At 46.3% G+C, this 60,948-nt stretch overlaps 1 protein-coding gene across 2 annotated transcripts; it reads right to left on the bottom strand.

Annotated features, from left to right (window-relative positions):
* Positions 1-666: 666 nt before the first annotated feature.
* Positions 667-15,708, bottom strand: TMEM50A (transmembrane protein 50A). Of its 2 annotated transcripts, none has more exons than XM_073665854.1 (7): positions 15,596-15,708; positions 11,810-11,911; positions 8,438-8,550; positions 7,615-7,682; positions 5,086-5,178; positions 2,066-2,126; positions 667-961 (listed from the first exon to the last, which is right to left on the bottom strand). In XM_073665854.1, the coding sequence occupies exons 2-7, from the start codon at positions 11,900-11,902 to the stop codon at positions 916-918; spliced, it is 474 nt and encodes a 157-aa protein (XP_073521955.1). In that variant the 5' UTR covers positions 11,903-11,911; positions 15,596-15,708; the 3' UTR covers positions 667-915. The 2 variants fall into 2 exon arrangements, with proteins under 2 accessions (XP_073521955.1, XP_073521956.1); XM_073665855.1 differs by having other exon boundaries at positions 15,589-15,703.
* Positions 15,709-60,948: the final 45,240 nt, after the last annotated feature.

Raw genomic sequence — 60,948 nt, 5'->3', positions numbered from 1 at the left:
TTTTCTATTCAATATGATTTTATTGGTGGGACAACCACTTTTCTGAAACTATTTAAAGGGAAGATATCATTAGAAAATTACCTATTGTTTAAATCAGGTTTTTGTGTTACGGGTATTTTTAAATCAATTTTTTTTAGATTATTATATTTATTAAAAAATAAAATTAGTAATCTTGCAGTTTTCAAATTGGCCACTGGGCTTTTTTAAACTCGTACTTCCTTTCAGGAATAGATTTCAGCATACTCCTTATCAGCAGAGGCAGCATTCAAATGACAGGTAACACCTCTATAAAAATAGTGGAAAGTTTGTGGTCTGTATCTGCGCTGCCAGCTTCGTTTTGTTTTATACCCAACTGTGCCTGCATACGTTTCCTGAAACAGGAAATCCCCTTTGAAATTAAACCAATGCAAACTGTCAGCTGGTGTAGATTTCAATTACAATTTACACCAGTTTTGAAGCATAAATTATAGAAAAATTTGTACAGTAGGTGACTATTTCCCCTTTAGGTAAGCAGGGTCTGTGCAAATCGCTGCACAATTTTTGCACACAGACCATTTTGAACAAATTTTGGAACCAGAAAGCTGGTGTATATGGAATAATAAATCCCCTTAATGTATGTGCTTCATTCCAGACCTTTTTGTTTGTACAATTAAAATGCATACAATATTTAAATATCGGTATAGGTTTTTATTAAACGCTTTATTTCTCTTCTTACAAAATCCAGACATAGAAACCAAAGAGCATTTCTTTTAAAATAAAAAGTGCAAAGACTTGCATAAAGTTATGAACAGCTTGAATACACGTATTTATCCAACATTCATGAGTAGCAAAAGAGGCCTCAAAAAAGTCATATATGTGTTTACTGGGAATGTGCACTACAAAAAAGGGAAAAGAGATGGAATCGGTGGGTGGTCCTCATTGCCATAAATCTTCAGTTCGACCAAACTTGAAAACGAGTCCCCTGAGGAAGAAAAGAAATCAAATTTACATAATGAAACGTTCCCATTTATGTGAATAGCACGTTATGAAAAAGTGGATACCTCGTCTTACTGCATACTTGTGACACAGAAAGCTTTTGATGGTTACTTTTTTTTTTTTTTTTTTTACAGTGACCAAGTCGCCAAAAAGGGAGAATGAGCACAGTTTTAAACTATTAGACAACATATATAAAGAGCTATCAAACTCCATACTACAAGAATGACCCCTTAACAGGTTGCCTCAGGGAATAAAGTAAACACAAATTACAGAAAATTGGCTATTAGGCTGCGTGCACACGATGCGTTTTTCATGCATTTCCGCAGCGGAAACGCATCAAAAACGCTTGGTAATCCGCACCCAATGGCATTCCGCAACGTCAATGCACATGCTGCGGATTTTTCCGCAGCGTTTCTGCAGCGCTCATAAATCCGCAGCATGTTCATTAATTTTGCGGAAGCGCCACCATTGACTTGCATTGAGACGCATAGAATCCGTGTCTGTACATTTGTACTCACGGATTATATGCGTTTCAATGTGCGGATGGTACCCAGTTCTGGAGGAGAGAAGACTCTCATCCAGACCTGGGTACCATTGTACCTGTAAAAAAAAAGAAAAAAATAAAGTTTATATTCACCTGTCCGGCGGCCCCTGCAGCGCTTCTCCTTCCAGGACCTGAGATGACGTCGCGGTCATGTGACCGCAGCCTGTCTCGCGAAATGCCGGCAAGCCAGGAAGAAGCCAGGACGAGCGCGACAGCACACGCGGCGGCATCGGAGGTAAGTATAGCTTTATTTGCATGGATTTATATAGTGTGACCTAGTTGTCAAGCACTTTCCAAGTGATGCTATCGCCTGGAAAGTGCTTGTCAGTCCGCATGCAGAAACACATACGTTAATGCATGTGAATCCGCATGTATTCTGCAGGAAAAACACATGCACAATCTGAAATTTTCTGCTTCATTTCTGCATCATGGGCACATAGCCTAAGGCTTGCCATCAGGGGGCCCTTTTGATAAGAAACCCAATCATTATGCCAGGCATGATACCTTAAGGTTAAAACAAGAATATTGGTAAGCAGATTTACTCACCCGAAAAATATGAAAGCATTTTGAAAAAACACAGCTATTCCAGGATAGACCACCTCAGTATCTGCAAGAAAAACAACACAAATTATATGTTCCATCTACTGTAAAGTATCTATAAAGATGCCCTCTATTAACCCCATCGGGATCAGGCCATTTCTTATTTTTGCACTTTCATTTTTCTTCCCTTTTTTCCCAACAGCCATAACTTTTTTTTTTTTTATTATTTCTCCATAATTACATGAGAGCTTGTTTTTTTGCAGGATTAGCTGTCGATGGAAATCATATCAGTCATTTTAACGTAATATGTACTAAAAAACTGCATAAAAAATTCTAAGTGGGATGAAATGGTGAGAAAAAAAAATCTATTCCCCTATTATGTTTGAGATTTTATTCTTAAGTTGTTCATTGTGTAGTAAAAATGACCTGATAACATGATTCTTAAGGTCAGTACGTTTAGAGTGATACCAAACTTTTTTAAAATTTTTATTATTTTAGTGGTTAAAGAAAATAACTTTCATTTAAAAAAAAAAAAGTATTTTGTGTCGCTATTTCTAAGACCAGTTTTATTTATTTTTATGTCGATGGAGCTGTGTGAGAGCTTGTTTTCTGAGTGGAGAGCAGATATTTTTATTGATATCATTTTGGGGTACACTTGATGTTTTGATGGCTTATTCTTGCATTTTTTTAAGGAGATTTAGTTACCAAAAACAGCAATTCTAACATTAACATTTCTTTATTTTTTCCAGTGTTTAATATATGGGCTACATTTACATTTTCATAGATTGGACTTTTGCAGAAGTGGTGATATCAAAAATACATATTTTTTTTTATTCATTTTGTATTGGGAAAAGAAAAGAGGACGATTCAAGTCTTATTTTATATATTTTCTTTACTACTTTTTGTTAGTCACCCTAGTGGATTTGAATCTGTGATCATTTGATAATTTCTGCTGTACGGTGCAAAACTTCTGTATTGCTGAATATAGTAAAATTGACAATTTCCCATCATAGAAATATAAACTGTGATGACAGGGGCCTTGAGTAGGCCCCTGGATGCCATAGTAGTGCAGTGGCACTCCCCGATTGCAATGTGGAGAGGGGGTCGTGAGAGAGGGCTGTGGGCACCAGAATTCATTCCCCACTGGTTCCTTGCCTCTGATTGACAGCGGTATATAAGTGGTTAAACAGCAGTGTTCTGAGCTAGCTTTGATTGCTACTGTGAGAGGCTGATGACTGTATGACAGTCACCACCTACTGTGTAGGGTGCAAGCTCTGCTCCTCAACCTGCCCCACACATGTATGGCAGATGTCAGGAATGGGTTAAGATATACTCTCACCAAAGTCAGAAATAAAAGTAGAACTACAGGGAGGCTCTAGTCATATGATATCGCACAACAAATGCATCCATAGGAATACATTGTGCTGCAAAGCTTGACAAAATGAACATGACAAGTGTCTGCATCTAAGCTGGTGGTGGCTGACCTAGGATAATAAATCGATAACACAATGGAAAAAAACTATAAACAACAAATTTGCACAAAAGGACAAAAAAATTGTTCCTATATCCCTCTGTGTTTAAATAGGTAATGAATTTATTAAGTAATTCCACGACATTCTAGGAGAAACCAGACTAAAAAGACAAGCATCGGGGGATGAACCAGATAATATGGTGGGCCACATCAAAAGTAGCCCCTAATGAGAGACTTTTCTCATGACCGTATTACAATACTAGTCATGAAAAAAGTTATTGTATCAATAATACATAAATACATACACATGCATCAAAAGATAACAGAACACTCAATAAACACATACCCCCAAAAAATGATAAGGAAAAAAAGAGGCAACATAAATAATATGATGTATAATTCCATAGAAATACCAGGAGGAATCCTAGATACACAGCACATAATGAGTTCTATGGCGATAGCACAGACCAGCCTTATAATTCTGCTTTAATTCTTTTTCCATCTTGTCTGACTTTACTGGCAAATGTCTCAAGGTATAGAAGACTTATAAGGCTTATCGCTTTCTACGTCTGTACGATTACCACAGAATTCATTATGTGCGGTGTTTCTATGATGCTCCTTGACATTTTTCTCTGATTTCTCATCATATTTTTGTTACCACTTTCTTCTATACGTGCTTTTTATTTTAGAGTTGTATATTTATTGCCAGAACTACCAGTTGACCTTCTATATAATCTGGAGTCATGTGCATTTAAGTATTATAGATACAATAACTTTTCTCATGGGCAGTATTGTCATACATGATGAGGGGGGTGGGGCTGCTTTGTCTCTGTATTAGGGGTAACTTTTGACGTGGACCACCATACTATTTGAGTTTTCTTGTCTTGTTTTTGCTTGTCTTTTTAGTCTGGTCTCTCCTACACTATTGATTCTGCATATTTGTGTTATTGTGGCATTATTTAATTAATTGCCTATTTAAACTTTGGTTTATTTTTGTCCTTTTGTCCAAATCTATTAAGTATAGCTTTGGGTCATTGGGATATTTATTTAGTTCTGCTTTGTGAAGGGATAGATGCATTAGATTTTTTTTTGAAGGCTTTATAGACCAACAGTAATGATAGTCTAACTCCCATGGCTGCCTAAAACATGATGTTGTGTTTCAACAACCCTTCAGTTCCCATCATTTTTTCTTGGCCCGTGTAAACAGGCCAGTAAACAAGCACTGACTGACTTCCATATTGTTGAGCGACGCTCGTCAACAGACTGGGATCGGCCCATCTAAATTGGCCGTTACTGTTTTTCTATCCAGAGGAAGCTTCTGCAGTCTAGTTTTTCTGGTTGCATCTATGTTGCCCAGTCTCAATGCCTTAGTCACCCATGCAAAATGGAGACAATCAGGAGACAGATATGAACAGTTTTTTGGAAACTCAATGCGGTTGACAGGTAGAATGCACACTGAATTTCGGTGAATAATGCATATTTTTCTGAGGTTTAGTGTGATCTGTTAAAGAAGTGTATTTGTGGTGTTAGAGAGTGCAAAACCAAGCAAACTTACTTTTGGCCACATAACCTCCAAACAATATCCACATGGAAGCAATCAGAGAGCCAAAGGCCAACATGAACCCTATGAAAAGCCAAATACGAGCACCTAGAAAATGGCAATGGAAAATACATCAGCATAAAGGTCATCATCAGATTTACTTACCAAATACAGAAACCAGGCTGCTGACAAACGGTTATGGTAACTGTATTGCTTAATTCATAAAAGAGTACATTCATGGTACACCCCTTCCTGCATCACATATTTGCTACACAGACTAGAAGTACTTCCAGGAGCAGTGCCCACACCAGAAGAAGGGCATAATGGCTATAATATACAGCTGTACTGGATGGAATAGGAGATCATTCTAATCCCTGATGTTTAAAGGGGATGTCCACCAAGGTTGTGGGGGGTCGGTAAGCAAAACCTCCAACTCCTCAATTTCCCTGACTCCTGACTCCACAGCCCTGCCTCACTACTGAGTATGTACATAAAGTGCAGCACAGATTCATCTCAACTAAAAGCCGAGATCCTTAGATAGAACAGATATTTATAGGACATTTTACAACTTTCACAAATTTGTATAAAAACATTTACAGCACATCCTGCATTGAACTACTGTACCAATTTATTATATATTTTAGGAGTCGGTCCATTTTATACTGACTTCACAGCCCTGATGTCCACTGCTCACATAATCTCTTCTCAATAACGGTACTATGTTCCCCTCTTTTAAAATAATAACACCTTTACTCAACCCCGGTGCCGTACCAGCGGTGTCAGCCCTGGCTCTCCCAAAGCCCTACAGCCAATCAGTGGCCACTTCACTGTCCACTCTGCAGCTGCTCTCTCACTTCCTCCAGATGTCGGATTTGTCCGAAGGAGGGGGGAGAGTGAACCCAGCGTTGATTGGCCCCAGGGATCGTTTGACATAAAAATGGCATGCAAGCCTCGGGAGTGCCAGTGACGATACCACTGGAACGGCGCCAGCACTGGAGTTGAGTATAGGTGTTATTACTTTATAAGGGGAGAAACACAGTGATTGAGAAGAGGTTCTTCAAGTAGTGGACAACCCCTTCAATAGTAATTGCTGCATCCAGGAGGGGTCACGGTAGGAGACAGGTACCTCTACCAATAATTGGGAATGAGTAGCTGTAAAAACAGAACATGAAGCAGAGTCTTGATGCCCAAAATAAGCAATATCCAGATGACTTTCAGTATTATAGGGAAGGAATAAAGTCTTGAACTAAAAAGCAGGTCCACAGACTGGTAGGATAATCAGGCCAGTAAAGTGGTTTTCCCAGTATGTGATGGCATATTGACATTTCAATTGCATATCATCACTTACCAATTTTCGGAGAGTCAAAAATAAATTGGAAACTTCAAAAAATTCCTTGGCACAGCTATGCTCCCGGCCACCCACTGCGCAGGGAACTACAACATGACCCTAATCTCTAGGTCCCTATAGTCTCAGGATTACCACCAATCAAAATGCTATAGCATATCCTAGCAATATGCCATAACATTATAAGATTGCAATCCCTCTTTAATATATATATATATTTACTAGATGGTGGCCCGATTCTAACGCATCGGGTATCCTAGAATATGGGTCGCGGCCGGGGTTTAAGGGGGTTGTACACTACTTTAAATTAACCCCCCAATGTATCCCCCCGGGGCCCCTAATGAATTTCGTAAATACCTCATGTTGCCAATACTGCCTGTGTGCGGCGCTATCGCTGACCGCGCACAGGCAGCACATGACCCCCGGCTGCAGCCGGCTCTTGCTTCCGCTTCCGTCACGACTATTTGTGGCTGCAGCCAGTGGTCTCCTGTTCCGTGGTGAGTGACGGGTTATCCCCGATCGCGTCACACCCGGCATCCACCGCGCGCCCATTCATCGAGAGCGCGCGGTGGATGCCGGGTGTGACGCGATGGGGGATAAGCCCGCCCACAACCCGTCACTCACCGTGGAACAGGAGAACCCTGGCTGCAGCCGCAAATAGTCATGACGTAAGCGGAAGCAAGAGCCTGAGGGTCACGTGCTGCCTGTGCGCGGTCAGCGATAGTGCCGCGCACAGGCAGTATTGGCAACATGAGGTATTTACAAAATTCATTAGGGGCCCCGGGGGGATACATCGGGGGGTTAATTTAAAGTAGCTGCGCCAGTATCGCTGATTGGTCGCGCCTGGCCGGGCGCGACCAATCAGAGAAGCGTGGTTCAAATCCCACGCCAATTCGCGGCCGGACTGCGCCTGTCGCTGATTGGTCGCGGGCGGCTGGCGCGACCAATCAGCGACGCGGGATTTCCGTTACAAACAAACAAGACAGAATTAGACGAGATTATATATATATATATATATATATATATATATATATATATATATATATATATATATATATTTATTTATTTATTATGTGTAGGATGGGTTCACAAATGCCAACTGGATACATCCCCTGCCCCCACTTAATAAATTGTGTGTATACATTTCTTACACAGAAATTTATCACAGTAACAGACACATGCACAGCCTATTTCATTACCTGTTTGTCCCAAAGTTCCCTCGCTATAGCTGTCACCACGGACCTGGCCATTGGACACTGCATTTATCCTGCAAAACAAAATTAATTGAAATAATCAACTTTATGCAGTGCCTATTCAAAATGACTTTGGGTAACTAAAATCCCTATCATTCCTTAATAGGAAACCTGGCACTATGTCTCATGTCATTTTCAGTAAACAATTATATTATTTGTGAAATGATTCTAAAGCATATCTTCTTACAAAAGCACTGCATTGAGTTAACCCTCTGTTATTCTTCCTGGAAATTTATTAAAGGGAATCTGTCACCCCCTGGGACCAATCAGAACGCTAATATGGGCATACAGGTGATAGAAATGTAAATGTATACATACCTGTATGTCCCATATTAGTGGTCTTGTGGCCAAGCCTAGGATAAAGGATTTTATAAAAAGCAATTTCACAGCCACAAGTCCGCTAATATGGGACATACTGGTATGTATAGATTTACATTTCTATCACCTGTATGCCCATATTAGCGGTCTGATAGGTGCCAGGGGGTGACAGATTCCCTTTAAAGGGAAACTGTCATTGGGTCCATGCTGTCTGAACCACAGGCAGCATGGATCAGAGCCTGGCTGCACAAATTGCAGACAAGTATGTCTTTCTCGGTTTCAGAGAAAACATGGTTTGATAAGTCATCTGGGGACTATATACTTATTAAATCAGTGATGTTAGTAGCACTGAAAGGTCCACTTTACATTTTCATAAATCAGTAAATTGTTAGCTTGATGTAAAGGGCAGCATTTAAAATAGAAGGAAAAAAAGAGGATTGGAGCCGCTTACATTAAAAAGGCTACAGTAGCGATGACTCCGCAGGCATGGTATGAGTGGTTCAGATCTTTTTCAAGAGGGTAATTTACAGCAGCATCAATGATGATCCACCAACCTGTAAAAAACTAGATATACAGTACGCCAAGTTCAGATTAATATTACACACATGTAAATGCGCGACTCCTAAAAACAAAACAGAACTTTGTTTTAGAAGACGTCCTTTTTCCCACTGCCCCATTGCTTTGCTTGTTTTACATGAGGACAGGACACATCATAATTTCATATACTTTCTGGGGTGTATACATGGACAGGCAGCCCATTATACAGTATATACAAACTTCTTTTACATCATAGCCAGGTAGTTAGACGTACCGTAGCCCGCAGAATAATACAGCAGGACACATAAACCATACTATGGGTATGCAGCAGTTGAGGGTAAGACCTCATTCAGATTTCAGTATTTTTCACGTACGCAAAACAATGGCACTAGTGTCATCACGTATGGATAAATAAATACATTTCAAAGCTTCTTTTATCTATTACAATGCTAATCATGGACAGCACACCAATGGCATTTTTCATGGACCTATAGACTTTATTGGTACTTTTCATACACGTGGCAGATTTTTTCTTCTTTTTTTGCATTTTTGTTATTATAATCCCAATTGTTCAATATTACTTATTTTTATTCTGGGAGTTCAGCGCCCTATTATTTTTTTTTCACTTTGAAAAATAGGGCATGTGGAACCATCAACACACTCATATGATAGGGCGACTGAACATATAAAATGCAACTCACTACATGTATTTGTGCACCAGGACTAAGAACAGTTGGTGTTCGAAACGCGTAGGTCTTACAGAGGTCTCCCCCTTCATGTATTTTATCTTTGCAATGTGTATATCTTTTTAATGGAGTAACAATAAAATCACAATTTTATCTCCAATTGAATTTGGAAGCTGGACCTTTTTTTTCTCTCAAACTTGAGGAAAAAAATGGACATGTCTATGTGGTTTTATAAGTAGGTACACATATATTTATTCATTTGTGCTAATAGAACTCATCTTTAAATCTGACCCAATGTGCACATATCACAGCTCAAAGGATGCCCTTCCAGGCTCGATTTACCCTTTAGCTGAAAAGGGATCCGTCCTCCTGCAGTTCAAGTGTTCTTGGTTGATTGTTCACAGTACAGTGTCTCTCAGGAGGCTTCCAGAATAACTCTGCTCTGCCTCCAGCACGGATATAGATTGTATTATACTTTTACAATACACTCTGTGCTCCTATGTACTGTACGCTCCTGTACAGTACCTTCCCTGGCTGGTTTTATTTTATGACATTCACATCAATATAGCTGTCTGATGCATATGATAGAAGATAATTCTCTATCATATGCATTAACAGAGTAGCATTTGCAGTTTGACATCACTGAGCTATCTGCTGCAAGCATCAAACACAGCTCAGATCTGTTCTGGCCTGTTATTATAAACTCCCTTGTTGAGAAGTGCAGGGCAGTTGAGCTCTGCTAGAAAACAGTTAGCAATGATGTAAAATAATACACACAGTTATAAAGATATAGTTAGCAGAAAATAAAATCAGCCAGGCAAGATACTGTAGAGCATACATGTCAAACTCTGACCCACAGGGTGATTACATTTGGCTCACAACACCAGAACCACCACCCCTATGTGGGGCCCATCATTCTATCTGGAGGACCACGTAGAGTCCATTATTCTGTATACTGGTTGGCCCGCGACTTTGTCCAAGTTTTTTATTTTGGCCCTCTGTGTGTCTGAGTTTGACATCTGTGCTGTAGAGGATCATAGAATGCACAGAAGCATTAAGTGAATTCTACACATAGGTTAGCTTGATGAAGATAAGTATTGAGGAGAAGCAGGGTGCTACTGTAAAATGTAGTTTTAGCAGACAAAAATAGGAGTACCAATTACTTAAGTGAAGCTGGATGCACTGAAGAGCAGACAGATGAAAGAAAAGACACAAAAGGGTACAAGAAATAAACTTCATGTTGGGCTTTAGTCTGTATATTAAAAGGAATCTGTCAGTAAGATCACCGCACTCCACAAACTCCGTACATTGGCATGCAGGTCTTTTAAATGTAAATCCATTAACACCCTTAAAAACTTCTATCTGTTGCTGCCTTCTGAGAAATTGTCATTATAATTCATATTCAAATAAGATGGTAAGTGCTTTAGGCAAGACAAAGCACTTAAGGAGCCACTGGCTCCAGAGTTTGTTTCCCTCCATTCACTGGCCTCTTTAGCTTGATTAATAGCTCACTGTCCGATTTCCTTAACAGATTCCTGACATCACAGACAGAGCTATGAGGCACCTGTCAAGGAAATCAGACAATGAGCTATTAATCAAGATAAAGAGACCAGTGCTAGGCAAGGTAACAACATCGGGAGCCAGTGGCTACCTAAGTGCTCTATCAACCCCAGAGGACTTACCACATCAATTACAAACAAATTCAAATGTGAATTTCTCTCAAATGCAGCCACAAATAGAAGATATAAAAGTGTCAATAGATTTACATTTCAAAGACCTGCATGTCCATATATGTGATTTGAGGGCTGGATCTTACTTTGCAGGTTCCCTTAATAATGAGCACACATTACTATACTTTGTGGCAAGCAATACAAATGTGGGAATAACCCTTTATTCAAACTGCCTGACCCTTAAGCTCTCTTGACATCATCTATTTGGGGAAAAGCTGGGGGGCTCCTATACACAAACTATCGGGCAATTCTGCTTTTTAAAACCCTTTCTATGTTTTGCTTTTTTAATACAAATTTGTAGTTTTTTAGAGAAGCTTATAGGAAAAAAGCATAAAGAATAATACATTTAAATCACACTGTTTTGGAAAAAAATCCATAAACCCAAAAATACAAAAAAATAAGTAGTTTGTAGCATTTTCATAAATTTACTATTGGCTTGGAACACTCAGCTAAGATTAAGACGGCAGCGTGCAGTCAAAATGCGTCGCCTTTTCTCTCCTTTGTCCTGCAATTTGGGAACACCAGATGCCATGCAATTTTTAAGTTTGTAATAACAAAGCATTGAAAACTTTTAACTAGGAGCTGGAACAACTCTTGGTTTTCATATTGTGCATACGTGGGACCAGGACGGAGTTCCGTGCACCTGGAATTTATGAGTGATGAGCTGACTTTTTTCTATACATCTATGAACACTCATTTGGCCCAGTGCAAAAGATGCCAGAAAAACACCATATGGCACATTTGCAAAAAAAATAAATAAACCTGTGACGCCACCCTGAAACCGCAACTTCATTTCATCAGAAAGAGACAGGATGTGCAGCTACATAAATGATGTATGTACCGGAATACCATCTGATGAAGGTAACTTACAAGAACTCCAGCTCCGATGGATGCAATCGTGTTCCTTTTTTCTCCCCAGTCTATGCACTCTGAACAGCGTGCGGAGTCCAAAAAGCCAGACATTTTGAATTCCTACAGTCAGAAATATGGAATACTGAACATTACATAATGTACACCACAAATGGCAGGACATACAGAAGAACTAAAAGTAGACAGAAAAAATAAACTTCACCCACAAGCACTGCAGTCCTGTCCCTTGTTTATCTACTCCAACGTGTTGTTTTTTTTTTTTTAAATTGCCCCCTCTGTTACAGATCAGTAATATGGGTAAAGTGTGTGGATTAATACTTAGGCTGGGTTCACACAGCGTTTTCTCATAGGTTTTATGGTACGCCTGACCCCTAGGCAAAATGAGATTAGAGAGTACGTGCTGTTGGGGTCATTGACTATAATGGTGCACACTGAGTCTCCTTGTGCTCTGTCATGCAAAATGTTTGTGCGTACATGCCTAGTTGAGGCATGCAGCAAGTGGTTGTCGACTACGTCTTGCTGCCCACCTCCAATAGATGTATTCGGCTGAAAATGTTGCACGACAAAGCACAAGTTGACTGTGTGCACCATTATAGTTAATGGCCAATAAGTGCATACACCCGAATCCATTTTGCGTTCAGACATGAGCACCGACAGGGCCACTGAACGTAGGAGAAAATGCTGTGTGAACCCAGCCTTACCCGTTGCAGTCTTCTGAAGTTTCCTGCGCCACGCTGGTCCTCTCCTGCATCACAAGATCACAATTGTGACCTGTTGACTCATAAAGTGGCTTCTGTATGTCAGTCCGACACTCAGAGCGAACCTCGAACATGCTTCCATTAATAAAGGAAGTAACGGTCTGTGGTGTGAGCTGCGGTCACATGATGCAGGAGAGGGATCAGAGCCATGGTGGAACGGCAGAAGACAATACGTTTTTTAATGTACACACACCATACTGAAAGCTAAAAGAGGTACTTTTAAAAAACAACAAAAAACACCAGAATGCTCCTTTAACACTAATCACCTGTCCAGCGGATAACAGACACAGCTGAAAAGGATGTTCCCATCTCTTAATGTAACGACATACGGCTAGGATCAGGGACCCTCAGCGATCCGGGGAATAAAGATCACACGGCACTAGTTTTTCTCAGCTGTGCAAAGCCATTACAAGTGAGCAGGCACAGCTGAGTGACCGGAAGCGCAGCTGTAAGGAGAAAACATCTCTTCCATTCTCACCATCGATAAGGGTTCTGGAAGTAGGATCTCCATTCATTAGTTCCTCAAGTTCCCTACAAGCATTATTCCCATCTCAGCCTTTCAGTGTTTCAAAACCCCACACACACGTTTTGGAAAAACAGTCAGCTAAAAAGTTACAGCATGCTGTGAATCTACAGATCTGAAAGATGCTCATGTATTTTACCAGCAGATTTCACTCTGTGCAATGCTTTGTAATGCAGTAGGGTGAAATCTGAAACAAAATCGCCAGGGATAGCATACAGATATTGTGATTTTTTTTTGCAAAATGTATGACCAAACCTGCAGCAAATATATAAATATACTCAATACAAGAACTTAACCCTTAACATTCTGATTGTCCCAGGCCGACACCTTAAACAGCATTAAATAGCATCTCAGTGATATATATATTATCCCCCAATATGCACATTGCAAATAATATAAAGAATTGACACTCATCATTTAAGTTGTCCCTGTCCCATGGACAACTTAAATGATAACTGTCAATTCTTTATAGTATGGTTCATATTTGTTTCGTCACTCTGATTATTTGATCATCTACTGTCTAGCCTTTCCACATAAGTGGGATAGGTTTCCAATCTGTAAGTGCATGATACATCTATGCATATGTTTATTGTCTTGCAATCATTCTAATTGATATATTCGATGCATAGGCCATTCCCTTATCATCTCTATTTCTGTTATATTTGATTTTGGGTTTACATTAGAATACTCAAGGTTATCGACGTTGAGCGGGTGTGCTATACCGTTTAACATTAGGGTGACAACCTCCGCAGCAAGGCAGGGCAAGGAGACAGGGCATATTAGGGCAAGGCTAGCCCCACTTGTGTACAAGATTCTATTATACCCTGACGATATACCTGTGTATTATGTTCATTGATGGTTGACATGTCAATTCTAAAACCCAAGTCTTTCTAAGCGCCTTTTTGCACTTCGTCCACTTTATATTTCAACTATTCTAAATTTATAATCTTATATTGTCTGCAACCGGGATTATATTATATATATTTTTTTGTACTTTAGCCATATATTCTTTGATTTTCCTATCCATTAGATGGCCACAGTGTACCAGTGCATTTTGATTTTCTTTATGACTTCTTAGTACCTGCTTTATCCTACCATAATTGCCATGCATGGGTTATCCTTCGGCTGATTTCATCTATCATCAGGTGTGATGTCACTCTGTTCTGTACCTTTTTCCCCCGTTTATTTTAGTGTATTTTGTTTTTGTTTTTTATTTATTCAATAAAATTATCTGTTTATCCTATTGGGTGTATATACTTCCTTTGTTCTTGGATACACATTGTTAGGTTGGGTATTGGGGGTGTAGACACTGAGTGGGGGGCACCTTATGCAGTGTTTGTAATTTACAGGGGGATATTTCATGTCTTTTGTTATGAGTCCATCAGCTTTTAAAAATATTAATAAAAGTTAATTTTTATGGGTCTATTTTGCGCTCAGGTTTCAAGGGTGGCAGAGGTCTCAGGCATTTTGTTTACTCTGTCTAAAACAATAACCATAGAGAATTTGCTTGTAAAAAGAAATTCCAGTAAGAGGGATATGCTGTAATTCCCATGGGTTATCCCACTTTAAAGGGTCAGGGTACGTGCACACGATCAGAAATTGCTGCAGATTGGATGCAGCGCACTTGTGCTGCGTGCAGTCCGCAGCGGCCAGATGTTACAGTATGGTGGATGGGATTTGTAGAAATCTCATGCACCGGCAGATCACCCGTGGACTCGGACATGTGGCATGTCTTTCCAGGCTGCAGCATTTCTCTTGCGGAGTCGCTGGTCTCCACAAGAGAAATTATATTCAGTGCAATGTATAGGATGCGGTGAATCCGCATGGGTCAATGAAAACAGTATAAAGTATACTAGGTTCAAAGCGCTGCCATAAAGGACCGTGTGCACATACATTTCTGACAGAGGAGCTGATACTCATGTGAGACTCACGTGATTCCACAAGACTAGGACCGCAGCACAGAGGATTTCAGCACCTTCACTATTAGGGAAACCAATAAGTGCTCTGTATATAACATGGGGCAAGGTCCACTGATACAAAGCGCTCGGGGTGGGCATTGCCCTGTTTTACACAAACTTGTTAGTTTACAAATAAAGCGTTAAACATGGATTCAATTTCATAAATATTTACATTACAGTGATACATAATAAGATCCCCACTCCGTTACATCCAGGGGGATTAAGGAGACCCCATTTTCGCACTTCAGACATGAGATGGGGGGTGAAGAGCACTAAGATGAGCCAAGTCTAGTGATAGACCAGTGGCAGCCATTACAATAGCTCACTAATCCAGTCAGTCATTAGGGCAGCTCCTCTATAACGGGAGACAAGCCCCTCCATATCAGCCGAGCTGCTGGCAGCGTCTGGAAGTCTCATGACAAAGGAGCACCCGGAGCAGAACGTAGCCCAGAGCGGCAGCCATTACTAGTCACACCCCGCAGCCACAGAGCCGCCGCCATGTAACCCCGAGTATTAGTAGCCCCAGAACAATGCACTCACAACAGACCTGCCCGACACCGGCCAAGGATAAACAAGCTGCACGGATACAGTGACGTAGGAGCGCTACAAGCCAATTCCAAGCGAAGAAAGCGGATATCCGGAAGTCACCGGGCGGCCATCTTGGTTATGGGCAACTTCCCCATAACTGAGTGTGGACAGGAGTGTTCTGTCTGAATGCAGGATGTAGCTGAAGTTTTATTATATAGTTAGTTATCCTGTCACAAAACTGAGGAAGAGTCATCCATATGACATGAAATAAAGTCACAACTGACACCCATCTTCCTAAAGGGAACCTTTGAACCTTCAAAGGGTTTTCCAGACTATTTTTTTAATAAATTATATAGGCATTATCTGCTTAAAGGACTTGTCCATGATAAGAAAATCCCTTAATAAAGGGCCAAAATAGATGGTAAAAAAATCAATACCTTGATACTGAACACCGGCTCCTCCACTGTTTCCTACCAGCAACATCCAGGTTGTAACATGAGCGCTACAACCAATTGGAGGCCACTGATTGGCTGCAACGTTCACATTGCGTCTACGCCAAAGACACACTTGTTACCCTTGCACATAATATCCTATCAGAAGTGGAGCGGCACTGTAAGAGATTCGTTCTGTGCTCTACACCCTCAGAAATAGGAGAATGGGGTGTGATATGAATATTAATGGTAGGAAGCCCTTCATCTAAATTATTTTCCCCGAGAAGAGAAATATCTCCCTATAAATCTGATATTGATGACGGACCCATAGCGTAACAATTAGTGTTGAGCGAGCACTAAAATGCTCGGGTGCTCGAAGCTCGGGCCGAGCTCGCCGTGATACTTGGGTGCTCGACCCGAGCAACGAGCCCAATGTTAGTCTATGGGAGACCCGAGCATTTTTGCGGCGGCAACCCTGGCAGTCTTTTAAAAGCCTAACAAGTGCCCAAAACGATAGTGACAGTGCTCAAATGACATGGGGACAGCATGGGGATCGCCCCTGGAAGCATTTCTGACCCCCAGGTCACTGCTGTCAACAACGTGGTCAGAGGTATTAAGCCACTTTTACGGGCTCACAATAAAACGTTCAAAAACGAAACTGAAACTTTTTTCCTGTGAAATATGTTAAGGAAGTTCCTTTCCAGGGTAAAGAATTGTGTAAAAGGTAAAATAAATAACCAAAAACAAAAATACTCCTCCACACCTTGGGCTATGTTCACAAGTAGCATTTTTTATGCGTTTTTGCACTTTTGTATTGCTTTCAACTGTGACAAATGCATTTACCGGGAAATGTCATTTTAACATTTTACAACCTTATCTGGCCATGTGCTGTGTGACACATGCATAAAGTGCTGAAAATACATGGGAACAGCATGGGGAAGACCCCTGGAAGCATCTCTGACACCCAGGTCACTGTCTAAAAGTGTGCCCATCATAAGTGCTCCTTGCCGCATCAGAAGATGCAGACTTGCAACTATCCCCGTGCAAATTCTAGTCCCAGGGCAGTGTTCAATTGTACCTCCCCCATTCCTTGCAATACAAGAGCAAGTATGCAGCCTGCCACCCACCCACCCCCAGGCTGCAATACTATACTGCTTGCTTGCTTGCACTTGAAATTGGGCCTTTTAGGCATGTGGAGGCGGAATCTGGCCACCACGTCATGGCTGCGTTGGCGGCCTGGAATCCATACTCAGTCCCCAGCCGCCCGGCGGCCAGGTGTCCATGCTCGGTCCCCAGCCGCCCCGCGGCCGGATGTCCACACACGGTTCCCAGACGCCTGGGGGCAGCCGGGTGTCCATAAACGGTCCCCAGCCGCCCCTATTTCTCCTTGGAACATCCCCCCACACACTTTTCTTAGCCCGGCCTGCTTTAGGGCAGCATTGGACGAGCCCACCAGAGAACCAGACTCCTCCGGTGGACCCTGGCTTCTCCATCAGGGGAGTTGAGAGTGCCAAGGTGAGGAGCATGATGATGATGACAGAAGTTAGCATCTGCTTTGTTTTCTTTTAATGCAAGTGTAAGTGTGCAGCCTGCCACCCACCCCCAGACTGCAATGCCATACTGCTAGCTTGCACTTGAAATGGGGCCTTTTAGTTTGGAGGAGGCTGAAGCTGGCCACTACCTCATGGCTGCTTCGGCAGCGAGGTATCCATACCCAGTCCCCAGCCGCCCCTATTTGTCCTGGTGTGCCTTATACATAAGATTAAGCGCGTATACCAAAACATTACCTGTGCCCTCCCCAGTGCATTTAGTGGGAAGGAGAGCCTATTCCGCTGTAGTGTGTGCATGCCAAACCCCTGTTCATGGTACATGCGAAGATGCCTCCCACCCTGCACCTGTCGTTGCAGACTTGCAACTATCCCCGTTCAAGTCCTTGTCCCAGGGCAGTGTTCAATTGTACCTCTCCCATTCCTTGCAATGCAAGCGCAAGTATGCAGCCTGCCACTCACCAACCCCCAGGCTGCAATACCATACTGCTTGCTTGCACTTTAAATTGGGCCTTTAAGGCATGTGGAGGTGGAATCTGGCCACCACGCCATGGCTGCGTCGGCGGCCTGGTAGCCATACTCAGTCCCCAGCCGCCCGGTGGCCAGATGTCCCCGCTTGCTCCCCAGCCTCCAGGGGGCGGCCGGGTGTCCATACTCGGTCCCCAGCCACCCCTATTTGTCCCGGTAACCTTTCCCACACTTTTCTTTGCCTGGCCTGCTTTAGGGCAGCATTGGCCGAGCCCACCAGACAACCAGACTCCTCCGGTGGGCCCTGGCTTCTCCATCAGGGGAGTTGAGAGTGCCAAGGTGAGGAGCATGATGAGGATGATAGAAGTTAGCATCTGCTTTGTTTTGTTGGAATGCAAGCGCATGTATGTAGTAGCGGCTAGGCTTGAGGTGGTCAGCGTTTTGGCGCATATCCTACCTCCTCCGAGGATTGCTGGATGTTTTCCTGCTACTATCCAAGTTCTATGACTCCCGTTAAAACAAAGCTTCAGGTGATAAATGATGGATGAGGTAGTGGCAAAGGAGAAAGAGCAGGAGGAACAGGGACCATTCACATCAATATCAGGCCAGTCAACCAGATATGTCTTGTAGGATATTGTAACGGGTCTGGGAGGCGGAACCTCTGAGCAACTATACAAGGGGGCGGCCCTTGTTAGGAAGCGGGTGGCGCCCAGGGAAGACGGGCTGGTAGTCACAGCAAGTGACAGGGACAGTCTCTGGGAAAACGGGCAGGTGGTCACGGCAAGTGACCGGGACAGTCTCTGGGTAAACAGGCAGGTGGTCACGGCAAGTGACCGGGACAGTCTCTGGGTAAACGGGCAGGTGGTCACGGCAAGTGACCGGGACAGTCTCTGGGTAAACGGGCAGGTGGTCACGGCAAGTGACCGGGGCAGTCTCTGGGTAAACGGGCAGGTGGTCACGGCAAGTGACCGGGACAGTCTCTTGACAGGCGGGTGGTCACGGCAAGTGACGGCAGAGCCTCCAGGTAGGCAAGCAGGCTGGTAGCAGGTGGACGCTCCCAGGTGAGCGGGCAAGAGTCTCTGGACAGGCAGGTGGTCACAGCACGTGACTGCGGAGCCTCCAGGTAGGCTAGCAGACAGGTAGAAGGTGAGCGCTCCCAGGTGAGCGGGCAAGAGTCTCTGGACAGGCAGGTGGTCACAGCACGTGACGGCGGAGCCTCCAGGTAGGCTAGCAGACAGGTAGCAGATGTGCGCTCCCAGGTGAGCGGGCAGACGGATCCATAGACCGACTGGTAGGGCTGGTAGGCAGACTGTCGGACCGCAGGAATAGTAGCAGGTTGACACGAGACAGGCAGGTATCAGACAGGAAACTGGCAGGTAACTGGCAGGTAACTGGAAACGGGACCTGAGGGCTGAAGCAGAGTGATGAACTGTGCTACAACATTGCTCGGGCACCTCCATTTTGGAGGAGGTGCCTTATATATGGTGAAGTCCTCCGGCCATTGGCCGGGGACTCCTTAGGACGGCGCGCGCGGCCCCTTTAAGAGAGGGGGAGCGCGCGCGCCCTAAGCACCGTGACCGGGAAGGAGCGCACGCTGCTAGCAGAGCGGGAGGAAGACGCCGGGCACGGAGCGGAGAGGTGAGGGGAACAGCGTCCCTGCCTAGCAGGAGGCAGGGATGCCGACGCTACAGATATGTTTCTGTAACAAAAGGAGCGGTTCGGATACACAGTTATAGGGCATACAGTGAGTGCAATGCCTACCAAAAATTTCGAGGCACTCCAATGCCCCTTGGAAATGACATGGAGGTCAGAGGGCCTTAACTAAACCTTTTTTTCCATTTATAGCAACTGGGTCTCCTGTGCACTGTTGGCCTAAGCAGTGAATGGAAGGCTTTCCAAAAATTATGAGGAACTGCAATGCCCCTTACAAGAGCCATGCAGTACAGCATATTACAAACATAAGTCCCATTATTGGGGAGTGGGTCTCCCATAGGATTTGCTTATGCCTTCCAAGCAAAAGCTTCAAAAAATTAGGTCGGAGCAACTTGCAATGCCCCTTACAAGAGCCATGCAGTACAGCATATTACAAACATAAGTCCCATTATTGGGGAGTGGGTCTCCCATAGGATTTGCTTATGCCTTCCAAGCAAAAGCTTCCAAAAATTAGGACGGAGCAACTTGCAATGCCCCTTACAAGAGCCATGCAGTACAGCATATTACAAACATAAGTCCCATTATTGGGGAGTGGGTCTCCCACAGTCTTTGCTTATGCCTTAAAAGCAAAAGCTGACAAAAATAAGGAAGGAGGAACTTGCAATGCTGGCACCCTGGTGGTATAGTGGTGGTGGAGGCTGAGGATAAGGAGAAGAACATAAAACAGCCGAAATGAGGAAGCGTATACCCATGTGTGGGTGTGAAGCAGTGCATGTGAATACACCTCCCGAAATAACACAGTGGATTTGACTTTATGTTACTCTGCTGTCATTTGGTGGTGATGAGAAGTCTGGCCCAATCCAGCCCTTGTTCATTTTGATAAGGGTCAGCTTGTCAGCATTGTCAGTTGACAGGCGAGTGCGCTTATCAGTTATAATTCCCCCAGCGGCACTAAAAACACCCTCCGATAACATGCTAGCGGCAGGGCAGGCCAGGACCTCCAAGGCGTACAGAGCGAGTTCATTCCAAGTGTCCAGCTTGGATACCCAATAATTAAAAGGCACAGAGGAATCACGGAGGACGCTGGTACGGTCGGCAAGGTACTCCCTCACCATCTTTTGAAACTTTCCACTCCTTGTGAGAGTACCCCGCGCCTCAGGGCCTGTAAGCTGGGCGGGTGTCAGAAATCTGTCCCAGAACGTTGACAGTGTTCCCCTGCCTCTGCTGGATTGGAGTTGCATCTCTCTCGCCTGTACGCCTTGGTTGAGCAACGAACTGTGACCTCTGCCGCTAGCGTGTTCAGATGGGAATTTTTTTAAGAGTTCTGCAGCAAGGGCCTTCTGGTACTGCCCCATTTTTATAGACCTCTCCACCTCAGGAATAAGAGAGTGAAAGTTCTCCTTGTAGCGGGGGTCTAAAAGTGTCACCAACACGTAATGACTGTCACCCAACATTTTGACAACGCGAGGGTCACGGTTAATGCAGCGTAACATAAAGTCAGCTATGCGTGCCAGACTGGTAACGGGCAAGATTTCCGTGTCTTCACCAAGATGACCATGCTCTCCTCCTCCTCCACCTCCTCCTCCCCCCTGTCCTCAGGCCACCCACGCTGAACCGACGGTATGACACTTGTACAGGTACTACTGTCTACAGCGCATGATAGCAGCTCCTGTTCTTCCTTCTCCTCCTCCTCTCTCTCATTGTCCCCCAATGCACGTTGGGATGAGATGAGGCTGGGCTGTGTGTAATTGCCCACTACGGCTTCTTGATACATCTCATCATACTCTGGCTGCAATGCCTCCTCTTTAATTCTCTGCAGAGAGCGTTGCAAAAGACAAACAAGTGGGATGCTGGCACTAATGATGGCGTCATCGCCACTCACCATCTTAGTGGCCTCCTCAAAGTTTGTCAGGATGGTACATATGTCAGACATCCAGGTCCACTCCTGAGGTCTTATGTGTGGAGTCTGACCTGAATATCAACGGCCTTGTTGCATCTGGTACTCCACAACTGCTCTCTTCTGCTCACAAATCCTTTGCAACACGTGGAGGGTAGAGTTCCAACGTGTGGGGACATCACACACCAGTCAGTGTGCCGGAAGCTGCAAACGCTGCTGCAACACAGCAAGGGCGGCGGAAGCTGTAGCCGACTTGCGAAAATGAGCTGACAGGCGGCGTACTTTCACGAGCAGATCTGGCAACTCGGGGTACGATTTAAGAAACCGCTGAACCATGAAGTTAAGCACATGAGCCAGGCATGGTACGTGTGTGATCTCACCTCGCCTCAGAGCCGCCACCAGGTTACGGCCATTGTCACACACGACCATGCCGGGATGTAGGTTCAGCGGTCTCAGCCACAGATCTGCCTGCTCTTTCACAGCTGTCCACAACTCACAAGCAGTGTGAGGTTTATCACCTAAGCTTATGAGTTTCAGCACAGCCTGTTGCCGCTTGGCGGAGGAAGTACTGCAGTGCTTGCAGCTTGTAACTGATGTGGTGATATCTGAGATGGAGGCTGAACATGAGGAGGAGGAGGATGATGCGCAGGAGCTATACACTGTGGGGGCAACTATGACTGACATATTGCCCGCAATCCTCGGTGTGGGGAGGACGTGTTCCGTCCCACGGTCCGACTGGGTCCCGGCTTCCACTATGTTTACCCAGTGTGCCGTCAGAGAGATATACCGTCCCTGGCCACAAGCACTTGTCAACGTGTCCGTTGTCAGGTGGACTCTCCCAGTAACTGCGTTGTTGAGGGCATGGCAGATGCTTTGGGACACGTGCTTGTGTAGTGCGGGGATGGCACACCGGGCAAAATAGTGTCGGCTGGGGACCGAGTACCGAGGGACGGCCACCGCCATAAGATTGCGGAAGGATTCCGTCTCCACCAGCCTAAAAGGCAGCATTTCCAACGCAAGCAGTTATGAAATGTGCGAATTTAGGACTGTGACCTGTGGGGCGTTAGCTGCGAATTTCTGCTTTTGTTCAAAGGTCTGGGATATAGACAATTGAACGCTGCGGTGGGTCGTGGACGTGGACGTTGATGCTGTTTCTTGAGAAACTGCCATAACAAGTTAATACTGAGAGGAGGGGGCATCTTTGCATGCAGTATGGACAGGGGATTGCCTTGCACACACAACAGGGGGTTCTATTGCACGCACAACAGTGGAAGAAGCAGTGGTGACACCCGCTGACACTGGTCGTGGACCCTGGGTTTCGCCCCACAAAGTCGGTTGCTTTGCTGCCATGTGCCTGATCATGCTGGTGGTGGTCAGGCTGGTAGTTTTGTCACCCCTGCTGATGCTGGCATGGCAGGTGGAACATATGTCCTTTTTGGGGTTATCAGCAGAGTCTTTAAAAAAATTCCAGACTCTGGAAGACCTTCCTGTGGCCGTGGCTGTTCAAATATTTGGGCATCGCTACATGGGATCTCCTCTTCCACCACTTCAAGCGTATCAGGCGAGGGGCACAAATATGGAAATGGACCAGTGAACAGCTCTTCAGAGTGTCCAAGTGTGGGATCAATTGCTGTCTGACGACACTCGGCATGGTGGGAGGAAGGAGCATCAGGGTGAGGAGGAGTATGCGGTCGAGACTCACGGCTACTAAGAGTGGAAGACAGACCGGAGGTGGTGGTGCCCAGGTAACTGGAAGTATTATCTGCTTTCCAATTAATAACCTGTTCACACTGATCAGTTCTCAATACTGGTGTTGTTCTGTGCTTCCCTAGTAATTCGGTCAAGAAGTGGGAGCGACAAGATGTGGCTGTTGGTTGTGGCACATTTTCACCTTGGTCACGGTCCCGTCCTCTGCACGAACCATCACCAGAACGTCCACTTCCATGTCCCTTGCCACGCGCCTTGCCCATTGTAAAGGAAGTAAAATAGCTTACACTTGCACTATCAATGGAAACAGGGTTATAAAAAGTAGATTAGAACCGTGGAAGAGGAAAACCACAGTTCTATTTCTCTGGCCTACACCTGACTCTTTTAAACAATCTGAACAATCAGGGAGAAACTATTACTGTTTTTCTTTACGTAAAAAATAACAAAACCTGAATAATAGAGATTTTTTACCGTGGGATGGCAAAACCACAGTTATTGTTTACTGGGGTATACCAGACATTTTTAAATATATAGATTTGCGGCTGAACAGTGAGCGACACACTCAAACTGTTTTTTTTTTAGATACCAAAGGCCCAAAACTGGATAGTACAGAGATTTGACCTGTGGAACTGCAAAACCACACTGGGATTTGTCGAGCCTACACCAGACTATTTTCAACAGATATATTTTTGTGTCAGAACAGTCAGGAGACACTACTGTTTTTCTTTACGGAAAATATACCAAAACCTGAATAATAGAGATTTTTTACCGTGGGATGGCAAAACCACAGTTATTGTTTACTGGGGTATACCAGATTTTTTTAAATAGATATATTTGCGGCTGAACAGTGAGCGACACACTCAAACTGTTTTTTTTTTAGATACAAATGGCCCAAAAGTGGATAATACAGAGGTTTGAACCGTGGAAGTGCAAAACAACACTTCTGTTTCTCTAGCCTACACCTGACTATTTTCAACAGATATATTTGTGTCTGAAAAATCAGAGACAAACTTTTTTTTTTGGGGGGGGACACCAAAAGGTTAATAAGACGGGTATTTGTACAGTGTGAAGGAGGAAAAAAAAAGAGGATTTAGATAAAAAAAAAAGGATTTTTCCTGTCCCCTGAGACCTGGAGCTAAGTCCAGCAATTTCAGCAATAGGAGCAGCACACAGGACTGTAATGCAGCGTTTGCTGGTATAACCACTGCGTCTCCTATACAGCCTGCCTGCCTGCCTGATATCTGGGATGGATATTAGTCCTGAGAAGGACTGTTTGTTTGATCTGGCAGCCTTTACAGACCCTACACTAACTATTTCGCAGTTTATATCTCTCCCTAAATCAGCAGCGCTGTCCCTACACTGTCTGATCCGGAGCGACTGTGTCCAAGATGGCGGCAACCGGTTTTAAATAGTCGAGGTGACGCTGTGCGGCCAGCCAATCACTGTAATGCCCACAACCAACATGGCTGCGGCATTACAGTGACTGGCTGGCAATCCCTGCATGTTCATTGGCTCTGTAAAGAGCGCCAAACATGCAGGGCGGAGACCCGAGCTCCCGCCCGAGTAACCCGGAAATGCTCGGTGCTCGCCGAACATCCCGAGTAGCGTGATGCTCGGGCGAGTACCAAGCAGTGTCGAGCATGTTCGCTCAACACTAGTAGCAATGTTATGTACCCAAACAACACCTTTAAAGGGATCTTCCGCTTTTAGAAAAGTGAAGCAATTGTTTCCGGTCATGTAAAATAACAAAGCCAGAGACTATTTACCCTCCCCAGGTCCAGTGCCGGCTCTCTGGCTCTGCTTCAATCTCAGTGTTTTGGCTGCAGCTATGACAGTACTGGAGCAAAATAATGACGTGAAAATGACCACATAGGCCAAAATATATATTTCTTAGGGCTCTTTCACATTAAGTTTTTTTTTCATGTGACCGCAGTGTTTGTTGGATGGACCAGAAGTCACTTCTCAATGTAAGTCTATGAGAGTCAGAACAAGGTCCTCATAGACTTACACTAAGGCCAAGTTCACGCGAGAATATAAAAAATAATCACAGTTTCATCCCGAAAACTCAAGATGATTTTTTTCTCATTTGTCATCAGTGTGCTATCTGTAAGCAATCTGTTTTTTACAGCAGCACTTAATGGGAAGGTGCCATAAAAAAAATGTTTCAACAATTGAAAAATTGTAAAGTATTAATGTTTTAATTTTGAAAAAAATATAATTTGTTTTTAATGAAGTAAAATATGAAAAATATTTTAAAAAGGTTTGGTATTTCCACTTTTGAACACTAGGGGAAGCATGTGCTGACATTTGCCATGAAAACCTAGTGTACAACTAGCTCACATTACGACTGCAGTAAATGTGGGCTGGATCTGCTCACGTGTGTGTCATCATTCCTCTCCTCTCCTTCTGGGTGTTTGTAAAAAGATTAAAAAGGATGAAGTTTAGGATCACAGTGTGGAGTCATTTTGTTGGTGACTGCAATGTGATACTAACATGTGGAAAGTGTCACCGAGGATGGCCGGCAGCTCAGATTCTGTTTGTGCTGCTCACTGTATCATAAACTGGGGTTAGATACGCTGACGGTATCACGTGCTGCGATTAATCCCAGTGTGTGTTACACTCCGCATATATAATCGCAGCATATGATACACTCCATGTATCTAGATACAGGGCTCAGTGTAGTGTATCACATGATGGCATTAGATACACAGGTCTGGGGCGTATTACGCATGACGGGGTTAAATACACAGGTTTGGGATGTATCACGCATGAAGGGATTAGATACACTGGTCTAGGGCATATCACGCATGATGTGATTAGATACACTGGTCTGGGGCGTATCACGCATGATGGGATTAGATACACTGGTCTTGGGCGTATCACATGATGGGTTTAGATACAGTGGTCTGGGGCATATCACATGATGGGATTAGATACAATGTGTCTGCGGCGTATCATGCTTGATGGGATTAGATACATGGGTCTGGGGCATATCACCCATGATGGGATTAGATACACGAGTCTGGGGCGCATTACGCATGATGGAATTAGATACAAAGGTCTGGGACGTATCACACATGATTGGATTAGATACACGGGTCTGGAGCGTATCACGCATGATGGGATTAGAAACACCAGTCTGGGTGATATCACGCATGATGGGATTAGATACAGTGTGTCTGGGGCGTATCATGCATGATGGGATTAGATACACGGGTCTGGGGCATATCATACATGATGGGATTAGATACACAGGTCTGGGGCGTATCACCCATGATGAGATTAGATACATGGGTCTGGGGCGCATCATGCATGATGGGATTATATACACTGGTCTGGAGCATATCACGCATGATGGGATTAGATACATTGGTTTGGGGTGTATCATGCATGATGGGATTAGATACATGGGTCTGGAGCATATCACATGATGAGATTAGATACATTGGTCTGAGGCGTATCATGCATGATCGGATTATATACGCTGGTCTGGGGTGTATCACGCATGATGGGATTACTCACAAGTAGTGATGAGCAAGCACTAAAATGCTCGGGTACTCGTTGCTTGGGTCGAGCAAATTGGAATACTTGGGTGCTCGACCCGAGCAACGAGCCCAATGTAAGTCTATGGGAAACTCGAGCATTTTTCAGGCGGCTCCCCCCGGCGGTCTGCAGAGGGCCTAAAAATTGCCCAAATCAATGGGAACAGTGCTCAAATGACATGGGAACAGCATGGAGAAGACCCCTGGAAGCATCTCTGACTCCCAGATCACTGCTGTCAACAACGTTGTCAGAGTATTACGCCACTTTTACGGACTCACAATAAAACATACAAAAACAAAACCAAAATGGATTTTCCTGAGAAATATGTTAAGGAACATCCTTTCCAGGGTACTGACTTGTATATAAGGCAAAATAAATAAACAAAAATAAAAATACTCCTCCACAACTTGGGCTATGTTCACACGTAGCGTTTTTGATGCGTTTTTGCATTGCTTTCAACCAAGACAAATGCATTCACCAGGAAATGTCATTTTAACATTTTACAACCTTATCTGGCCATGTGCTGTGTGACACATCATCAGACACATGTGTAGCACCCTGAGGATTCGGCTGCTGCAGGGGTATTGCACCTCGACCCAGAGGTGTGATATTCCACTCCCGGGTAAGGATGGAGTGTGGACCTGAGCTCGGTAGGCTGCATGCACTACACACATCCCATTTCCGAGGGGCAGGCCGACGGTACTCCCACTTAGAAATGTGCAGGTACGACCGAGTCTGTTCCTGGCTGGAGTGGGAGGGGGTGGAACATCCCAAGTAGTGTAGGGGCAGATAGGGGGAGCAGCCTGGGTAAAGTTAGGAGCTCATTGGGTGCTGGTCACCTGAGCTCACACATAGAGGGAGTATATAAGGTGGGCACCATCTTAGATCAGGGTCAGTCTGTCAGAGTCAGTAAGAAGCAGAGGTCCAGATGAGCCTGCAGAGAGAGAGTGGAGCAGAGAAGGAAAGACCCAGAGAGGGAAAAAGAAAGGACTCTGAGAACCCAAATTCAATCCCCGGGTGAAGAGTCGGCAATAGGGTACCGGATCCCAAACTGGTGGGGGCAAAAGCACACCCTAGCCAGAGACCGGAGGCCGTGGGCAGCGTCTGCCACGGCCACCCACCACATCCACCCCGAAGGCAAACCATGTGGAGGGTCAGGGAACCCAAGGCCAAGGGTCTCCCAACAGAAGGCCCGAGGGAGCTGGACCTAGGTGGATCACTAGTGGGGACGGCCAGAGGAAAGGACAGAAGGAAAGCTCAGGGTCACGCTCCGGACTTGTTTGGGGGTTTGCTGAATCCAGGACCTGGTGGACGCAGCACGGCTCGGGTGGTCACTTGAAGCTGGAGTGACCGGAAAATCAGCAGTGAGTAAATACCCTAAACTGCACAACCCGACTCTGTCTTCACTTAACATCTACGCTGCACCACCACAACCCCCATCCTCTGCACCTGACCCCCTGAGGCTATACCCCACCCGTTGGGGGTTATACTATCAAAAGCTGCACCAACACCATCAGCCTCAGCGGACCCTGCTGCAGCGGCGGCCATAGTGACCGCAATACAACGGGTGGCGTAGTCGACAATAAAGAACTTAATAACATCTGTAGGACTGCCACATACAACTGAGCTTGACACCCTGGGCACGGACCGGGTCACAGCCACTCGGCGACTACAACTCCCATCTGATCCGGCTCCGGGTAGTCCCCTAAAAGAATATGGCCCAGGGGGTGCGTCAACTTTGGCGTAGTCGGCAGGATTACGTGCCCACAACAACCGGGTACTGCGTGCCTGAAGAAAAGAACAAGTTTACCTCAAAAAGAAGTCTCCTGCCGGTCCCGGAGGGTCCCCGCCATCGGACTCCATCACAGATCGATTCCCGCCGGTTGTCCGCCATTAACAGCTTTTTCCCGCCATCTGCAGAGTTTCCCGCCACTGGGAGACGATTCCCGCCATTTCCAAAGGTTTCCCGCCTTGTCAGAGCGGACGCCATTATGGGCGTACCAGAGGATGGCAAGAGGCCACCTCCCATCGTGGGCCAGGACCGAAAATGGCGCCAAAAGTGGAAACCGCCCCCACCAACAGAGACTGTGATGCTAGAGGTGTCTGTCAGCGTGAAAGAACTGCCCCTGGAGCTGACAATCACCAAGTGGCCCCGGGACCGCCTTCGAAGTGGGAGGACTGAGAAGAAGAGAGCAAAGATGGGTGCCGCCTGGAGCAGTCTGGAGCGAGCGCACCCGGAGGCAAGAAGCCTGGAGAAGAGTATCGGAGGAGCTTACCCGGAGATGGCGAGAAAGCAGAGCAGCACCGGCCCGTTGGCCAGGAGCCTGCTAGAAACAGAGGAGGGAGAGCAGAGCAGCACCGGCCCGCTGGCCAGGAGCCTGCTGGAAACAGTGGAAGGAGAGCAGAGCAGCACCGACCCGTTGGTCAGGAGCCTGCTGGAAGCAACGACCCCACTAGGCTTAGTGGAGGTCCTAGCACAGCTCCCCCGAGATCGGGAGTGTGCGCAGACTGCGCTGGAGGGCCTCGCAAGGAGGATGGCCCGGGTGCAGCGAGAGACGTTGGCGGAGTGGAGCCGTGAGATGGCCCAGCAGACCGAGACCTGTCAGCGGAGCACGCCACCCGAGACGAGGAGACAGCCCGCCTCTGAGGATGGCGCAGGAGGACTGAAGGCCGGAGACGGCGCCGAGAAGGGAGCCGAACGAAAGGAGGCAGGTAAAGGGGACGTCTCTACCCCAAACCGGGAAACCGCGCACCTGCCCCAGCTCCCCGTCGCAGAGCCCGAAGTACCCCCTGCCGTGCCCGTAACCGCAACGTCACCGCCACAGACTAGGCCTCAACCGGAAGCCGCAGCCGCGACCCCTGTGACGTCACACGCCTCGACCCCGAGCGTGACCAAGCAGGAAGTACCACCAGCCTGGTCGCAAGGCCTAGTACCCCCGGGCGCCGCAATACCAACAGCGCCCCCTACCTCCGCGGAGCCCCCGGCCTGGTCGCAGGGCCAGGTAGCCCAGGGTGCCGCCGTCCTTACGGTGCCCTTCACTTTCCAGGTGCCCCAGGCCTGGCCGCAAGGCCTGGGCAACCCGGGCGCCACCATCAACGCGCCCTCAACATCTAGAGTGCCGCACCTGGGTGAAAATCTATTTGCCCAGCATACGTGCCCGAACGGGTCTGAAGCTAAAGTTAATCACAAAGAAAGAGCAGGAGGACGTCGTCGTTGAGTACAGCAGAGTAGAAGCTGTATATAGTTGCCCGTTGGGGCACAGTGAACTGTTACTGCTGCTATAATAGTCTCCGTTGGGACCAGCAAGTGTGAACTGTTTACCCGTTGATCCCTTAAATCCCACTGACCGAGGACTGAGAGCGGTCATTCCTCCCTAATACCTGGCCGAGGACTGAGAGCGGCCATATCCCTTGTAAATAGTTGCGCGTCCTAAAGCGCCCCCTACTGGTTTTATAGGAAAGCCACGAGTTCTAAAGACTGTCGCACTTTACCCGGTCACACGTTGCACAGTGACCGGAGGAGGAGCAGAGGCGACGAGAATGTTATTTATATGAAAAGTTTTCTGATATATATATGATATTTTATATGTTTTTACTATGTTGTTTATATGAAAAAAATTTGTATGTTTTGTGGTGTTTTGTTCTTACAGCCCGAGGACGTGCTGTGATTTACCAGGGGGGAATGTAGCACCCTGAGGATTCGGCTGCTGCAGGGGTATTGCACCTCGACCCAGAGGTGTGATATTCCACTCCCGGGTAAGGATGGAGTGTGGACCTGAGCTCGGTAGGCTGCATGCACTACACACATCCCATTTCCGAGGGGCAGGCCGACGGTACTCCCACTTAGAAATGTGCAGGTACGACCGAGTCTGTTCCTGGCTGGAGTGGGAGGGGGGTGGAACATCCCAAGTAGTGTAGGGGCAGATAGGGGGAGCAGCCTGGGTAAAGTTAGGAGCTCATTGGGTGCTGGTCACCTGAGCTCACACATAGAGGGAGTATATAAGGTGGGCACCATCTTAGATCAGGGTCAGTCTGTCAGAGTCAGTAAGAAGCAGAGGTCCAGATGAGCCTGCAGAGAGAGAGTGGAGCAGAGAAGGAAAGACCCAGAGAGGGAAAAAGAAAGGACTCTGAGAACCCAAATTCAATCCCCGGGTGAAGAGTCGGCAATAGGGTACCGGATCCCAAACTGGTGGGGGCAAAAGCACACCCTAGCCAGAGACCGGAGGCCGTGGGCAGCGTCTGCCACGGCCACCCACCACATCCACCCCGAAGGCAAACCACGTGGAGGGTCAGGGAACCCAAGGCCAAGGGTGTCCCAACAGAAGGCCCGAGGGAGCTGGACCAAGGTGGATCACTAGTGGGGACGGCCAGAGGAAAGGACAGAAGGAGAGCTCAGGGTCACGCTCCGGACTTGTTTGGGGGTTTGCTGAATCCAGGACCTGGTGGACGCAGCACGGCTCGGGTGGTCACTTGAAGCTGGAGTGACCGGAACATCAGCAGTGAGTAAATACCCTAAACTGCACAACCCGACTCTGTCTTCACTTAACATCTACGCTGCACCACCACAACCCCCATCCTCTGCACCTGACCCCCTGAGGCTATACCCCACCCGTTGGGGGTTATACTATCAAAAGCTGCACCAACACCATCAGCCTCAGCGGACCCTGCTGCAGCGGCGGCCATAGTGACCGCAATACAACGGGTGGCGTAGTCGACAATAAAGAACTTAATAACATCTGTAGGACTGCCACATACAACTGAGCTTGACACCCTGGGCACGGACCGGGTCACAGCCACTCGGCGACTACAACTCCCATCTGATCCGGCTCCGGGTAGTCCCCTAAAAGAATATGGCCCAGGGGGTGCGTCACATGCATACAGTGCTGAAAAGACATGGGAACAGCATGGGGAAGACCTCTGGAAGCATCTCTGACTCCCAGGTCACTGCCTAAAAGTGTGCCCATCATAAGTGATCCTTGGCGCATGCGAAGATGCTTCCCGCCATGCACCTGTCATTGCAGACTTGCAACAATCACCATCCACGTCCTTGTCCCACGGCAGCGTTCAGTTGTCCCTACCCCATTTCTTGGAATGCAAGCGCAAGTATGCAGGCAGCCTCCCACCCACAGGCTGCAATACTATACTGCCAAATTTTTGACAGCTGCTTGCACTTGAAACGTGGCCTTTTAGGCTCGTGGAGGCAGAAGCTTTTCATAACCTCATGCCGGCGGCGGCCAGGTGTCCATACTCGGTCCCCAGCCGCCACTATATTTCCCGGTATCGCCTCCGCCTTCCACAAGCACGGGTCCCACAACATTACCCGTGCCCTCCCCAGTGCACTTACTGAGAAGGACTGCCTAACCTCAAACACGTAGACAGGTGAATGTGGCCAGGGATGGTACGGTGCCAGTCCACAACTTTTTTTTGCTGAGAGTTGTATTTAGCTCGGTGAAAGGACTTGCATAGAGGGAAACCGTATCTACCCTGCGTGTTATTTCTCCCACACTTTTCTTAGCCAGGGCTGCTTTTCAGCAGGGTTGGACAGGCCCACCAGAGAACCGGAGACTCCTCCGGTGGGCCCTGGCTTCTCCTTCAGAAGAGTTCATAGTGCCGAGGTGAGGCCATGATGATGATAGAGGCCACCATCTGCTTAGTTTTCTGTTACTTGGAATGCAAGTGCAAGTATGCAGCCAGCCTCCCACCCACAGGCCGCAACACTAAACTGCCAGATTTATGGACAGCTCTTTGCACTTGAAATATGGCCTTTTAAGTTCTTGGAGGCGGAAGCTTTTCACAACCTCATGCCGGCGGCGGCCGGGTGTCCATACTCGGTTCCTAGCTGCCACTATATTTCCCGGTATCGCCTCCGCCTTTCACAAGCACAGGTCCCACAACATTACCCGTTCCCTCCCCAGTGCACTTACTGGAAAGCACCGCCTAACCACAAACACGTGGACAAGTGAATGTGGCCAGGGACGGTACGGAGCCAGTCCACAACTTTTTTTTGCTGAGAGTTGTATTTAGCTCGGTGAAAGGACTGGCATAGAGGGAAACCGTATCTACCCTGCGTGTCATTTCTCCCAGGAAGTCCTGTAATTGAGCTTTTTGCAGAAGCTATGGCAGCCCGTCCAACATCAACTCGCCTTTGTCAGTGGTGCTTTGACACACACACATCTTTCTTTGCGCATTTAATTTCTTGAATACAGAGCTGGACAATGGCCTGATCTGTAATGCATTTTGAGAAATAACATGCATAAGCATGGCCGATCCACATTAAAAAAGCAGCCATAGAGGGTCCGGGAACCTTCCCCCACACTTTTCTTAGCCAGGGCTGCTTTTCAGCAGGGTTGGACAGGCCCACCAGAGAACCGGAGACTCCTCCGGCGAGCCCTGGCTTCCCCTTTAGGAGAGTTCATAGTGCCGAGGTGAGGCCATGATGATGATAGAGGCCACCATCTGCTTAGTTTTCTGTTACTTGGAATGCAAGTGCAAGTATGTAGCCAGCCACCCACCCACAGGCCGCAACACTAAACTGCCAGATTTATGGACAGCTCTTTGCACTTGAAATATGGCCTTTTAAGCTCTTGGAGGCGGAAGCTTTTCACAACCTCATGCCGGCGGCGGCCGGGTGTCCTTACTCGGTCCCCAGCCGCCACTGTTTCTCCCGGTGTCGCCTCCGCCTTCCACAAGCACGGGTCCCACAACATTACCCGTTCCCTCCCCAGTGCACTTACTGGGAAGGACCGCCTAATCACAAACACGTGAACAGGTGAATTTGGCCAGGGACGGTATGGAGCCAGTCCACAACTTTTTTTGCTGAGAGTTTTATTTAGCTCGATGAAAGGACTGGCATAGAGGGAAACTGTATCTACCCTGTGTGTCATTTCTCCCAGAAAGTCCTCTAAAGCTGCTTGCACTTGAAATGTGGCCTGAACATTACTGCTGGTACTTTTCTGTGGGAATTTGCTTGCCTCCTACCAGCCTGGAATATTTCAAGCAAACTATGGTACGACGCCATAGTATTAGCACTGCCCCCAGTACCAGTAGCGAAGCCATCCCCAATTTCCTTCTCAGGAATTTTATTTGGTAGACTGAGTGGCTGCCCAAATACATTTTCTCACAAAGGAGCTGAAGATAGAGTGGCAGTAGGTGCAAGTTTCTCCAGCCTGTTAGATATTACAGGGTAAACGGCAGCACATTGGATCAGTGGTTAGCACTGAAGCCTTGCAGCGCTGGGATCCTGGGTTCAAATCCCAGCAAGGACAACATCTGCAAGGTCTTTGTATGTTCTCCCCGTGTTTGCATGTGTTTCCTCCTCAATAAAAATAGAGTGTCCGGGAACCTTCCCACACACTTTTCTTAGCAAGGACTGCTTCTCGGCAGGGTTGAACGGTCACTCCAGAGAATCCTCTGGTGTGCCTTGGCTTCTACTTCAGGAGAGTTCATGATAGCGCTAAATTTGCAGCTGCTATGGGGCTCTTGAGTGGGTGACAAAGGTTATACCTCAGAATCAAATCCTCTTGTGGGCACAATGTTTTTCAATCTGAAACAGCTTCTCAGTGGGAGTTGTATTTCACCACAGCCATATTCTTTAGCTCGGTGAAAGGACTGGCATAGCGGGAAACCGTATCTACCCCGGCTTTCATTTCTCTGTCACCAGGTTCCACCCATTGTCACACACGACCATGCCTGGCTGTATGTTCAGCGGTGAGAGCCACAGATCAGGCTGCTGTGTTACAGCTTTCAACAACTCTGCAGCGCTGGGCGGTTTGTCAATTAAGCATTAAGCATGTTATCTTCAGCACAGCCTGTTGCCGCTTGGCCAAGGCAGTGCTGCAGTGCTGTCAGCTTGTGACTGATGTAGTCATTTTGGAGATGGAGAAGGAGGTGCGTGAGCTGAACAATGTGATTACATTGAGGTTAAATTGGTGACGCTGTTTTTTATACTAAAGAAAGATCCTATTGTTTTGTTTTTTTTACGTTATTTTTTAAGTCAAATGCATTCACCGGCAAATGTCATTTTAACATTTTACAACCTTATCTGGCAATGTGGTGTGTGACACATCATCAGACACATCCTGTTTTATTTAGGATGGAGGGACTCTGAAAGTCATAAAGCCTATTTTTATAGGGAAATCAGACGGCCCTTACTATTCTTAAAAGGCCAGCAGTCGGCCCTCGCTATTGTTAGAGAGCCATCAGCCGGCTATGCTTTGTTGTTCTTATTATTAACAAGTGGGTCTCCTATACTGTTATTGTGTATCCAGTGACTGCAAGGGCTGCCAAAAATTTGGACGCAACCCAATACCCCTTTGAAGAGACATAGAGGAGGGTCTCAGTAAAAAAATGTTCCCATTATAAAGGAGCGGGTCTCCTATAGTGGTAATGCTAATGCTGTGACTGCAAGGGCTGCCAAAATTTGTGAAAAACCCCACTAAGAATTTAAAGATACATAGAGCAGGGCCACAGTAACGACAAATTCCATTTAGAAAGGAGAGGGTCTGCTATACAGTTATAGGGTATGCAGTGAGTCTAACGGCTGACCAAATTTAGGAAAAACCCCACTAAGAATTTAAAGACACACAGAGCAGGGCCACAGTAACAAGTACGACATGTTCCCATTAGAAAGGAGAGGGTCTGCTATACAGTTATAGGGTATGCAGTGAATCCAACGGCTGGCCAATTTTAGGAAAAACCCCACTAAGAATTTAAAGACACACAGAGCAGGGCCACAGTAACAAGGTGCGACATGTTCCCATTAGAAAGGAGAGGGTCTGCTATACAGTTATAGGGTATGCAGTGAATCCAACGGCTGGCCAATTTTAGGAAAAACCCCACTAAGAATTTAAAGAGACACAGAGCAGGGCCACAGTAACAAGGTACGACATGTTTCCATTAGAAAGGAGAGGGTCTGCTATACAGTTATGGGGTATGCAGTGAGTCCAACGGCTGACCAAATTTAGGAAAAACGCCACTAAGAAATTAAAGACACATAGAGCAGGGCCAGAGTAACGACAAATTCCCATTAGAAAGGAGAGAGTCTGCTATACAGTTATAGGGTATGCAGTGAGTCCAACGGCTGACGAATTTTAGGAAAAACCCCACTAAGAATTTAAAGACACATAGAGCAGGGCCACAGTAACAAGGTACGACATGTTCCCATTAGAAAGGAGAGGGTCTGCTATACAGTTATAGGGTATGCAGTGAGTCCAGCGGCTGACCAAATTTAGGAAAAACCCCACTAAGAAATTAAAGACACATAGAGCAGGGCCACATTAACAAGGTATGACATGTTCCCATTAGAAAGGAGAGGGTCTGCTATACAGTTATAGGGTATGCAGTGAGTCCAACGGCTGACCAATTTTAGGAAAAACCCCACTAAGAATTAAAGACACATAGAGCAGGGCCACAGTAATGACAAATTCCCATTAGAAAGGAGAGAGTCTCCCATAGTGTTGGCCTATGCAGTGAATGCAAGGGCTGCCAAAAATTTGGAGGCATTTCAATGACCCTTGGAAGAGACATGGAGGAGGGCCTCATAAAAAAATGTTCCTATTAGAAAGGAGCGGGCCTCCTATACTTGTAATGCCCATGCACTAAGTGTATGGGCTGACAAACATTTACCCCTGGGGGTATACATGAACATACTGTATAAAAAAATTTTTTACGGGCATCATAAACACCCTTTAAAAAAATTATGTGGGTGTTGCATCACGGACCACGGTCACCCTGGTGATATGGTGGTGGAGGATGAGAAGAAGGAGGAGGACAAGAGCAAATAGCCAAAATCAGGAAGCGTATACCCATGTGTGGGTGTGAAAAGGTCCATGTGAATACACCTCCCAAGAAAAGACACCGGATTTGAGTTTATGTTACGCTGCTATCATTCGGTGGTGTTGAGAAGTCTGGCCTAATCCAGCCCTTGTTCATTTTTATAAGAGTCAGCCTGTCAGCATTTTCTGTTGACAGGCGGATGCTCTTATCAGTTATAATTCCACCATCGGCACTAAAAACCCACTCTGATAAAACGCTGGCGGCAGGGCAGGCCAGGACCTCCAAGGCATAGAGAGCCAGTTCATTCCACGTATCCAGCTTCGATACCCAATAATTTTAAGGCACAGAGGAATCACGGAGGACGTTGGTATGGTCGGCAAGGTACTCCCTCAGCATCTTCCCAAACTTTGCACTCCTTGTAAGAGTACCCCGCGCCTCAGGGCCTGTGCGATGGGCGGGTCTGAGAAAACTCTCCCAGAACTTTGACAGTGTTCCCCTGCCTCTGCTGGATTGAAGTTGTGTCTCTCTTGCCTGTACTCCTTGGTTGTCCAACAAAGTGTGCCCTCTGCCGCCAGCATTTTCAGATGGGAATTTTTTTAATAGTTCCGCAACAAGGGCCTTCTGGTACAGCCCCATTTTTGTAGACCTGTCCACCTCAGGAATAAGAGATATAAGGTTCTCCTTGTAGCGTGGGTCTAGAAGTGTCACCAACCAGTAATGACTGTCACCCAAAATTTTGAGAACGCGAGGGTCATGGGAAAGGCAGCGTAACATAAACTCAGCCATGCGTGCCAGACAACTAAGAGGCAAGACTTCCGTGTCCTCACCAAGAGGATGACTGACCATGCTCTCCTCCTCCTCCGTCTCTCTGTCCTCTGGCCATCCACGCTGAACAGACGGTATGACAGATGTGCATGTAGTACCTTCTATAGTACATGAAACTAGCTCCTGTCCTTCCTCCTCCTCCTCTTCCTCATTGTCACCCAATCCACGTTGGGATGAGATGAGGCTTGGCTGTGTGTAATCACCCTGTATGGTTCCTTGCTCCATCTCATCGTGCTCCGCCTGCAATGCATCCTCTTTGATTGTGAGCAGAGAGCATTTCAGAAGACAGAGAAGCGGGATGGTGACGCTAATTATGGCGTCATCGCCGCTCACCATCTTGGTGGAGTCCTCAAAGTTTTGGAGGATGGTACATATGTCTGACATCCATGTCCACTCCTGAGGTCTTATGTGTGGAGTCTGAACTGAATACCGACGGCCTTGTTGATGCTGGTACATAACAACAGCCCTCTTCTGCTCACAAATCCTTCCCAACATCTGCAGTGTGGAGTTCCAATGCGTGGGGACATCACACACCAGTCTGTGAGCCGGAAACTGCAAACGCTGCTGAAACACTGCAAGGGCGGCGGAAGCTGTAGCTGACTTTCTAAAATGGGCACACAGGCGGCGAACTTTAACAAGCAGATCTGGCAGCTCCGGGTAGGATTTGAGAAACTGCTGAACCACGAGGTTAAGCACATGGGCCAGGCATGGTACGTGTGTGAGCCGCCACCAGGTTCCGGCCATTGTCACACACGACCATGCCTGGCTGTAGGTTCAGCGGTGTGAGCCACAGATCTGCCTGCTCTTTCAGAGCTGTACACAACTCTTCAGCATTGTGCAGTTTTTCATCTAAGCATATTAGCTTCAGCACAGCCTGTTGCCGCTTGGCCAGGCAGTGCTGCAGTGCTTCCGGCTTGTGACTGATGCGGTCATTTCGGAGATGGAGGCTGAAGAGGAGGAGGAGGCTGAGAAGGATGAGGTGCAGGAGCTGAAGACAGTGAGGGCAACCCTGATTGACCTAGGGCCCGCAATTCTTGGCTTCGGGAGGACGTGTTCCGTCCCAAGGTCCGACTGGGTCCCGGCTTCCACTATGTTAACCCAGTGTGCAGTCAGCGAGGTGTACCATCCCTGCCCACAAACACTTGTCCACGTGTCCGTGGTTAGGTGGACTTTACCGGTAACTGCGTTGTTGAGACCACTGCTAATGTTTTGGGACACGTGCTTGTGTAATGCGGGGACGGCACACCGGGAGAAATAGTGGCGGCTGGAGACCGAGTACTGAGGGACGGCCGCCAACATCAGGTTCGGAATGCTTCCGTCTCTACGAGCCTAAAAGGCAACATTTCGAGCGCAAGCAGTTATGAAATGTGAGAATTTAGTAGTGTGGCCTGTGGGGCGTTGGCTGCATATTTGCGCTTGCGTTCCAAGTACTGGGGTATGGATAACTGAACGGTCCGCTGGGTCAAGGACATGGACTTGCTTCCTGATGCTGCTACTTGAGAGTGTGCAACGACGGGTGCAGGGCAGGAGGCTTCTTCGCTTGCACCATGGACAGGGGATTGGCTTGCATGCACAACAGCGGAAGAAGCAATGCTGCCACCCGCAGACACTGTTCCTGGACCCTGGGGTTCGGCCCACAAAGTCAGGTGCTTTGCTGCCATGTGCCTGATCATGCTGGTGGTGGTTAGGCTGGTCGTTTTGCCACCCCTGCTGATGCTGGCCTGGCAGGTGGTGCAAATGGCCTTTTTGGGGTTATCGGCAGAGTCTTTAAAAAACAACCAGACTCGGGAAGACCTAACAGTTGTACTGGCAACTTCCTTCGTGTTGGTGTTACGGAGAACAGTTGCCTGCCTTCTGTCTGCGACCACCACACTACTTCTTCCTGCCTGTTGGGGTGTTCTGCCTCCCTTCCCCTGTGTGCTGCTGTCCTCGCTCTGCATGTCCTCCTGCCAGGTTGGGTCAGTTACTATATCATTCACCACCTCGTCTTCCACTTCCGCACCCTGGTCCTCCTCCTGACTTTCTGGCAATTGTGTCTCATCATCGTCCACCTCTTGTGACACTTTCCCACCGTCGCCTTCGTGTGACTGTGGCTGCTCAAATATTTTGGCATCGCTACAAGCGATCTCCTCTTGCCCCGCTTCAAGTAGAGGCTCGAATCTATAAATGGAAAAGTGAACAGCTCTTCAGAGTGTCCAAGTGTGGGATCAGTTGTCTCTGGGTACTCGGCGTGGTGGGAGGAAGGAGGATCAGGGTGAGGAATATGCGGTCCAGACTCACGGCTACTGAGACTTGACCGTGTGGAAGACAAGGTGGTGGTGGTGGTAGCTAAGTGACTGGAAGCATTATCCGCTATCCAACCAACAACCTTTTGACACTGCTCTGGGTTAAATAGTGGTGTGCTGCAGTCCCCTAGAAATTGGGACAGGAAGGTCAGGTGAGAAGATGTGGGTGTTTGTTGTGGCTCAATTTCAGCTTGCCCACGGCCTTGTCCTCGGCCTCTGCATGCACCATTACCATCACGTCCAGTTCCCCTTCCCTTGCCACGTGCCTTGCCCATTTTAAATGGAGGACAGTATCTTCCACGCTCACTACAAATGACTGAGTTTGGAGCGAACTTATATGTGATCCGTGTTGTTAGAACCCTCCTGTTTGTTTTTTCCATCTTGTGTTTTGCGGTCACGTGACCACCTGCCTTTTTATTCCAGCTCCGCCCTCCTGGCTGTGCTGGACTTCAGTGTTGTTGACTGTTTTTCTAGCCAGGTGCTTCTGTGCCTATCTCTGTCAGTTCGCTTCGTCCTTCTGGGACCTCTAGTACCTTTTGTCTGTTTGTCTTTTGTGTTCTGTAACAACTTCTCTGTTTAGGAGGTGTCCCATTTTTGTTCCAGTCCTTAGTTGTTTTACGGACCCCTCCCCTTATGCTATAGGTCTTTGTTCAGACTAGCCGAGGACTAAGGCGGGTATGTTTGCTAGGAGCAGGCAGCCCGCTACATCATAAGGATTCAGCTTAGTCTTACTGTAGGGACAGCTTTCCCCTATCATTCCTTAGTTCATGTTGCAGATCATAACAGTAAGTCCAGCCCAAAAAACTAAAAGGAAAGAAATTCGGGAATCAGTATGGTTTCCGTCCAGGATTTGGCTCAACTCTTGCAGGGATTGTCTCTGAAGGTGGCCGAGCTCCAGCAACACGTGAGTAGCTGTTCTGGAGTGCATTTTGTGGAACCCAAGGTAGGACAGCCTGATGCTTTTTATGGTAAACAGCAAGATTTTTTTTCCTTTAAAAATGCTTGTTTGTTATATTTTCATTTGAGACCAAGGTCCTCTGGGAATGAATCACAGCGCATTGGTTTTATTATGTCACTTTTGCGCAAAGAACCACAAGGGTCGGCCTTTTCTCTCTAACCTAATGATCCATGCTTAAGGTCTGTAGAAGAATTTTTTTCGGCTATGGGTCTATTATATGACGATCCTGATCGAACCTCATCTGCTGAGGCAGAACTCAGACGTTTGAATCAGGGGTCAGGTGATGTTGAAAATTATTGCACACACTTTAGAAGATGGGCTTCAGAAGTCAAATGGAATGATCCTGCTCTGAAATGTCTATTTCTTGCTGGTCCGAGTGAAAGGGTTAAAGATTTGCTAATTGCATTCCCCGCACCTGAGACTCTGCAGGATGCCATGCAATTAGCTGTTCGTGTGGACAGGAGGCTGAGATTTAGACAGAATGAGGTAAAGACTCCTGTAATGCCAGGTCCTAGTCCCCAGAAAATATGCTCTGAAGGCGGAGAACCGATGGAGGTTGGGGCAAAGTCACTCTCCTCTCAGGAAAGAGACCGGAGATTCGCCGAGGGATTGTGTCTTTATTGTGGTAAAGCTGACCATTTGATTAAGAATTGTGAGCTTCGTTTAAGTAAAGAAAAAAAAGAGGTCAGGTACGCCCGATTAGCTCGTTTACGCTCTGCAGGAGTATTACTTTCAGGGTGTACAACTTTGCAGGAAAATTTGATTGAATTTCAGGTATTTGTGGATTGTGGTTCAACACTTAATGTGATTGATAAAAGGTTTTTGGAAAAACTTAAATTGAGATCCAATCCTTTGTCATCATCTATTTCTGTGATTGCAATTGATAACACTCCCTTGAAATGTATTACTCACAAAGTTGCTGCATTTCCCCTCACTATCAATGGAGTTCACCAAGAAATTTTGGACTTGGTTGTATTAGATAATTTACCCTCTCCGGTCGTTCCAGGTTTGCCTTGGTTAAAACTGCACAATCCTTTACTGGACTGGTCTACTAATGTGATTAAGTCTTGGTAAAGTGCTATGATAAATGTTGTAATGGTTGCATTGCAGCTATGGAAAAAGGGGAATTACCGGTACCTATTCAAGATTTTTGGAGGGTTTTTTCGGAGGAGGAGTCACAAGTTTTACCTCCTCATAGGGATTATGATTGCACCATTGAGTTTGTTCCGGGAGCTACTCTTCCGAAGAGTCTCTTGTTTAATCTGACTATCCCTGAAAGAGAGGCCTTGGAGGAGTACATACAGACTAGCCTGGCTGCGGGTCACATTAGACCTTCTAATTCGCCTGTGGCAGTTGGATTTTTCTTTGTTAAAAAAAAGGATGAGGGTTTACGTCCATGTCTGGATTTTCGTGAAATTAATAAGATTACCGTACGCAATTCCTACCCATTGCCGTTAATTCCTGACTTGTTTAACCAATTGGTGGGGGCCAAGTGGTTCTCTAAAATTGATCTTCGGGGGGCATACAATTTGTTACGAGTGAAGGAGAGTGATGAATGGAAAACTGCTTTTAACATTCCGGTAGGTCATTTTGAGAATCTGGTGATGCCTTTTGGTCTTATCAATGTACTTGCATTTTTTCAGAACCTTATTAATGACATCCTGAGACCTTTAATTGGTAAGAATGTGGTTGTGTATTTGGATGACATTTTGATTTATTCACCAGATCTAGAGTCCCATTGGCAGAGTGTACGTGAAGTTTTGCAGTTATTGAGTGATAATTCACTCTTTGCTAAGCTGGAGAAATGTGAGTTCGCTGTGCAGAAAATTAGTTTTTTGGGCTACATTGTCTCCAGCGAGGGCTTTGAGATGGACCTGGTGAAGGTTCAGTCTGTGCAGGAATGGCCTAGGCCTATTGGTTTGAAATCTCTACAGAGATTTTTGGGTTTTTCCAATTATTACAGGAAATTCATTAAGAATTTTTCTGTAATTGTTAAGCCTCTAACCGATCTCACCAGGAAAGGTGCGAATACGGTTCAGTGGACTACTGAGGCCATTGAAGCGTTTAAGTATCTCAAAGAGAGGTTCAGTTCTGCCCCTATCCTTATGCAGCCTGATGAGACCAAGCCTTTTTTGGTCGAGGTCGATGCTTCATCGGTGGGGCAGTTTTGTCTCAGGAGAACAGGGATGGAGTACATCCTTGTGCCTTCTTTTCGAAATAAAATTCGGAAACCGAACTGAATTATGATATTGGAAATCGGGAGTTGCTGGCTATTAAACTCGCGTTTGAACATTGGCGTCATTTTTTGGAAGGCGCTAGATTTCCTATTCATGTGTTCACAGATCATAAGAATTTGATCTATCTGGATGCTGCCAAGCGCTTGAATGCCCGTAAAGCTAAGTGGGCACTGTTTTTTTTTCGGTTTCATTTTTCTGTTACCTATATCCCTGGAACTAAGAATGTTAAAGACAATGCTTTATCTCGCTGCTTCTCTCCTATGGTCGGTGCTGAGGAGGAGGAGAGCATTTTACAGAAAGGAGTTGTGGTGACGGCATTGGACTCCATTTTGGAGAATGGCATTCTGAAAGCTCAAGATGATGCTCCATCTAACACTCCCCATGGGAGGTTGTTCGTGCCTAGAACCTTTAGGAGAGATTTGTTTGTGGAGTTGGCAGGTCGGTTTGCAGGTCATCCAGGAATTTCGGAGACTAAGAGACTTATCAGTCGCAGTTTTTGGTGGCCTGGATGGCAGAAGGAAGTCATCAAGTGGGTGCGTCAATGTACGGTATGTGCTAGGTCAAAGGCTTCACATACTCCTGCTGCGGGGCTGCTTTGCCCTCTGGAGGTTCCTAGTGTGCCTTGGACGCATCTCACAATGGATTTTATTACTGATCTTCCTGTGTCCGAGGGTTTTACTGTCATCTGGGTGGTCATGGACCGTTTTAGTAAGATGTGTCATTTGGTTCCATTCATTAAGTTGCCCTGCGCCAAGACACTCGCTAAAGCGTTTGTTAAGGAGATTGTCAAGCTCCATGGGGTTCCCACGGATATTGTTTCTGATAGAGGACCTCAGTTTGTGGCTTGCTTTTGGCGTGCTTTTTGTGACAGGTTTGGAGTCCATTTGTCATTTTCGTCTGGGTATCATCCTGAGTCTAATGGACAGACTGAAAGAAAGAACCAGGATGTTGAACAGTTTTTGCGTTGTTTTCTGGCAGACAATCAAGAGGTGTGGTCTGAGTTTCCGCCTCTTGCAGAATTTGCTCTTAACAATCATACATCCTCCTCTGCTGGGTGTTCTCCTTTTGTTTGTTGTACTGGGAGACATCCGTCTTTTGGTTCGTTCTCCAAATTGGGGTCGGCGGTGCCGGAGGAGGCGAATTTTTCTGGTGATTTGGAGAGAGTTTGGACTAATGTACGTTGCAACCTGCAAGAGGCTAACAAGAAGTCTTAAGAAGTATTTTGACAGGAAACGTAAGGAGGTTTGTTTACTGTGGGTGACATGGTTTGGTTGTCCTCAAAGAACCTGCGGTTGTGGATTCCCTCTAAAAAACTGGGTCCTAAGTTTGTGGGTCCATTTAAAGTGCTTTAGGTTGTTAACCCGTCTGCGGTTAGGTTGGATGTCCCTACTTCCTGGAAGATTAATCCTGTGTTTCATGTTTCCTTGTTGAAAAAGGCTGATGTATCAGATAGGGATTCCACTGTCACAGTTCCTCCTGTGGTGGAAGACTGCGAATATGAAATTTCTCGTATCCTGAATGCTAGATGGCATAGAGTGAGATTACAGTATCTTATCTCCTGGAAGGGTTTCGGTCCCGAAGATAACTCCTGGGTAAGGGCGGATGATGTCTCTGCTCCTAGGCTTGTTAGAGCTTTCCACAGGAGGTTTCCGGATAGGCCTGGGCCTGGAGGATCCGGAGGATCCTCATAAAAGAGGGGGTACTGTTAGAACCCTCCTGTTCGTTTTTTACATCTTGTGTTTTGCGGTCACGTGACCACTTGCCTTTATATTCCAGCTCCGCCCTCCTGGCTGTGCTGGACTTCAGTGTTGTTGACTGTTTTTCTAGCCAGGTGCTTCTGTGCCTATCTCTGTCAGTTCGCTTGGTCGTTCTGGGACCTCTAGTACCTTTTTGTCTGTTTGTCTTTTGTGTTCTGCAACAACTTCTTGTAGCGCCGGCGTCCCTGCCCTCTGCTAGGCAGGGACGCTGTTCCCCTCACCCCTCTGCTCCGAGCCCAGCGTCCTCCTCCCGCTCTGCTGGCAGCGCGCGCTCCTTCCCGGCCACTGTGCTTAGGGCGCGCGCGCGCTCCCTCCCTCTTAAAGGGGCCGCGCGCGCCGTCCTAAGGAGTCCCCGGCCAATGGCCGGAGGACTTCGCCATATATAAGGCACCTCCTCCAAAATGGAGGTGCCCGAGCAATGTTGTTGCACTGTTCACTACTCTGCTTCAGCCCTCAGGTCCCGTTGCCAGTTACCTGCCAGATTCCTGCCAGTTTGCTGTCTGATTCCTGCCTGATATTCTGCTTACCTGCCTGCTAGCCTGAGGTCCGACGGTCTGCCTACCGACTCCTGTCAGTCTGTCTAAGGACCAGCTTGCCCGCTCACCTGGGAGCGCTCCTCTGCTACCTGCCTGCTAGCCTGAGGTCCGACGGTCTGCCCTCCAACTCCTGTCAGTCTGTCTATGGACCAGCCTGCCCGCTCACCTGGGAGCGCACATCTGCTACCTGCCTGCTAGCCTACCTGGAGGCTCCGCCGTCACGTGCTGTGACCACCTGCCATTCCAGAGACTCCTGCCCGCTCACCTGGGAGCGCACACCTGTTACCTGCATGCTAGCCTACCTGGAGGCTCCGCCATCACGTGCTGTGACCACCTGCCATTCCAGAGACTCCTGCCCGCTCACCTGGGAGCGCACACCTGTTACCTGCCTGCTAGCCTACCTGGAGGCTCCGCCGTCACGTGCTGTGACCACCTGACATTCCCGAGACTCTCGCTTGCTCACCTGGGAGCACACATCAACCATCTGCCTGCTAGCCTACCTGGAGGCTCTGCCATCACAGGTCGTACCTACCCTTTACCCAGAGACTGCCCCGGTCACTTGCCGTGATCTCCTGCCCGTTCATCCAGAGACTGCCCCGGTCACTTGCCGTGACCTCCAGCCCGTTCACTCAGAGACTGTCCCGGTCACCTGCTGTGACTGCCTGCCCGTCTTCCCTGGTCGCCACCCGCTCCCTTACAAGGACCGCCCCCTTGTATAGTAGCTCAAAGGTTCCGCCTCCCAGACCCGTTACACTTCTCTGTTTAGGAGGTGTCCCATTTTTGTTCCAGTCCTTAGTTGTTTTAGGGACCCCTCCCCTTATGCTATAGGTCTTCGTTCAGACTAGCCGAGGACTAAGGCATGTCTGTTCGCTAGGAACAGGCAGCCCGCTACATCGTAGGGATTCAGCTTAGTCTTACTGTAGGGACAGCTTTCCCCTATCTTTCCTTAGTTCATGTTGCAGATCATAACACATGTGATGGAGAAAACAGAGTTTTAAATACCTGGCCTGTAGGTAAGTAGTTTGAACAGCAAACTGCGGTGAATTGCTTCAATGACACACTAAAGGAAATTTTTAATGGAGGCCAGAAATGGCAGTATTTTCTGACAACGTATATGTGATCCGTTTGACGGAGAAAACACAGTTTTAAATAGCTGGATTTCTAACACTCTAATATGGAAAAGACCTGGCTGTATTCTGCAGTGCCAACAAGCAAATGGCGCAGGAAAAATTGTGTTCTCTGGATTGCTTTTTAAGCAAATAATGAGGATTAAGATCCAAAGAAAAGTATTCCTGGCCCCTGAGACCTGGGCCTTTGTATAGAAATATCTAACAGCAGCAGAAGGAAGAATTGGAATGGAGCCTCTTGTGCTATGTGCACTGCAGTCTGCTATATACACAGCCTGGCTATACACCCTGCCTGCCTGATATCTCTGCAGATGGATTAGTCCTCAGAAGGACTGTTTGTTAAGATGGATATGTGTAATGTACTGTTTTTCTCCCTACACTACCTAATACACAATCAAATCTCTCCCTAACGCAGCAGCAGCTCTCCGTACACTGTCTGATCCAGAGTGACTATGACGAGCATGGCGGCGCCAGGTCTGATATAGACCTGATGAAGCTGTGCGGCCAGCCAATCACTGTAATGCCCACAACCATCATGGCTACGGCATTACAGTGCATGGCAGGCAATCCCTGCATGTTCATTGGCTCTCTAAAGAGCGCCAAACACGCAGGGAGGGGACCCGAGTTCCCTCCCGAGCAACCCGGAAATACTCGGCGAGCGCCGAGCATCTCGAGCAGTGAAATGCTCGGGCGAGCACCGAGCAGTAGCGAGCATACTCGCTCATCACTACTCACAAGACATTCTCCAATGTTACAGAATTGCAATGTATCCATATAAAACAGATGCTATACTGTAGATCCATATGGCATCCAATTTTTTACGCACCCATAGACTTGAATGTGGAACTCATACACATGGAAGATACTAGTGCATACTGTGTTTTTTTTCACACACAGATTCGGTTTGTGAAAAAAACCCACTCATCTGCACTGCCCCATTGAATAACATTCTTCCCAGGTTCTGTCCATTTTTTTACAGACAGAAAATATGGACTGAAAATACGGTCATATGAACAAGTCCTAAGAGAGAAATTTAACAGTTGGCAGTGATTTCCAGACAGTCATAACTGTGGTCACAAGATGACGGAAAGGACCAGAGCGGCGCTGGAAACATTATAAGGCCACGGCCCCACTATCAGTATTTGGTCAATATTCAGTCAGTATTTTTTCTCAGGAGTGGGAGCCAAAACCAGGAGTGGGTGATAAATGCAGAATTGGTGACTTGTTTCTATTATTCCTTTTCTCTGATTGTTCCTCACCTGGTTTTGGCTCCCATTTCTGAGAAAAAATACTGACCGAATACTGACCACATACTGATAGTGGGGCCATTGCCTTATAGATACAAAAACTTTTCTCTTGGCCGGTACAGTCATAGATGATGAGGGAGGTGGGGCTGTTTTGTCTCTGTATTAGGGGTTACTTTTGATGTGGATCAACATATTATATGGGTTTTTCTCCGATGCTTGCCTTTTTAGTCTGGTCTCTCCTACACTGATTCTGCGTATTTGTGGCATTATTTAATAAATCGATTGCCTATTTAAACTTTGGTTCATTTTTGTCCTTTTGTACAAATCTATTATATATAGTTTTGGGCCATTGGGATATTTGTTTAGTTTTGCTTTGTGAAGAGATAGATTCATTAGAGTTTTTGAAGGCTTTATAGACCAACAGTAATGATAGTCTAACGCCCATGCATTTCAGTGGAACAAATGAACAACTTAAGAAATTAATTTTGACAAAAGTTTTTAATGCAAATGTTCACCTTTCAAGTAAATGGCAATTTGAGATTTTCAAGTAACATCAACGGCTTTTTTGTTACTACACACAGAACATACATTACTGATACCTGTTGTCTTTACCGTCCTCCTAATTTAAACTTTGTGTCGGCGCCGTCCTTGCCGCGGGTAGTGCTTGAGCACCTTGATCTCCTGGCAGTCTTCAGAAAAATAGTGCTGGTGACGGCGGCGGCATGTGCTGATTTACCACCTGGCGGTTTTCAGCAAAATGACGCCAGTATTGGCACCCTTGAAATTGTTCCAGAAAATTAAGTTTTCTTTCACAGAAAATTATTGCAGTACACACGTTTTGTTATACACGTTTATTTCCTTTTTGTGTTTTGGAAAAAAAAAAAAACAGAAAAAAAAGGCAAATTGGACATAGTTCCACACAAAAACCCAAAAATGGGCAGAAGAAATTTTTGGGCTCCTTTCCAAGATTGTGGGTAAACAACTTTGAATGAGCATCACATGCTTGAAACAGACTCACCTGTGGCAAGTAACAGGTGTGGGCAATATTAAAATCATACCTGAAACCAGATAAAAAGGGGAGACGTTGTCTCAATCTTAGTATTGTGTGTCTGTGTGTGCCACACTAAGCATGGAGAACAGAACGAGGAGAAGAGAACTGTCTGAAATTATGTCTTTGTCCATGGTGCACAACATTTCAAGAAATTTACAAACCGTGGCACTGTAGCTACTCTCCCTGGATGTGGACGGCAGAGAAAAAATGATGAAAGGTTGCAACATAGCATAGTCCTGATGGTGGATAAGCAGCCGCAATGAAGTTCCAAAGAAATTCAAGCTGTCCTGCAGACTCAGGGTGCATCAGTGTCAGTGTGAACTATCCGTTGACATTTGAATTAAATGAACCGCTATGGCGGGAGACCCAGGAGGACCCCACTGCTGACAGAGACATAAAAAAAGCTAGACTGCAGTAAGCCAAAATCCTTCAGGGAATGTGTCTTGTGGACAGATGAGACCAAGATAGAGCTTTTTGGTGAAGCACATGATTCTACTGTTTACCAAAAACGGAAGGAGGCCTACAAAGAAAAGAACCCAGTACCTACAGTCAAATATGGTGGAGGTTCAAAAATGTTTTGGTGTTTTACTGTCTCTGGCACTAGGTGCCTTGATTGTGTGCAAGGCTTCCTGAAAGCTGAAGATTACCAAAGGATTTTGAATCGCAATGTAGTGTCCAGTGTCAGAAAGGTGGGTTTTTGTCATAGGTCATGGGTCTTTCAGCAGGACAATGACCCCAAACATACTTCAAGAAGCACTCAGAAATGGATGGAAGTCTCCTCACTCTGACATGCCAGGCCTGGCTTGTAACTCTCCACAAGGTGAAACGTTACCCCTTAGATCCCAAGCTTAAGTCTCTCATCTAGCCAAATTAGATCTCATACTTTGCACTGATGAGGGGCAACACCTCGGAACACCATGTCTGCAAATTGAGATTCTGGTTTGACTTTTATCCCAAGTCATATGGCAAGGCTCGTTAGTTAATATTGACTTTTAGGATTGCTACTTCCAATAGATGGCACTAGTGTTCAAGTCTTCTTCCTCTTTGAAGAAACAATTTGCATATATATCGTTTTATAAAGACACACCTAATTTTAGTGTGTCAGAAAGGTAAACTAGGGACGAATTTGCTCAATGATTATCAGGACACCAGTCTGAGCTGTCCTTTCACATACATTAATGTTTTGCTCAGAAGAAAAAAGAAAACTGTTGCAATATATAGCAACCTAATTTGCGTTTTATGGGGTGGTTTCACATATTGCGTCCTTTGCAAAAAAAATAATAATAATAATAATGTCTCATTTCTGGGACATTCGGTTTTGCAATGAAACATTTTGCTGCAAGATGTTGGCTGTCAATCGATAGGAAAAACGACACTTTTTTTTGTGTGTCAGCCATTTTTCCCACAAAGCAGCATGCTTCAGATGTGCATTTTTTCATGCATTTTCCTATAGACCTTAATATAAGGAAAAAACATGTCACAAAACGTTTGCAATTTGTCTCTTCAGAGAGGAAGAGGACCAGAACTCTAGTGCCACCTACAAGAAGTAGCAATCCTAAAAGTTAGTAGTGACCCTTTAACGAGCCTTATCACATGACTTAGGATAAAAAGCCAAGACCAGAAACTCAATTTGCAGACACTGTGTTTCGGGGTACTGCCCCTCATCAGTGCAAAGTGTGAGTTATGGTTTGGCTGGATGAGAGGCGTCAGACCGGTATCTAGGGGTAATATTTCTATATTTGTAAACAGGATGTTAAAGTCATTATTTACAAGACCGAATAAAAACCACGTGTGAAAGAGCCTGATGAAGTGTTTCACTCTGATCGCTGTTTGAAAGCAATGATAGTAATCAAAGTTCATCTTATGTTATATACAGAAAAAGTTAATGCAATAATTTAATATTAGATCTCAAAGCTTCTACTTTAGTGGAATGGACAAAACGATTGTAGACAATAGAGTAAAGGCTCAGTGTACATCTGCATCTTGTTTTTTGTTATAAACAACGTAGTACTGGAACATTTCTGTAGTAAGTCTGTCAATTTAATTAACCAAGTGATTATGAGTATTTGGCTGAAAAAAAAAAACAATTGGATTTTGTTGCTTACATTTCCTTTGAACTCAGATCTTCAATTAATCTGTGACATAAATGGACATTTAATTGTTTAATAAGACAACAGCAGATCAGTTTCTAAATGGAAAATTTCCACAGTGTGTGGATGAGATTTGTGTAAATTTTACCCCCTTTGCTTCTACAGAATTCTACTGCAGATTTTCCATGTCAAGTATGAATGTACCCCAAGCATGACAGTTTTTATAACCTACACTCCTGCTGTACCTGATCACCTGTCACCTATGCTGCCATCATCTATTTATCAAGGTAACTGCATGGATTTTTCCATTACAAAATCTACTTCATATGTGAATTAATCCTGACGTTCCATTCATTTCACCCCATGTATTGCAAAGCTGCAGATTTTAAAATCTGTGCCACATGTCAATTTCTGGTGGAATATTTTTGCACTGTGTAGATGGGACATGAATACTCAGCTGTCGATTTTCTGCACACAAATCCACAGAATATATGCTACATACAGTACAGACCAAAAGTTTGGACACACCTCATTTAAAGATTTTTCTGTATTTTCATGACTATGAAAATTGTACATTCACACTGAAGGCATCAAAACTATGAATTAACACATGTGGACTTATATACTTAACAAAAAAGTGTGAAACAACTGAAAATATGTCTTGTATTCTAGGTTCTTCAAAGTAGCCACCTTTTGCTTTGATGACTGCTTTGCACACTCTTGGCATTCTCTTGATGAGCTTCAAGAGGTAGTCACCGGAAATGGTCTTCCAACAATCTTGAAGGAGTTCCCAGAGATGCTTAGCACTTGTTGGCCCTTTTGCCTTCACTCTGCAGTCCTGCTCACCCCAAACCATCTCGATTGGGTTCAGATCTGGTGACTGTGGAGGCCAGGTCATCTGGCGTAGCACCCCATCACTCTCCTTGTTGGTCAAATAGCCCTTGCACAGCCTGGAGGTGTGTTTGGGGTCATTGTCCTGTTGAAAAATAAATGATGGTCCAATTAAACGCAAACCGGATGGAATTGCATGCTGCTGCAAGATGCTGTGGTAGCCATGCTGGTTCAGTATGCCTTCAATTTTGAATAAATCCCCAACAGTGTCACCAGCAAAGCACCCCCACACCATCACACCTCCTCCTCCATGCTTCACGGTGGGAACCAGGCATGTAGAGTCCATCCGTTCACCTTTTCTGCGTCACACAAAGACACGGTGGTTGGAACCAAAGATCTCAAATTTGGACTCATCAGACCAAAGCACAGATTTCCACTGGTCTAATGTCCATTCCTTGTGTTCTTTAGCTCAAACAAGTCTCTTCTGCTTGTTGTCTGTCCTTAGCAGTGGTTTCCTAGCAGCTATTTTACCATGAAGGCCTGCTGCACAAAGTCTCCTCTTAACAGTTGTTGTAGAGATGTGTCTGCTGCTAGAACTCTGTGTGGCATTGACCTGGTCTCTAATCTGAGCTGCTGTTAACCTGCGATTTCTGAGGCTGGTGACTCGGATAAACTTATCCTCAGAAGCAAAGGTGACTCTTGGTCTTCCTTTCCTGGGGCGGTCCTCATGTGAGCCAGTTTCTTTGTAGCGCTTGATGGTTTTTGCAACTGCACTTGGGGACACTTTCAATGTTTGCCCAATTTTTCAGACTGACTGACCTTCATTTCTTAAAGTAATGATAGCCACTCGTTTTTCTTTACTTAGAATTTGTATTATGGCAAGAAAAAAAGCAGCTAACAGTCTATTCAGTAGGACTATCAGCTGGGTATCCACCTGACTTCTGCGCAACACAACTGATGGCCCCAATCCCATTTATAAGGCAAGAAATCCCACTTATTAAACCTGACAGGGCATACCTGTGAAGTGAAAACCATTTCCGGTGACTACCTCTTGAAGCTCATCAAGAGAATGCCAAGAGTGTGCAAAGCAGTCATCAAAGCAAAAGGTGGCTACTTTAAAGAACCTAGAATATAAGACATATTTTCAGTTGTATCACACTTTTTTGTTAAGTATATAATTCCACATGTGTTAATTCATAGTTTTGATGCCTTCAGTGTGAATGTACAATTTTCAAAGTCATGAAAATACAGAAAAATCTTTAAATGAGAAGGTGTGTCCAAACTTTTGGTCTGTACTGTATTGCATTTGTCCTAAGGTCGGTCTTTATTAATTAGCTGATTCTTATGTTATTTTGTTAACATTTGTTACGGATAGTTTCTTTTGGGGGGCCCTGTTGAAAGTTCTTGTAACAAGGGCATACTTAGTTTGGAAATAACACTGACATAGAGCTATTCAAAGTCAAGGCAGAGCCGAAAAGTGACTGATTGCTATAAGCATCAAATCCTTTTTTTTTTTTTGTTAACATCTCCCTTTGGTGATGTATTAATTGTGACACTAGCCTATTACAAAACAATACGCATTGCAAGTTCCAACGTCTAAATTTTTGGCAGCTTTTGCTTGGAAGGCATAAGCAAATACTATGGGAGACCCACTCCCCAATCATGGGAATAATGTTTGTACTATGCTGTACTGCATGGCTCTTGTAAGGGGCATTAAAAGTGTCTTGTTAAGCTACTGCGACCTCCACCACTTTTCCGAGGGGCATTAAAACCGTCTTGTTAAGCTACTGGGACCTCCACCACTTTTCCGAGGGGCATTAAAAGCGTCTTGTTAAGCTACTGGGACCTCCACGTCTTTTCTGAGGGGCATTAAAAACGTCTTGTTAAGCTACTGGGACCTCCACGTCTCTTCTGAGGGGCATTAAAAGCGTCTTGTTAAGCTACTCGGACCTCCACTACTTTTCCGAGGGGCATTAAAAGCGTCTTGTTAAGCTGCTGGGACCTCAACCACTTTTCCGAGGGGCATTAAAAGCGTCTTGTTAAGCTACTGTGACCTCCACCACTTTTCTGAGGGGCATTAAAAGCATCTTGTTAAGCTACTGGGACCTCCACATCTCTTCCAAGGGGCATTCAAACCAACTTGTTAAGCTACTGTGACCTCCACCACTTTTCCGAGGGGCATTAAAAGCGTCTTGTTAAGCTACTGGGACCTCCACGTCTCTTCTGAGGGGCATTAAAAGCGTCTTATTAAGCTACTGGGACCTACACGTCTCTTCTGAGGGGCATTAAAAGCATCTTGTTAAGCTACTGTGACCTCCACCACTTTTCCGAGGGGCATTAAAAGCATCTTGTTAAGCTACTGGGACCTCCACGTCTCTTCTGAGGGGCATTAAAAGAGTCTTGTTAAGCTACTGTGACCTCCACGTCTCTTCCAAGGGGCATTCAAACCGTCTTGTTAAGCTACTGGGACCTCCACCACTTTTCCGAGGGGCATTAAAATCGTCTTGTTAAGCTACTGGGACCTCCACGTCTCTTCTGAGGGGCATTTAAAGCATCTTGTTAAGCTACTGGGACCGCCACCACTTTTCCGAGGGGCATTAAAATCGTCTTGTTAAGCTACTGGGACCTCCACCACTTTTCCGAGGGGCATTAAAAGTGTCTTGTTAAGCTACTGGGACCTCCACGTCTCTTCTGAGGGGCATTAAAAGCATCTTGTTAAGCTACTGGGACCTACACATCTCTTCTGAGGAGCATTAAAAGCATCTTGTTAAGCTACTGGGACCTCCACGTCTCTTCTGAGGGGCATTAAAAGCGTCTTGTTAAGCTACTGGGACCTCCACCACTTTTAAGAGGGGCATTAAAAGCGTCTTGTTAAGCTACTGGGACCTCCACGTCTCTTCTCAGGGCCATTAAAAGAGTCTTGTTAAGCTACTGTGACCTCCAAGTCTCTTCCAAGGGGCATTCAAACCGTCTTGTTAAGCTACTGTGACCGCCACGTCTCTTCAAAGGGGCATTAAAAGCGTCTTCTTAAGCCACTCTGAACTCCACAGCTCTTCCAAGGGGCATTGAAATATTGTTTTTAATTACCTCTAACCTCCACGACTCTTCCAACGGGCATTGCATTTCCTCCTAATTTTAGTCAGCTTTTGCTTTTCAATGAAAAGGCGAAAACTAAGGGAGACCCACTCCCCAATAATGGGTAGAAGGTTTTTAGTACGCTGTAATCCACGTCTGTTTCAAGGGGCATTGCAGTTTCTCATAATTTTTGGAAAGCCTTCCATTCACTGCTTAGGCCAACAGTGTACAGGAGACCCAGTTGCTATAAATGGAAAAAACGGTTTAGTTAAGGTCCTCTGACCTCCATGTCATTTCCTAGGGGCATTGGAGTGCCTCAAAATTTTTGGTAGGCATTGCACTCACTGTATGCCCTATAACTGTGTAGCTGAACCGCTCATTTTGTTACAGAAACATATCCTACAAGACATATGTGGTTGACTGGCCTGATATTGATGTGAATGGTCCCTGTTCCTCCTGCTCTTTCTCCTTTGCCACTACCTCATCCATCATTCATCACCTGAAGCTTTGTTTTAACGGGAGTCATAGAACTGGGATAGTAGTAGGAAAACATCCAGCAATCCTCGGAGGAGGTGGGATATGCGCCAAAACGCTGACCACCTCAGGCCTAGCCATCACTACATACATGCGCTTGCATTCAAAGAAAACAAAGCAGATGCTAACTTCTATCATCATCATCATCATGGTCCTCACCTTGGAACTCTCAACTCCCCTGATGGCGAAGCCAGGGCCTACCGGAGGAGTCTGATTCTCTGGTTGGCTCGTCCAATGCTGCCCTAAAGCAGGCTGGGCTAAGAAAAGTGTGTGGGGGGATGTTCCAAGGAGAAATAGGGGCGGCTGGGGACCGTTTATGGACACCCGGCTGCCCCCAGGCGGCTGGGGATCATGTGTGGACACCCGGCCGCCGGGCGGTTGGGGACTGAGTATGGATTCCAGGCCGCCAAAATAGCCATGACGTGGTGGCCAGATTCCACCTCCACATGCCTGAAAGGCCCAATTTCAAGTGCAAGCAAGCAGTAGGTAATTGCAGCCTGGGGGTGGGTGGGTGGTTGGCTGCATATTTGCGCTTGCATTGCAAGGAATGGGAGAGGTACAATTGAGCACTGCCCTGGGACAAGGACTTGAACGGGGATAGTTGCAAGTCTGCAATGACAGGTGCAGGATGGGAGGCATCTACGCATGTACCATGAACAGGGGTTTGGCATGCACACACTACAACGGAATAGCCTGTCCTTCCCACTAAATGCACTGGGGAGGGCACATTTCAAGTGCAAGCTAGCAGTATGGCATTGCAGCCTGGGGGTGGGTGAGTGGCAGGCTGCACACTTACGCTTGCATTAAAAGAAAACAGAGCAGATGCTAACTTGTATCATCATCATCATGCTCCTCACCTTGGCACGCTCAACTCCCCTGATGGAGAAGCCAGGGCCCACCGGAAGAATCTGGTTCTCTGGTGGGCTCGTCCAATGCTGCCCTAAAGCAGGCAGGGCTAAGAAAAGTGTGTGGGGGGATGTTCCAAGGAGTAATAGGGGCGGCTGGGGACTGAGTATGGACACCCGGCCGCCCTCGGGTGGCTGGGGACCGAGTATGGACACCCGGCCGCCCCCGTGCGGCTGGGGACCGAGTGTGGACACCCGGCCGCCGGGCGGCTGGGGACTGAGTATGGTTTCCAGGCCGCCAACGCAGCCATGACGTGGTGGCCAGATTCCGCCTCCACATGCCTAAAAGGCCCAATTTCAAGTGCAAGCAAGCAAGCAGTATGGTATTGCAGCCTGGGGGTGGGTGGGTGGCAGGCTGCACACTTACACTTGCATTCCAAGAAAACAAAGCAGATGCTAACTTGTATCATCATCATCATGCTCCTCACCTTGGCACTCTCAACTCCCCTGATGGAGAAGCCAGGGCTCACCGGAGGAGTCTGGTTCTCTGGTGGGCTCGTCCAATACTGCCCTAAAGCAGGCCGGGCTAATAAAAGTGTGTGGGGGATGTTCCACGGAGAAATAGGGGCGGCTGGGGACCGTTTATGGACAACCGGCCACCCCCTGGCGGCTGGGGACCGAGTGTGGACACCCGGCCGCGAGGCGGCTGGGGACTGAGTATGGATTCCAGGCCTCCAACGCAGCCATAACGTGGTGGCCAGATTCCGCCTCCACATGCCTAAAAGGCCCAATTTCAAGTGCAAGCAGTATGGTATTGCAGCCTGGGGGTGGGTGGGTGGTTGGCTGCATATTTGCGCTTGCATTGCAAGGAATGGGGGAGGTACAATTGAACACTGCCCTGGGACAAGAACTTGCACGGGGATAGTTGCAAGTCTGCATCTTCTGATGCGGCAAGGATGACTTCTGATGGGCACACTTTTAGGCAGTGACCTGGGTGTCATAGATGCTTCCAGGGGTCTTCCCCATGCTGTTCCCATGTCTTTCCAGCACTGTATGCATGTGTCACATAGCACATGGCCAGATAAGGTGGTAAAATGTTAAAATGACATTTCCCGGTGAATGCATTTGTCACGGTTGAAAGCAATACAAAAGTTCAAAAACGTATAAAAAAATGCTACTTGTGAACATAGCCCAAGGTGTTGAGGAGTATTTTTTGGGGGGGTTATTTATTTTACCTTATACACAAGTCTTTACCCTGGAAAGGAACTTCCTTAACATATTTCACAGGAAAGCAGTTTCAGTTTCGTTTGGGAACGATTTATTGTGAGCCCTTAAAAGTGGCTTAATACCTCTGACCACGTTGTTGACAGCAGTGACCTGGGGGTCAGAAATGCTTCCTGGGGCGATCCCCATGATGTCCCCATGTCATTTGAACACTGTTACTATCGTTTTGGGCACTTGCTAAGCTTTTAAAAGACTGCCGGGGGTGCCGCCGCAAAAATGCTCGGGTCTCCCATAGACTAACATTGGGCTCGTTGCTCGGGTCGAGCACCCGAGTATCACGGCGAGCTCGGCCCGAGCTTCGAGCACACGAGCATTTTAGAGCTCGCTCAACACTAGTGCAGACATGTTGGAAAGCATGGAGCACTTCCTGCTTCGGTGTCCCTTCAACATAGAGGTTTACAACAGGGTGGGTGCTTCCATGGGTTGGCCTCTGCTGGCTTACCTCTCCTACCCTGAGTGGGACTATGGGGAGTTCAGAGACCTTGGTGGTCGGGACAGAACCACTTTATTCTTAGTTAGCATAGTAGTTAGGTGTTTCACATGGAATGCACGTGCCTTAGTATCGACGGGTAGCAAAATCCTCCCTTTGGAAGAAGTTTGCAGTAACATCTTAGGTGACCTGGTGAAGGTACGCTCCTTGGAGTACGAACGACTGGGTGCACGGAGGGCCTCTCGGCTTTGGAGAGAGTTCTCCTTTGGGGTGCCTTAGTCTTGTAGTACTACAACTCTTTTCTTCTGGTGGGGGGCTGGTTTCTTTCACAATTAGATTTTTGTTTTGTTTTGGCTTGATAAGTAGCGGAGAGGGTTTTCAAGCACCAAACTTGAGCAAATGGGTTTTGTAATGTGAAGTTTGTATATAATATATAATATGAGGTATGGTTATCTGCATATAAAATATGTGGTTATTTTAGTAAAGGGGTTTAGTTAGGTGGGGTGTGGGTTTCTTTTGGGTTGGGGAGGTTGGGGGGTTTTGGTGTTCTAAGGACTGGTCTGACCTGGCCCGGGCCCATCTGGGGAAAAACATTGGAGTCTGACCCAAGCTCGGAAAACTGTCCTTGAACTTGGTGGCCGGTGTTGGATCAGGGGTGGTGGGTTTAGGTAGAGGTTTAGGTTAGGTGGTGGGGGAAAAAAAAAAAAATTCTGTATATTATTTGAGGATTTTGTTGTTAGTGGTGTTATAGGGTGTCATGTTTGGTATTGTTGGGCAGTGGAACTGGATGTGGTAGGAAGTTGTAAATTGCTTGTTGTAATAGTTTTTGTTGTATGTAGTGTGAGAGAGTGTTGGAACAGGTAGGGTACCTGTTAGGTTTTGCTGTTTTTTTTTGTTGCTCTGTATGAGTTTTTTATGTTTTGTTATTTGTAATGTTTCTACTTTTCTAATAAAATAGAGTTCCAGCTCCAGTAGCATCCACTAAAACTGCTACAGTTAAAAAGCTTTTATAAGGATCGAGCCTGGCGGTCCGCCGCAAGGCATGCTACCACCAGTCCCAGCCCCCTTGTCTTGGGGCGCCTCCCCGATGCTCTTCACTGAGTGTCCCGGGGGCCCGAAGCGTTTCCTTTGAAAAAATTAAGTGTCCAAACCACAGGTGGTGTAGCTTGCTTAACAGCTGGGCTACTCCACTGACTAGCAGACACTGCTACTAGACCCAAAGTATTGCCTGGGCTAGATGCAGTTAAAAATTTGTAATTAGATCTACAGGTGGTGTAGCTTGCAAAACAGCTTGGCTACTCCGCTTACTAGCAGACACTGCTACTAGGCCCAAAGTATTGCCTGGGCTAGATGCAGTTAAAAATTGTTATTAGATACAAAGGCGGTGTAGCTTGCTTTAGATGGGCTACTCCGCTGACTACGAGACACTGCTACTAGCCCAAAATGATTGGCTGGGTTAGATCCAGTAAAAAATTGTTATTAGATACACAGGCGGTGTAGCTTGCTTCACAGCTGGGCTACTACGCTGACTAGCAGACACTGAAGCTTTGGAACAGACCTCTGATTCCCAGGCTATAGTATGAGTAAACAGCTCTTCAGACTCAACCATCTGTGTTACCCCAAGCCATAGTGTATGTAGTTTCTTACGGTTAAAAGGGGGGGAGGGAGCGACCCGACCCACCGGGAATTGACGATGCCAACGTCATGTAAAACACAGCAAGGGGACTCCAAAAAGAGTCTCCATTTTTTCCAAAAATTGTGGCACAGACACCACTTAAGTGGCATCAATTGTCCCAGAGTTGCTTAAAATGGTTGGTCAGGTGATTTTCCAAAATCCTCAAGCTTTTATTCTCCGCAGGATGACACAGGGGTAGAAAAGTCCTTGCGGATCCATGATTTGTTCATCTTTATGAACGTGAGTCTGTCTACATTGTCAGTGGACAGCCGCGTGCGCTTATCTGTCAGCACACCACCAGCAGCGCTGAACACACGTTCAGAGAGAACGCTGGCTGCGGGGCACGACAAGATCTCCAAGGCGTGAGTGGCGAGCTCAGGCCATTTTTCCAGATTGGAAGCCCAAAATGAGCAAGGGTCCAGTGACACAGTCATGACTTCGATGTTCACTTGGAGATACTCCTGTACCATCCTCTCTAGGCGTTGACTATGCGTCAGACTTCTTGTCTCCGCTGGCCTTGCAAAGGATGGTCTAAAAAATTGGTGAAACGATTCCACAAAATTGCTGTTACCAGCAGATACTTTCCTCTTTACTCTCCAAATCACACCTCACCACCTGTAAACTTGACCCAATCCTGTCCCACCTCATCCCTAACCTTAACACTATCTTCATGCCACCCCTAACCCACCTCTTCAACCTGTCACTAACAACTGGTGTCTTCCCCTCATGCTTCAAACATGCCTCAATCACACCAATCCTCAAAAAGCCCTCCCTTGACCCATCCTCTCTGTCTAGCTATCGCCCCATATCACTTCTCCCCTCTGCCTCAAAACTACTGGAACAACACGTCCATTCTGAGCTGTCCTCCCGCCTCTCCTACTGCTCCCTCTTCGACTGCCTACAATCTGGTTTCCGACCGCACCATTCTACTGAAACTGCACTGACAAAAGTCACCAACGACCTACTAACCGACAAATCTAAGCGACACTACTCTGTCCTCCTCCTCCTAGACCTGTCATCTGCCTTCGACACAGTGGACCATTCCCTCTTACTACAAACTCTCTCATCTCTCAGCATCACAGACTTGGCTCTATCCTGGATCTCCTCATACCTAACAGACAGGACAGTCAGTGTCTCTCACTCACAGGCCACCTCCTCATCTCGCCCTCTATCTGTCGGTGTCCCCCAAGGTTCAGTTCTAGGACCCCTGCTCTTCTCCATCTACACCTTAGGCCTGGGACAGCTCATAGAGTCTCATGGCTTTCATTATCACCTCTATGCTGATGACACACAGATCTACCTCTCTGGACCCGATATCACCTCCTTACTAACCAAAATCCCACAATGTCTGTCTGCTATTTCATCCTTCTTCTCTGCCAGATTTCTAAAACTTAACATGGACAAAACAGAATTCATCATCTTTCCGCCATCTCATTCAACCCCCCCAACTGACCTATCCATCATAGTCAATGGCTGCCCACTCTCCCCAGTCCCTCAGGCTCGCTGCCTTGGGGTAACCCTGGACTCTGAACTCTCCTTCAAACCACATATCCAAGTCCTTTCCA

Source organism: Phyllobates terribilis, unplaced genomic scaffold (genome assembly GCF_046119375.1).
Source record: "Phyllobates terribilis strain yellow unplaced genomic scaffold, ASM4611937v1 Scaffold_2__4_contigs__length_985480577, whole genome shotgun sequence".
In the NCBI taxonomy this organism is placed as follows: Eukaryota; Metazoa; Chordata; class Amphibia; order Anura; family Dendrobatidae; genus Phyllobates; species Phyllobates terribilis.
Note: the sequence above shows the minus strand (reverse complement) of the source record. Positions and strands in the feature narration are given on the sequence as shown.

What these genes read in the sequence shown, in the direction of transcription:
- TMEM50A (XM_073665854.1), bottom strand. Translation starts at nt 11,902, where the DNA reads ATGTCTGGCTTTTTGGACTCCGCACGCTGTTCAGAGTGCATAGACTGG. An exon ending in GGGAACTTTGGGACAAACAG is followed by an intron (nt 5,179 to 7,614) that starts GTAATGAAATAG and finishes GCCATTTTCTAG; the next exon opens with GTGCTCGTATTTGGCTTTTC. An exon ending in TGGAGGTTATGTGGCCAAAA is followed by an intron (nt 2,127 to 5,085) that starts GTAAGTTTGCTT and finishes TTTTTCTTGCAG; the next exon opens with ATACTGAGGTGGTCTATCCT.